The sequence below is a fragment of the Ceratotherium simum genome, chromosome 19 (genome assembly GCF_057802395.1).
Source record: "Ceratotherium simum simum isolate JZ-2026a chromosome 19, ASM5780239v1, whole genome shotgun sequence".
NCBI classification, from domain to species: domain Eukaryota; kingdom Metazoa; phylum Chordata; class Mammalia; order Perissodactyla; family Rhinocerotidae; genus Ceratotherium; species Ceratotherium simum.
In genome coordinates, this window is record NC_141918.1 from 50,229,178 (window position 1) to 50,301,266 (window position 72,089).

Below are 72,089 nucleotides of genomic sequence, written 5' to 3' on the forward strand. Positions count from 1 at the left end.
GTCCAAACAAGAACAGACTATTCAATTACTTGCACAATGCTTGTTATTATCCACGTTTTCCTTCTATACCCTTTTCTGCAGTTGTCTGTTGGGGAGGCCTGTCTGGCTCAAATACCACACACAAGAAATACTAGAAGTAGTGTTTTTAATTGAGGACTTTAAAAAGCAACACAAAATGACTATCTGTAAAAAACAGAGTTCACATCATAAAATGACCAGTAACAACAAACAAAAATACGTACACAAACTACAGATAATAAACAGTGAGCATGATGGTGTGGTTTTTTTATGAACTGGCAATCCGTCCTCTCCAGAACCATTCTAGAGAGGATCCTCTTCTGTTTCCTTTTTTGCTGTTCTTGTCCTCCTGCATCCCTGATCTGCATCTGCAGTCCACACACAGGAGCCAGTATTCATACTGGACCAGTTATTTCTTGAGTTGTCTGTTATTGTAATCTTAAATGCGAAGTGCTCTCAATCTGCTGCAAAATGCTCGAGTTGTGTTCTTCATCAGACATGCTCACCAGTCGACCACACAGGTGCTCGAAATGAGGCACTCCTTCCAATTCTGCAAATATGTCTCCCCACAAACAGCAGAAACCCTTTCATGGCCTCTCTGTGTTCCTTTATGAATATTGTGAGCATTCCTGCCTTTAAGGAGAAGAGACGGAAAGAATCTCCTCATGACAGAATCCTTAATTTCATCCATTCTATGCTCCCAGTGCCTCACCATAAAATATGCCGATGCTATCCTCACCCCCCAGCCTGTTGTGTGGTTAAGACTGTCCCCTTGGGGTGACATTTTGTTTCTTGAGCTGGAGACCAGTTATAAAGGTGTATTCAGTTTGTGAAATTCATTAAGCTGTATACTTGTGATTGGTGCACTTTTAAGCTTATTCTTCAACAAAAAGTTAAAAAAAAGCCACCAGTATTCTGCCAGGATTTTCCTGGTTATCAGCCTCATTCATATCACAGCAGAAAAAGATGGTTTCCAGGACATTAATATGTTATTTTCCCCAGACATTTGCAGACATAAGTGAGGTACAGTTAAAAAAGCAAAGGTATGTATATGATTTCCTTTTAATCTGCCACAAATTATCTTAATCAAAGTAATTGAGTAACGTTACTAATAAACTTGTACAAGGCATTGGAGAATGCAAGGTGCTCTCACCCACATGCTCTGCGTCACTGGATTACATGCTTCTCTGTATGACTGCGTTCATTTTAGTCAGTCTCGGTAAGGGAGAGCAGGCCCTGACAGGTTATATAACAACTTAACTAACGGCCACCATGCACAACAAGCAAACCGTCCTGTTGCCTAGTGACTGTTATCCACGGCAATCAGAGTAAATAGCAAATAGCACAGATATTTTTGAACAGCTGTTTGTTGACCCAGATACAAATTTATATGATTTACTAATTTCTCAGAGAGAACTGGACCCAATTATATTCTACAGAACAGAAATTTATTGTTCCTTCATTATTCATCGCTTATTCTAGAAATTTTTTTTTTTAATGAGGAAAGCTTTGAAAAAGAGCGATAATAAGTTCCCAATAGGAAATTCAAATGTCCCTCCAGTTTTATTTTTTTAATTTACGTTTGATGGAAATCTTTCCTGCAGAAGAGTTTGTGAACTCTGGATGACTGCTGGATTTCAAGACACTCCTTCCCAGCTCCTGCAGTACTTACATGTGACACTTATTTGATGGTTAGAATTATAGTTAAGTCAGGGCAAAAGCAAATTCACGTTAGTCTCATTTTGCTGGGACCAGGACTCTGGAAAGGTCACCCTCAGCCTTCCCTAAGGTTCAATTGAGGCTCATTGCTGAGAGAACCTTCACTGGAGACAGTTCCACCCACTCCTCTCCACAGACACCTTGTCGAGTTGACTTGTGAATGAATGTACAGCTCTGTTAGACTTGTTAATGCACTGTGCTATAATTGTTGGTTTATATCGCCGTTGCCACAAAGACTATGATCTCCTTGTCAGACGGATGTGGCCCATTCATCTTTGGAACATCTTGACTAGAATATATAAATTGTGCTAAATAGACTTTGAAGGAATAAAATAAGGCCTTTTACTGTGCTTGAACATAGTCTGATATCTTTTATTTAATGCTTTTTGAAAACTATTATGGACTGAATGTTTGTGTGCCTCCAAAATTCATATATTGAAGCCCTACCCCTCAATGTGATGGTTTCTGGAGACAGGGCCTTAAGAAGGTAATTAGGTTTAGATGAGGTCATGAGGATGGAGCCCCCATGATGGGATTGTCTTCATAAGAAGAGGAAGAGACCAAAGCTTTCCCTCTCTCTGCTCTGTGAGGACAGAGCAAGATGGCGGCTGTCTGCAAGCCAGGAAGACAGTTCTCACCAGCACCCCACTATGCTGGCACTCTGGTCTCAGAACTATGAGAAATAAATTTCTGTTGTTCAAGCCACCCAGTCTGTGGTATTTTGTTATAGCAGCCAGAGTAGACTAAGACAAAAACCCATTTCTAAAAGTTAAGGCCAAATTATTTATTAGAAAATGTTGATATTGTGTCATTTTAATGGAATGGAGAAAAGATGGATAATTTAATAAATTGTGTAGAACAACTGCTTAGCCATTTAAGTAAAAACATGAGTCCCTGCCTTACTTCTTACATTAAAATAAATTCTAGATGAGGCAAATGTATAAATGTTAGAAGGAAATAAAAGAAGTGAGTGAAGGAGAGAGGGAGGGGAAGAGGAAGGGAGAAGGGAAGCCACTGGAGACTCAGAGACCAACAATGGTTAAGTGTGTTTTACTTTCGGAGTGGGAGAAGGCCTTTTAGGTATGATATAAAACCTAGAAATTACAAAGGAAAATTTACTCATGTAAAAATTGTTTTTAAATTGAGCCTTAGAATAGCACCATACAACTAAGTTTTTAAAAATTACAATTTCACAAAAAATGGCAACAATTATGACCAAAGCCTAATTTCTCTAGTATAAAAGGAGATCACAAATCAATTAGAAAATGATCAAAAAGAAAATAGAAAAATAAACAAAGGATATAAAAATGTATTTTATAGGAAAAAAATACATATGGTCAATAAATATCTGCCAAGAAGTTTAATGTCACCACAAATAAAGCAAATACAAACTAAAACCACAATATTCTATTTTCATCTACCAGGTTGATAAAGATTAGTTATTAGTACCTCCTTATTTGTTGGGAAATGGAAAAGCAGCCCTTTCATAAGCTTTTGATAGAGTACAGATAAGCGTCAGCTTTAGGAAGCCTCTGGCAATATATTCCAAACTTTTAAATGCCAATACATTTTGACACTGCAATTCCACTCCTAGGAAGTTATATTTCACTTATTCACATACATAATTGTATGTCCATAAATAGAAGATAGGTTTCTGAATCATGACAAAAATAATAATAATGGTGTGTTTATTCTCATACAAATAGAAAAGCTTGTATATATTTATATATATATATTTCATACATATATAAAATTTACCACAGCTACCCCTGATCAACAGGATTTGGGAGTTGAGGTGTGAAATTTTACATTTTACTTTATATACTTTGGTACCATTTAGCCTTTTTTTAATCCACAAATTTATATTATCTTTATAATAAAAAATTTAATTAAAAGTATAAGAGAATATTGCTAACCTACAACTCTGTAGAAATAATATAATTATGCAATCACTAAGTTATACAAAAAGTAAAATATCAAAAGAGAACAAGAGAGTAATTCAAAATAAAATAATTTCAAAAATAAAGAGCTTAAAATAAAAGTGTTTAGGAAACAAATAGCACATGTCAGGAAGTTGACAAGCCCCATCTATAACGCAGGATCAGAAGGCTGGAAGCCCAGGTCGTAACTGTCACTCAATCTCCCTTTCAATCAAGAAAAGGCTAGTGTGGGATGTGAAGCAGATGAATGAGTGTGCAAATCAACAGAAAAGGAAAGAGAAGCATTTCCTAAAGGCGGGCGGGGGACCTGCGGGGAGAGTGGTTTCAGAGGGAAAAATCATTTCCAACTTTAAATGAGCTCAAGAACAGGCTACGACCTTCAGTAAAGACTTTTAAAAATAGATTCTTCACCTCAGAAAATAATCAAACCAAACCTTCTGTGTTTTCTTATTTTAAATTTAGGCTCTGTAAGTAAGCAACAGATGTATTTACACTTGTATTGTCTGCAAGTGGATGATGATCAAATTTTGATGCTGAATTGGACCAAATATCCCAAATAGAATTTTTCAGGCCAGCTGTAAGGCCGTAAATTTCATAAAGCCACATATATTCTGTTTTCACCTTGGACAGTTTTCCCACAAGTAAAGGTTGTTTATTTCAAGGGGGAAAAAATGTATTTCATTTGAACCCATAATGTGTCCCATGAGAAAGAGTTGCACGTCAGACACATTTGGCTCAGGATTGCCTCTACCTTTCTAAAATGAAGGTGCCCTCTAAGTATCGATTCTTTTTCGTCAAAAGCTCCCTCCACACAGCACCCTTCCTGAAGGAGGAGAAATATGAAATAGTACAGCTGTCTTGTCTGTGTAGACCAGATACAACAAACAATTGCTGGTGCTGGTTGAGACGAACCAAACTCAGGATCAGAATGAAGTCCTTTATTAGCGGGGAGCACCAACAAATCCCTTCTGATTCCTAAAGCGACATGTTCTGATTCTTTCTCGTTTTTTCTCCCTTCCTCCTCTCATGCCTCCTCATAGTCGCTGGCTACCTTTGCTCTGTATGTCACACCAAACACACATATACACATGTGCACACCTACAGTATTTACTAAAAATGTCTAATTGATGCCTTTTTATGGTTTCTCACAATCAGCGGTAAGTCATCTAGCAAATATTGTGTTCCTAATAATAGTTAATGTAGTAAAATTTCTGGATGAATTGATGATATAAATCAACCAGTGGTTTGGGGCATCTGCAGAGGGACTCACGGGCGTGCAGCAGCAATAATTTCGCTGCCCATGAGATTGAGTACTGGTCAACTTCCTAACTGCCACTTGCTGGGTAACAAGACACAACTTTCTAAACATAAAAGGAAGAACCAGCACATCTCGGATACATGTAAAGTGGGGATAGTCATTCCCGACTTAAGTATCTTCGTTGCTGCATATGGCACCCAGCTGTGCAAAGATCAAATTTTTAAAATGCTCGCTATCGAACATGATGCAAATGTGACGGACGGTAACATTGTCAACGCCGGGTAGTGAGTCTCTACATTACCACAGCAGCTTTACAATGATCTGCTGACCCAAGACAGCTGCTGATCCGCAAACTCGGCATTTGTATTCACTACAAGCTTCCTTTGCTTGTGTTTAAATCGTGTTCTTCTTCCTGCGCATATCAGTAGGGCTTCAATAGTGGTTTTCCTACTGAGCCAAGTGTTCTAAAATCCCAAAATTAAAATAATTCCTTTCAAGGAGATGATTTAACTCTGGAGATTTACCTATAAAACCTTGGTTGGCTGCTCACCAGTGCAGCTTGATGGATGATTGGAGAATTTCAAAGTAACCATAGAGTGTGCCCTTGAGCTTGCTACTCACCCTTCAGTGCTTGAAGTATTCTGCCCTGTGGCTGATCACCTGAAATGGCTTTTAGGAGCAGGCAGTATTTAGATCATTAATAAATAATTGTATTTATTATTAAATAACAAACTATTATTCCTTCAACCAAAATAACTGTGTGTGTCAGTGTACACCCACAATTAAAGGTACTTGTATACATAGTAAAGAATGTGGAATAAATCACACCAAAAAAGTGGTATCTCTGGGTGATATCTTTGTTTGTTTGTGTTTTTCTTCGAGCTTTCTAATTTTTCTGAAGACATGTTTTTCTAGGGCAAGAATAACAAACAACCCAATTTAGCTACTGAAGACTCTTTCAAATATTCTCGTGTTAATTGTAGATGTTTCCTAATTTATTTTGGTAGTTTCAATCATTGAGTGCTGACATGTATTACATTTTCCAAAATGTAATATTGAGCTCCACGAAAAGAAAATTTTTAGCTTTAATAATTTTCTCTTTAAAAAGAATCTGATAATGTGCTCTGGACATAGGAAGATATGTGAAATTGGAAAGCTATGGACTGCTTGAAGGAGAAAGTGATGAGTGGAGAAGCCTGTGTCATCAGGAAAAAAAAAAGAGGCTTTACATTTTTGTAATTATTTATGTCATATTACCCAAATAAGCTAAGCAAGTTCTCACGTGCAAATGGGCTAAATAAAACCAGAATTTCTTCCTTTAAAGTGAAAAAAGAAACAGCTTAGGAAATACAGTGAAATCAAAGAATAAGTTACAAGTATGCTACTTTTTTTCTCTTGAGTGCATTAGTTTGAACATTTGATCTTTAGTTGAGATATACAGGAAAAGAGAGTCCAATTAATTTATAAATGTTAGAACTCTCTGGAATAATTGTCAATTTTGCTAGTCAGATAAGTACCTCTCAGTGATATAGGCTCCTTAAATGGGACTAGTAATCTCATAAACTGTGGCCTGCGTGGGCACAGCAAAGGGGCAAGTTAAGACTTTCCCCCGCTGCACAGTGAGTCTCTGAGCATGGAATGGACGAGATGAGAAAACATAAGCCAAAACTTTGCAAAGTCACTTCTACTAGATTAGTGGTGACTTTTTCACAGCCATGATATTATTTTGAAGGTTCCACGGAAAACTGTGATTTATTTAGAGTACAGCACCACATGCATTTTGCTTTATACGGAGTTGTGTTTTCAAATTGTCATCTGATTCTGTCAGAAAACACATTGGTGAAATGGATTCGAAAGCCCCCAACATTGCTTCTCTTCATAACCACACTTGGCATGGTGACAATTAAGAGACATCAATGGCACTGAAGCAAAAGCAGTAAGTTCTACTCCCTGACCTAGTGCCAGTAGTTGAAGCATATTAAAAACTAAATCAGAATTTCTGTCTCATATGCCTGGCTTTTTTGGTTAATATTTTTATTGTGAAATAAAATACTTATACCAAAAATTGCACAACAAAGACACATGAAATACTTTCATTTATCACAAAGGAAACACCCTAACTAATAATCTGGTAAAGAAATAGAATATTGCCTTCCATTCAAAAGCCCACGCTCCTATTTGCTCTTTCCCTCTTTTCCATCCCCTCAAAGGTAACCACTATCTTGACATTTAAGTAAATTATTTGCCTCCTTTTTAAAATATGATTTTACCACCCCTAACCACTTTGTTTGAGCCTTATGCAAGTGAAATCATATAGTATATCTCCTTCTGTGTCTGGATTCTTTTGCTCTACATTCCCATGCAACTACTTGTAGCTGTAGTCCTTTCAGTTTCATTGCTTTCCAATATTTTGTCACAGGATTATACCACAATCTATTTTTTCATTCAACTGTTGATGAACTTTACAAACAACATTGCTAGGAATATTCTGGTAGGTGTGTCTTGCTATACACCAGCACACATTTCTAGAAGTGGAATTGCTGGTCCTAGGGTATGCATACCTTCAATCATAACTTATCATGCCAAACTGTCTTCCAAAGTGGTTGTTCAATTTACACCCCCAGGAGCAGTGCATGGTGGTCCCTACGGCCCCACGTCCTCACCCATTATTTGTTATTTTAGTAACTGTAGGAGTTCTTAAAACGTTCTGGATAACAGCACACTGTTAGTTATAGTCACTGCTAATATCATTTTTTTTTTTTTTTGGTGAGGAAGATTGGCCCTGTGCTAACATCTATTGCCAATCCTCCTCTTTTTGCTTCAGGAAGATTGTCACTAATCTAACATCTGTGCCAATCTTCCTCTACTTTACATACGGAACGCTGCCGTAGCATGGCTTGAAGAGCAGTTTGCATGTCCACACCCAGGATCCAAACCTGTGAACCCCGGCCGCCAAAGCAGAGTGCGCAAACTTAACTACTACGCCACCGGGCCAGCCCCTCTTTTTTTCCTTTTTTTAAATTATTGTATTATAGTCATATTGGCTTACAACTGCTAGTATCTTTACTCACTCCATGACTTGCTTTTTCACTCACTAAATAGTATCTTTTGAGAAACCAAAGATTTTAATTTTATTGTAGTAAAGTTTATCAATCATTTCCTTTATGGTTAGTATTTTTTTGTGCCCTGCTAAAAAATCTATTCCTACTCTTATATAATGAAGATTCGGTCATATATCAACTTCTAGATGATTTATTACTTGCTTTTCACATCTACTTGTACAATATACATGAAATTGATTTTTTGTGTTTGTTTTGACATAGGGTCAAATTTCTCTTTTTCGCATGTGGATATAAATTTATCCCAGCACCATCTATTGAAGAGACTGTTTATTCTCGACTCGTCTACAATGCCACCTGTACACTTTCCTCTCTCAGTGAAGAAGACTGACAGCACAGACTGTATCTTAGGCTATTGGCATTCTTACTCATGCTGCAAATTCATAGTTTTGAAAATGGAAGGGGAAAGTTCAGGTTTAAAAGAGCAAGTGAATGTTAGTGTGTGTTCATCTGCAAATTTCTACGTATACACTTCTAGAGCATTTGTAAAGAGATCTACCATCCTGTACTTTTCGTTATAGGCTCCACTCCTACTAAGTGTCGTGTTTGTTCACTGTAGAGCAGTGAATGAAATTTCCTGTTGTCAGAGCCTCTGAGCACAGCTGGGTCCAACTTGCCTAGCAACAGGGTTCTAATGTGACTTTTTTATTTTGTAAAACTCATGCCTCTAAAATACTTCATGACATTTGAAAACCTTGCATGTGTCTCACTGTTCACCATACGATCAACACCATATGCTGACAGATGAGAAGAGAAGCTATTATGAACTGAAGTATATTGAATCTAGGGTGAAACTGGTATAGAATATAAAATGTTCATTTTACACTCTCTCAGGTAGATAATAATTTGAGTAATATTTGCCCTAGAAAAGTAGAAGACTATAAATGTGCTGTTGTGTTCACCGTAAAAGAAGCAGAAATGAGAATAAGCAGAGAGAGTTCATTATAAAAGGTTTGAAATAATCTTTCTTTCTTTGAATTTTGCCTGCTTGACCTTCTAAAACTTCTCAGATTCAGTTCATTTACCCCATCTTGTATTATTTATCTTTCATTCAGTTTTAATCTTGAAAACACGTCCAGGGAAGGATTTTTTGTGTGTAGTTATTTCTTCTCATGCCTCTAGCTCTGAGTTCTGATGTGATTAATTTGGAAACTTAATAGCCTTTAGGTATTTGCTCTTTCAAATCTCAAAATTTTCTTACTTTTTTTCCTTCAGCGTTTCCAGGCTCTTATGGAATGCTTTTATTTCTAGAAATTGAAGCACAGTACTCTTTAATCAGTCAGCTTAAATTAATGCTTCCAAAATTATTTTATATTGTATTGAAAACTATGATGCATTTATAGGAACTCACTCAATTTTCAGAGAGGGCAAACGCAGTGGAAGGAGAAGATGAGATGGAAACGCTAAAATGATGAACCGGGAAGAGAAAGCATTTTGCAATTGACTTGGGTCTGGGCAATGAAAGTGCACTACTACATCATGTTAGAATTTCATGCTCTATTACTAAATATTCTGAAGAGCCTGCTGATATTAATTTTGTGTTGGTATATATGTGTGTGTACATATGCATGAGATATTACTGACTATGTAACAATTTGGTAATAATAAAATCTATTGCAGTAGACAAAATTTTTCTGGTAGACAACATATTACCACTTACATTAGGTACCTATTTTATATTTTATATTATTAACAAGACTTGAAGACCTCTGGTCTTTGAAATAAAAGCCCTTAATTGTTTAATCCTATTTTATGAGTATGACAATACACATTTAGATCTATGGAGCATTCTATTTCTTTGATCACTATCTTTCAATGAAAATCTTTCTATTAATCTGCTGCTCAGCCTCAGAGTCCACAGATAAATGCAAATTTAATAAAGTACTCAATGCAACAGCATTTTTATTTTAGAACTTTAAAAATGTACGATGTCTTTGAGCCTTGTGGTGACATCAGGTGCAGTATAATACGTATAGGTCTGGGGCAGGGGCCAATCTGGACTTGGTGTTTCTACGTCCTCACTTGGGAATCAGTATACTTAGAACCTCACACATCAACTCAGGGCTCCAAAGCAAATAAGCAGACAGCACACTCAGGTCTGTTTACCAGAATGACTTCATCAGCCACAATAACAGCTACCATTTTTGAGCTATCCAAATACTTTGCATTTAGCATTTGAGTATCCAGATACTTTGCATCTACCATTTCTAATCCTTACATGAAATGTGAGAAGTTATCTCTCTTTTAAATATGAGGAAAGTCTCAGAGATTTCACCATTGGCTGATAAATTCCAGAAGCAGTTCATCTGGCCCCAAACTCTACCCCACGCACTTCAGTATAATATACTCAAATTCACTGAAAAACACAAGGAAAAAGAAAGATGTGAGCAAGAACGATCTTAGCAGAATGTAGAAGGAACACTTTTCCTAATACCTGACTCAGGCTTTAAAGAAGTTTAATCTGTTCCTACCCACCAATGTTGACACTAATCTAATTGATCAACACAGATTATGCTTCTAGCAGCAAAACACAGCCATGGTAGAAAGAATGTAGGTTTTAAACTGACCACATAGTTTTAAATCTTAATTCTGCCATTTACTAAATGTGCAGACTTGGGCAAGTTGCACGTCTCTAAGTCTGACTTTCCTCTTCTGTAAAATGGTGATGTTTGTATACACACCATGTAAGCTGGCTGTGCTCCACTACAAAATGCATTGCAGTGACTGCCCTATGGTAGGCGCTCGATAAGGGGCAGATATTTTTTTGAGGTCACATTCTATAAAGTGTTAATTGTTTTTGGTAAACATTAGTTGAACTGGAGGAGTAAATAGAGAACCAGCATATGTATCCATAATTGTTGTAGTCATTTTCGAAAAGACATCTGTTATGGCAGTTACTAGAGATCGCCCACACGACTATCATTGATTTTGCCTTGTCCTGGAATTCCGTCCTCATGAAGTCTATGTTATGATAAGGATTCTCAAGGCTGCTTGCTCTCCTAGCCTTGTTAATCCACTTCTGGATCCAGAAGGAGAGAGGAAGGCCAGGACAGCTGCAGCCAGCTGAGTGGGGTGAGTTTCATTTGTGAATAAATCCTAAGGTTAATCATTTAAATGACCACATGCTTTGCCCTAAATGACATGGATTTCAGTGAATCTTTTGAAAACAGTCTTATTTATCGTCTTATGTCAGAGGTACAGGTGAGGTCATCAATATTAAGACTGGATTTAGGCTCTTAAGCCCAGAAAATTCTCTGGCGCAGTTCACTGGAGCTTGACCACTCAGCCTCTCTAGGTGCCTCCTGTGCTTGTAGAATGGGATAAAAATATTTGATTATGCTGAAGCCTACCCACCACTGCCCACTACAACCTATCCCCAACACCACTCCCTCAGTCTCTGCCCTCTCTCACTCCCTAACAAGGGGCCTCCCTACCTGAGAAGATCGAAGGATTTGGGGCTTTTGTATTGGAAGAACGGGAGGTGAATGTGGGGGAAGAGGTGTGAACAACAGGTAAAATGTGGAATTGATTGCTGGAGGAGATTTTAGGAGGAGACAGGGCAGGTGTTGAAGAGAGAAGCATAGGAAACAGAGAAGAAACTATGATTGAAATACAGATTTTTAGGAAATATTCCTAAGTCTGCTTATTCCTTTAGGGTGTTCAAGGAAAGCAAGCAAAAGACTAGTCATTTTGAAATCACTGCTGATTGCACAGACTGTGCTTTTTTTCCCTATGACATCATTCTGGCATTGACCATGTGGATCATGGATTTACAGGTTTTGAACTTGCTAGTCCTGCTGCTGCTGTCCGTAGGAAGCACTGCGTAGCTCAACTTTACAGCAACCAGCTGTTGTAGCTTTCATTTGCCTCTTCAGGTCTGCCCTTCCCTCTCCTCTCCTCTCCTCCGCACTCTCCCCCATGGAGACTGAGCTGTAGGAACCACATCAACAGACTCTCATGCTTTCTGGCTTCTGTTTGGGTTCAGCAATGGGAAGCACTAGCAGAAATTGCAGGAAGGGAGGAGGATGAGGCCAAGGTATTTATGACTCTGACTCTCTCTCTGCAAAATTACCTCGAGTTGGTTGTATCCTTTGGTGGAAGGTCACTGTTCCCCTCAAGACTACTGTATATGACTCTCTCTCCTTCTGGTTTCTGGTAACCACACTGCCCCCTCATCTCTTCAAGCCTAGAAGTCATAACAGCCCCACAGTCCCAGCCCCTGGTACCTTCACTATCCCTGTGCTCCTCTATACCCCAGCCACACCTTTGTAATTAGTCTCTTTATTAAATTATCCTCAAGTTATCTTAATTTGGGTGTGCCATCTGCTCCCTTGTGGAAGTCTGATCAACCACCAGCCACTCAAATTTGTTCTATAATCTTTCATCAAAATCCCTAGAAAACTAACATGATGAGGTAGATGGAAGTAGCAGTATGAAGGGTCTTGTTATTCATATCCTTAAATCCTTAGAAGCTAGAATTAGCTAATTAAGGAACATAGGATCTGTTTGTTTGGAAAAGTCCAAGGTGCTTGGATCAGTCCATTTCTAGATTCGTCATCTCCCTTGCCCCACTTTCTCTGCTACAGAGACTGTATTGCTGCCTGTTTGGCTTTCTCATTACCACCTTGAGTCCCCACTTCTTCTGCTTCAGTAACTGTGGAGGAGATAAGACCTGCTGGTCCATCCTGTTATGCCAGTCTAACCTGGGATTTCTGCTGAGGACAAGGACTCTATATTTAAAAACCACAAAGGTGTGAGAAGTCACTGGTTAGGAGGTGGTCAATCCTAAGCAGAAGGAGATCTCCCCTTTTTGATTGGCTCTATGCCCTTTTAGAAGCTCCAGGCTTCAAGAACAGCACAAAGCACGACATGGCCATTCTTCTGGGTTTATTTTATGTGAAAATAGTTCTCTACAGAAAGTCACAATAGGGCTGGCTCCGTGGCTTAGCGGTTAAGTGCGCGCGCTCTGATGCTGGCGGCCCGGGTTCGGATCCCGGGCGCACCCCGAGGCACCACTTCTCCGTCCAACGCGAGGCCGAGTCCCACGTACAGCAACTAGAAGGATGTGAACCTGTGACATGCAACTATCTACTGGGGCTTTGGGGGGAAAAAAATGAATAAATAAAATCTTAAAAAAAAAAAAAAAAAAGAAAGTCACAATGCACAACATCGCATTGGGAAACCAGTCTTGGATACTATGGCAGAAGATGTCTTGGCTAGGGCAATTTATGGGCATGGGCCACTGGGATCACCTCTTTCCACTGCCTGTTTGTTTTGCTTCTGAATGAGTTCCTTGCGACCAGGGACAGTGTCTCTGTCATCTTGGAAGTCTGAAGACCTAAAACTGTACCTGATATACAGTTGGGGCTAACTATTTCATTGGATGAATGAGTGGGTGAATAAATGAATGAATGAATGAATGAATACTCGTGAAGTAAATGAATACTATAGCCCTCCTCATGACTTTCTCCCTCTTTAGAGGCCAGGAGCAATGTTTGTTTTGCTCTATACTTCAGATCCTTTCACTGTGTCTTACCAGAACAAATTATTTTCCATGTGAGCCTCTTCATACTCATATTTAGTCAGATACATAAGCAAGAGACCTCTTTATTTTATTTATTGTATGTCTTTAACAATGCATATGTGCTTTCAATGACATTTCTCTACTAACTGAAAGAACTATATGTTTGTTACTTGATCAGACTGGATAAATAATATTTCCTGAAAAGTTTTGAGATGACAGTTCTCACTTCTATCCCAGAGTAGCATCGCCATCACTACCTCCAGCGCAGCTCTCTGAAAATAGGTAGACAGCGGTGAAATCACAGGAAACTTGAATACCACCCACTGCTTTACAATGTGCCTACTCATTAGTGGCTGAGTATAACGAGCATCTCAATCTAAGATGTAATGCACATGATTAATAATGAGACCACATGTATCTGGTATTTATAAAGTGCCAGGCACTGTTCTAAGCCCCTTATATGTTTAAAGTCACTTAAACTTTACAATAACCCTATACGGTGGACAGAAACTGAGGTAGAAGGTGTTAAGTACCATGTTGAAGGCAGACAACAAACAAGCAAGCTTTGAACACATGCCCTCTTGGCCCTGTGAGCTGTCCCTGGAACCATCATGCTATACTGTGTGGCATAGAACAAAAAGAGCAGCAATTCTTTGCCCTATCAAACCAACGATCTCCAAACCCCAAGACTCACGTCCAGACACAAAGATCTTAAATGGAGACCAGACAACTAAGACTCTTGAAGGAATACTAAAGAGTGAGCTTAGAGGTCAGGCTTTAACAAATACAACAACTTCCAAAAGCAATAAAAAGTAAAGGCCTTTTGTCTAAGAAAAATCCCCAACGGCCCTTGGGCCCCGTTGTACAGTAACTCAGGCCTCCTGTAGGCTTATTGCTTCAGCACAAGACTGTTGCATGACCTTTAAGAGTGAGGAAAGTCAGAGAAAAGAAATCACATTCCCTGGGCAGTTGAGCACACATGGCGATGCTCAAAGGAGATGTCTGCTGAGCTCACGCAGGGGGCGGTCTGGAGGGCTGAGGCCATGCTGCGATGGCATTTCAGTGAATGTACTCCCCAGAAACTCTAAAAACATAAAAGGTAAATAAAGAGTCAGAACACAGCCTCCCTTTTACCTTGTGTGTATCTCTTGTGTCCTCGCCTCCTCTTATAAGGATACCAGTTATTGGATTTAGGACCCACCGTAATCCAGTATGACCTCATTTTAACTTAGATCTGCAAAAACTCTAATTCTAAGTAAGGTCGAATTCTGAGGTTTCAGGTGAACGTGAATTTTGGGGGGACACTATTCACCCATTACAAGCATTAATAGTAGCTATCGCCATAGACAACAAAAGGAGGGGCTCTGAACTGAATTTTATACTGAAAACAGAATATGAACGTATGCTTCATCTTCCCATAGGAGAGTGTAACACGGAGCACATCATGGCGCCTTTTGAACCACCAATTGTCCTTGAGGTAAAAAGTAGAAAATAGTTCTGTAGGCAAATACAGAAGTTGTAATGTTTTTCTTTTGGTTTCTAGCAAAATCATGTGTTAAATGGGCAGCTCACATGGTCACCTAATGTTCTTCAATTGAAGCAGTTGACCACATGGAGAATAAATGCTGTGCCAGCTAAGCATACAGTGGAATCCACCTGGGGCATCTCAACTCGGCTCTGTAGTGATTCACGGCTCTAATTATTCTCTCCTGATCGTGAGGACATAATCGTGTACTGCCTGGTTTGGTTTTCCAAAGAGCGCGTTTAGACTCTTCGTATACTTATAATGGCAGTTGACTTGGATGGTTTCTGTAGGTAGTCTATTTACTCAATTAAAAGAGACTATTATTGAGTCAAAGGCTCATCTAATTAGCTGGCATAATTTATCAAACACACGTAATTTGGTCATTCTCAATGCCGCAGCACTCTTTTAAGGTCACTGCCAAGGTGTACGCAATTAGCAGCTTGTCTCCCTGAAGGAAGAGTCTGGTCAGACTAAATTGGTCCATAGTGGGAGAAGTAATTTGGCAACAATGCGCTGTGTAGTTATAATCAACAGCCAGGCTGTTATCCTCCATTTTTGCTGCCTAAATTATTTTCTCTTTCTCTCTTTTCTTCTTCTTTTTTTTGTTCTGAAAGTTCTTTAGACTCAAAGAAATTTGTCTTTCTATCCCACTTACTTTGGTTACATATTTGAAACATTAGTCAACACTCTATCTTCAAGCGTTTTTAAAATAAGAATTATTTAGGTTGTAGCTTCATGTTTATTTTATTTTTCTACCAGCAGAGTTCATATATATACAAGCTGGTTTCTGGAGAAATCTAACTTACCCACAAAATTTATCTAGTGGTCCATGAAACCCTTGTCTTAAATAAAGGCAATAATATTGAACACTTCTATTGCAGAGAGAATCCTTCTTGGAAATTGGTTTCTTCTGCCATATTCCATGACATCCTTTCCCCAGTCTTCCTTCCACTGACTGCCCCCGGACTTCTCTTTCATAATCATTCTCCACTCCTGGTCTTCTCTCCCTTTACTGGATTCCATCCTCAGTCTTCTCACAGTCTCTCTATGCACACTTTCTCCAAAGGACATCATCCAATTCCAGGGCATCCACCACCACTGATTCACTGATGACTCACAAACCAACTCTAAAACCTGAAGTCTCTCCTGTGAAATGGATCCATCTTTCCATTATTATATACAAGAAACAGCAAAAAAGAGGCCATGTACAGAGAAGAGCCAAACTAGATGTAGCTGAGTGCTAAAACGTAATTCATGGATCACATTTGCTAAAAATACTTAGGAGAGGGAGTTACTGGAAAGAGTCAAAGTAAGAAAGGTGTTAAGACAGGCTTAATGAGCTGATGTGATTTTTGCAGGTAGAATAGAAAAAAGGACATTTCAGACCATGAAAATGGTACAATCAATGCAGAAGGAAACAGAGGCAGCCTGTGGAGGTTTGTACGGAAACCGTCCTGGCTGGCACAGAGAGCTCATGTTAGGAGTCGGGAGGTAAAGCCGGAGAGACAAAGACCAGAGATGATACAGCAGATTGAAGGCCGGGGGAAGTTTGAATGTCATCTGTGAAAGGTTCTGGAGGTCCTGGCGTGGAATGATGAACATGGCATGTTAGGCAGATCAGCCCGGGAGCACGGTGTAAGATGAATTGGGCTGAGAGAAGCTAATTAGAGGGCAGTTGTGGCAATGAAGGCGTAAGATGAGGAAGACATGGGGGGGTGAAGCAAGAATAAACCTAAGAGAATTCCCAAGAAGAACCAATAGGTCCCCATGGCAGATTTAATGTAGGAGATATACAAGCAGGAGAGAAGATAGAGGGGCAGCGTGATGAAGAGGAAAGTGCGGAAACCAGGAGGGAATTCATTACCAGCCCTGTCACTGACTAGCTATTTGAACTTGAATAAATGTCTTAGCCTTCCTGAGCGTCCATAAAATGAGAGAATTAGACCAGACAACTTCTAAGATTTCTTTCCACCCAACTTTAAAGTTCAGTGGTGCCCAAGAGCAGACTTAGATTTATCCTGGTCTTTTCTGCCCCTCTGCTCACTTTCTGTAAACTGACTGTAATATTTTCCTTATTGGGCTATGAAGAAGGCTTGTTAACTTTGAAATGAAGTAGTGGGTAAGTGATTTATTTCAAAAACATATCCATAAACATCTTTCTGTGCCCCGTTCTCATCTTTTATTCAACAGCTCTGGCATTTTAATGGTGAGTTAGAGGAGGACAAGAGAGGAGCACATTCTCCAAATGTATCTTTGATGACTGATCTGCTCTGCAAGCAAATTCTTAAATGCAAATCTTCAGGATTCCTGTGCATATAAAAAGTGGTTAAGGAATAATGATTAAAATTTTTAACTGCCATAATTTAAATACCCAAATGTGTGGTATCTTTAAGAGGCTATACCTGTGTTCCAAAGTCTATATTATGACACTTGAAGGCTCTTGCAAACTGACCCTTGAAAATCGTCTCCACTTGGGCGCAACTTAAAGAGAAGAGAAGGCAGGAGTTACCTCACTTTCATGCCTCCATATGTCACTGTGAGAAGGGAAAGAAGTTAATCTTCAACTTCTGCTCATTTTCTTTGCAAAGAAGTTTGGGTCACCTTAGAAAAGGGCTGTATTAGTTTTCTATTGCTGCTGTAACACATTACCACAAATTTAGCAGCTTAAAACAACATAAATGTATTAACTTACTGTTCTGTAGGTCAGAAGTCTGAGACACATCTCCCAGGGCTAAGTCAGGATGTTGGCAGGGCTGCTTCCCTTCTGGAGGCTCTGGGGAAGAATGCATTTCCTTGCCTTTCCAGCCTCCAGAGATGGCCCCCTTTCTCATCCTCAGAGCCAGCATCACTGCATCTCTCTAACCAATCTTCCATAGTAACATCTCCCTCTGAGCAGCCAGGGAAGGTTTTCCACTTTTAAGAACCTATGGGATTAGATTGGGCTCACCTGGGAAATCCAGAATGATCTTCCCAACTCAGTGTAATTTAATCTTCCCACTTAATTACACCTACAAAGTCCCATTTGCCAGGTAAGGTAATATATTCACAAGGTCCAAGGATTGGGAAGTGGACATCTTTAAGGGGCTATTATTCTGCCTACCACAAAGGCATAAAATAAGCAATTATTAGCCGTTGGCCACAGTCATGCTTTCATCTGGAAGTTATTTGGCAAAACTATGCAGCAGTCAAAAGAAAACAAAAAAGAAGAGCCTGATGAAATGCTTTAGTAACAAGTCCCTAAGAACGTCAGGCACAGACTGACATTTGCTGTGATCAGCTCTGTCATCAACAACGTGAGTTACCGTGGTCAATGGGAATTACTAAAAAGTATAAGCCATTGATGTTAATACTCTTTTTTTCTTTTTTATGAAGAGCCAAGGCTTCCTCAAAAACCCTCTTATTTGTTTCAGGGTTTTTTTTTCTTTCAGTATTATTGAGATACAATTGACATACAGTCCTGTATAAGTTTCAAGTGTGCAGCATAATGACTTGACTTACATATACCAGAAAATGATTACCACAATAAGTTTAGTTAATTTAAGTGTTTAACATCTAGAAACTAGCGCTCATTTAGAGGAGCTAACTATGCTTAAGGAGACAGCCTCAGTAAAGAAAAATGTATTTTTTTGCTCTTTAGAATTCCCAACACATTTCTATTTTGCTTAGTTTGGACTATATTTTGAAACTCTTGAGAATTTAAAAATTACATTTCAATCTCGTGATTCAAACAAAATCTCAAAATGATGTTACTGATGTTTTCAAAAAATGCATAAACAAAAAACCATTTTTTAAGAAATTAGTGTACACCACATCAAATAATCTCTGAAACGTTATCCTGAAACGGACGGAGGCTTAATTTCTGCCAGATCTGGCAATTTGGGAGATTGAGGATGAATCAGAGAGGGAGCATTGGCAAGTGTATTTTTATGAGGCCTGTGAGGAAAGAGATGAAAAATCCAATCCTTTCTTTTGACTCCAAAAGTTCGGCAATTTAACAAAGTTCTCTCATTACCCACTCTTTTCTTTTTTGCTTTTCAGTTTTTCTCAACTTGTGAAATGGCATGGAATTCTCAGTAGTTATATTTCTTTCCACTTATAATTTGATTGCATATATTTCTCTGTAGCTATAAATAAAACTGTTTGATAATGCATTTGCATTGCATAACATACTGACTTCTGCTAAATGCCTAAAAATGGTGGGTACCGAGCTTTTAAAAACATGTTCTGTTCAAACCAATCACCTACATTTATCTCATATTACAGTTGTTAGTGGAGCACGTGAAGCAATAGCCCTTCCCCTTCTGCCATGAACTTGGCATATGCCTTTTCTTTCTTTTCAGTAACTATTTTGGAAAGTTGGATAAATGTTCACAAGCTGGTAGAGATAAGAGACTGCAAGAAAAAGGATATCTCAAGTTCAACCCGAAGTCATTGACCCCGCTGAGGTGTAACCACTCTCTTCACGTACTTGAAATCATCAGCAAAATCTGTTACCCACTAAAAGCCTTTTGGGGAGCAAAGGATTTATTTTGTTTGTTTTTTGTGGAAATTGTGAAAAGTCTAAGCACTTCACTTGTTCCATGAGGCATGTTACAGGACAGCAAATACACCGAGCTCTGTCTGCAGAATCTTGAGCTCAGAACAGGATGTGACTACAGGAAGGTGATCAAGACTAACACAGGGGACAGAACGGATGAGGGTTTGAACTGACCTTATGTAAGTCTTGAGAGAAATGGGACCCACACTGACGTCGGCATTCGAGAACAAATCAAAACATTTCTCTTGTTAGTCTCTCACTGACTTGCAAATTTGTCTTCAATTCCGTGTACTTTTTAAGTCAAAATACACTCATTATATAAAAGCTAAGTATATAATTACATGTTTGCTGATCTTTCCTAAGAGGAGAATACCATAGAAATATTCTGTATATAGGAAATGCCCATGCCAAGTTGATACTTGCCTACAGATTTATTTTTAATCTCAACCATTAAAGTTGGGGAATCATAAATAGAACTTTAAAAATCTCTCATATGGTTGTATACACCACATATAACTGATTTTGATCATATTTCTATCCCATCTCTCCTTTCTGTTTCATACTCCTAAACCCACAGCATGCTCCTTCCCCTGTGTGGTAATTTGTTTTCCTCTGACTCATTTCTATGACCCGTGCAGCCTGACATCCGTGCTTATCATTCCCCTGACATTGCTCCCCCTACTGTAGCCAGTGACAACCTCCGAAGCAAATCCAGGGTCTTCTCTCTTTTTCTTTTAAACTTTCCTCACCTACTCAGACTGTCCACTGTAACATTTTTCCTCTGGCTAGCATCAGCCTCATGGACACCCTACACTCCCAGTGCTTACAACAGCTTATTACAGCTTTTAGGAAAAGGTCTTTTGTGTTTTCTTTGCCTACTCTGGTTTTTCTCTCTATTACTGTTTCAAAAACCATAGCTGGCCAAACCCAGCTTTTGATTACTTTGTTCACTAAATCTTTTTATGTTACTACCTGTCTGTAGCTATCCCAACTCTCTTTTACTCAACGATTTTCATAAAATGCACCCTGGATTTTTATGTCTTATTTTTGTCTCCCCCAAAAAGAATTATTTCTTGAACAATTTATTATGCTTTCAGATCCTCTGTATATGGGTCATTTCAAGGCTTATTTTAGTATCTCATCTTCCAAATTTAAAATATGTTTTAAAGAGTCTGAGCACTCCACCTGTTCCATGCGATATGTTATAGGCAGCACATATGCCCTGTAAGCCACATAAGCTATTTTAGCAGAAGTTTGAGTTCAAAAAGCAATGTGACCACAAGAAGATGATCAGCAGTAAGCAAGGTGCAGAACAGATGAGGGTGTGAACTGATCTTTTGATGCATATGTATAGATATATGTATATATACATACAAATACATATAGAAATGAATGTTTTTAAGACGTTATCTGAGAGACAACTTTCTAAAAAGAATGAGTGGTAAATTATAAGAGCATTTTAAGAGGAGAGGTTTTGAAGGAAATAATGTTTACACAGCTTTTATTCTTTTTAATTCTATCTAGAATAGATCTTCCTTGACTGACCGTTTTGTGCAGGATAATATACCAGGTAGTACAAGGGATTAAAAATAAGTGCAAAACATCTCTGCCTGCAATAGTTTACAGACCAGATCACTAACTTCAGAATGAGTCATAACATAAAATGATACATGGAAAGTTCCACAAGTTCTTCTGAGGAGGGAGAAACTTCATTGGATTGGGTTGAGGTGGGTTTTCAGAAAGAGTTTCAGAAAGCAAGTGGCGTCACTGTATTTCTTTTCTCTTTGACAGTATGTAGGACACGGTAAATACCATAAAATACTGGATAGATGGGTGGATGGACGGGTTGGTGGGTATGAAACAGACAAATAGCATTTGAGACAGATTATAATGGAAGGGAAGGATTCAATAGGCAAAGGCTCTAGGAGAAAGATATTTTTAAGTGAAGAGAAAACCATGAGCAGAGACTCTAAGGTGGGAAATAGAGGGAGGTGGTTAGGGCAGAACAAATAGCTCAGTCTGGCTGAGTATCAAGTATGTGAGGAAAAATAGGAAAGTAAATCTAATAAGGTAATTCAGGGCCTTGAAAATCGAGATCCCAGGGCTGACATCAGCCAGTGCAAACTCATATGGTGGTACCAGCTGTTAAAATACTGAAATCTTCCATATCACTTGGTAAATATACAATAGTAACTGCAGTAAGCAATAATAAAAATTCTAATATGAATTCATTAGTTCAATCTACTTGTTGAAGTCTGTCACAACAACCATTTGTAAACATGCCTCCTATCATAGCAATATCTGAGAATATCCCCGACACTGTCTACTTGTCCAGCGCAGGTCATGCAGCCTCTGTGGCTTCCCGCACATTTTTACAAGATTATGCTCCACGAGAACAGCCAGTTTATCATCATCCTCAATTGCGTTGCCGCTGCTGCTTCCAGATGGTTTAATTTCCCTTGAGTTTTTGTCCATTGTGTGGGTCAGACACAAGAAACTTGTAATTCTTGTAGAGATCACAAGTGTGCAATGTTTTAAAAGTTACAAATTTACACAAATAAATATTATAAAACAAACTTTTAGAATGAAGAAGCAGCAATGTTGGGATAAGTTTATAACTTTTTTTATAAATATCATAAGCATGCTCTTCTGAATGTCCAGCAGAACAAAGAAAAAATGAGATTTAAACGAATCTCAACCTAGGCTATCTAGGGATTTGGTGCGAAAATTAGAACAGCCCAGAAGGTCCTCTAACACAATGCAAGAATCAGTAGACAATGCACAGATAATTTGTATCTCTCTAGTGAGAAAAAAATGATCATTTCAACAAAAGTATGAATGGATTATTATTACTATTGACAAATACTGGATACAAATGATTCTTCAAATGCTATCACTCAAAATTTAATTTGCTACACATTTATCCAGTACATCAAGATGGTAGTCATATTCTGTTAAAGGTCATGGATCAAATAAAGAAAGATTTTTAATTATAATACTAACAAATATAGTGAACACAATCTGGTATTTTCAGCTTTACTAAAACTTTAAAAAAATTAATGGATGGATTAATGGATGGATATATCATTACAAACAACTTATGGCACACACATAAGTGTGTGTATGGCATACACACACACACACGCACACACACGTACATTCCGAAGTGAGAAAACAACTTTCTGGAAAACATTAATTTATCTTTATCAACTATGTTTCAAATTCTATATAAAAATGTTTTAATATTTTAATTAAAAGATGAAATTCAGTATTGGGGGATAGTTTAATGGTTTTCGTGGATCACATGAAGGTGGATATCTGAAATGATTTAACAAAGTTTTTGGTCAGAGGTCAGGAAAAATGGCTTCACTGAGAAATGTTTTCACGTAAATTTTATTGAATTTCGAGGAAAGGGCCAGTAGACAAAGTCTGGAGTTTTATCCTAAATTTTAGAAAAATTCCTAGATGTTTTCTAATTTTGCATTTCATTCTCTGGATGAAGTAATAAAAAATGTAATTCAAGTAATTTCTTGTTAAGTCCCTTGCTTAAAAAGTGAATTAAACATCACAGAGACTTAGAAAATATGAGAGCTGAGGTTTGAAATAACAATATGACATTGTTTGAATCTGATGGTCAACCTCTAGTGCCAGGACTGCAAAAGCAATCTGGAAATTGTACTGAGGACAGCATATTTAAACAGAAATTGTGAAAAGGCCTACTGAAAAAAAAAAAAAGACTTTTATCCTAAAGCCATCATGGTTGGTGCAAGTATTGATTTAATAGAATATAAGCTCCACGGAGTTGTTCCTTTTCTGTCTTATTCACCACTTATCCTCAAGGTCTGGAACACTGCCTGGTACAGAAGAGTTTCAACACTTCCTATGATAAATGAATGAATCCCAGGAAAAGAAGTGGATCATGAATAGACATTTGGAAAAAACTTTTCAGAGATATGGTTATAATAAATGACATTCTGTTAGAGATGCCAATGCTTTTTTCTAGCTATAAAAGAAATGTTTCAATTAATAAAGGTGATGTGAATTCAATAATCTATAAAATAGATTGAATACATATAAAACTAAATAAAGTAACCTATTAAGGAAAATTAGAGATCTACTTTTAGAATGGAATATAATAAAATCATTTACAATAAAATAAAATGTCAATTCCAAGAGTAAAACCACTATACGGCAGACAGTAAATTACATGAAATATTCTATTGTTTAATAACAAAAGTAAAAAGATAAAGAGTTTTTAAATTCTTTCAAATTATTGAATTCTGAATATAACATTCCTTTAAAGAGTTTTTCACATAGTTGACAAAAGAGATAGAGTATATGAAGCTCTCACATACCATTTTAAAGGCTGGAACTTTTTAAATGGGATTGATGTTAGTTCAGCAGAAGCTGAAAGAAGATTCAATGCTGTGAAGAGTATCACTGACAACAGGAGAAATTTTCTGCTTACTAGACTACAAGTCATGCTGTGAGGAACTTTTTAAAAGAATTGACATCAGATCATGGTTCAGATAAAGATATCGTCTATTTAGTGATGGCCATTGTCAAATTATGATGGCCATAATTCCAAAAATCAACAATTTGGTAATTACTAGAATGTTTTGATGAATAACCTGTATTACAAATTGTATTACTTGGGCCAGATGGATGGACTGAAAGATACATAAATATCTGTATTTATATCTATACATAGATAGATAGATGATAGATGATGGTGATGATAGATAGATAGGTAGATAGATGCCCACCCTACCCATACTGGGTTTTAAATATTTTGAGTATCACCAGCCTTATCCAATAGTTGAATCTTCTATGCAGCATGACAGTGGAAATTGTATGCATAAGTGTGAATTGGAAATGGACCTATGTTCAAGCCTAACACTGCCATTCATCAGCCATGTGACCTTAGCAAGTTATATAACCCCATACACTGATTTCCTCAGTTTAGGGAAGATGAATAATAATGCCTACTTCATAGGGCCATTGCAAAAGCTCATGAAATAGTGCACATAGACTGTGTTCCATAAAAATGGACTGTGCTCCTCCTTCTCCCAGGAAAGGAGGAATTCACACTAGATTCCCTGGCTAGGCTGATATTGGCTCCTGACTCCATGACAGTGCTTTTCTCTACCCATACTGTTTCCTTTAAAATTATGAAGGAAAAGTTAAAATCATAACCTTGCATAAGTGTGTTTGAAAAGCGAATAACATCTATTAGAAGCTTTATTTTTCCTAGAACCATCATGGTTGGTGCACATATTGATTTAATAGAATATAAGCTCCAAGGAGTTGCTCCTTGTCTGTGTTATTCACCACTTATCCTCAAGACCTGGAACAGTCCCTGGTACGTAAGAGTAGTTCAATACATTCAAGATGAACGAATTGAATGAATTAATCCTAGGAGGCAAAAAGAGGAGCATTGAGTTATCGGAAGGAGGAAGCTTGAGAGACGGGTCATGACATTTCACTCACACTATGAATTGGATGTGTTATAAACGTCAATTTTCTTTTCTTGTTCTTTTTTTCCCCTCTACTTATTTGGATATTGCCTCTCAGCCTCCACATGACAGTTAGCAGGAAAAAAAAAATGAGCTAAATGTCAAATGTGAATTATAGCTTGCAGCAAGTCAAAATTTAAATTACTATTTTCAAACTGAGGGGCATAACCCATTAGCTGGTCATGATTTTTAGTTTAGTGGATTATCAGCATCATTAGTTAAAAAAAAAAAGGAATAGAATAAAATAGGAAATATCAGAATAGAAAAATAACAGAAAATATCACATAGAGTCAGCATTATTTGATGAAATGTACTTTAGTTGTGTGTATACATGGGTGTGAGAGTGTGCCTGTGTGTGTGTGTTGGTTCTTAGTACAAAAATCTATTGCTTACTGTGGAATCACTGAAAGAATTAAAAAGACAGTGATTTAAACAGTTCATTTGGTTGTTTTTATTCTCTTTTGGATGAAAATGCCCCATCTCTGTCCCCCCTACCTTCTACTCTTCTCCCTAAGGTGAGTGGGCTGTAAGCATGGGACGCCAGGCTTGGTTGTGGATGTACTAAGTGGGGATCTAAAGGAACTTGGATGGTCCCTTCTCCCTCAAAAATATCCGCCTCTCAAGCCTATTGCTTTGCTGCAAAATTCAAAGAATTTGAATGTTATCCCACTTTTATTCTTTGTATTCCTACTGTAAAAATGTGAATCTCCTTCATCTTCCCCTCCCTCTATCCTAGGAAGAACGACATGGAAGCACTTTAATAATTTCCTAAATGTTATGCTGTCAACATTCAGGAAAATAAGAGGGGCAGATTTCTCCCGAAGGACTCGAGAACAATGGTACCCATCACCAAACAGAGAGAACTCCTACCCTGCCCGTGGTCAGGGTCAGCATGGATGTGGGGGTGGAAGGGACCAATAGCCCAGAGAAAATATTCATGAATCATCTGAGAAGCCTTTTAAAACCATACAAACCACCCTGTAGCTGAGATATTCTGCAAGCGGAGGAGGAGAGAGAACAAACTGAAATGATCCTGACACCCAGCCCTCCTCCATCATTTCCACCATCATTTGAGAGCAGAACAGTTTCTAGCTTTCATTTGGGTTCCTTAAACTGGTTTTTCTACTGGGAAGAGGCAATTTCCATGGTAATTAAAAAATAAAAATCAATTTTGTCTTAATTTCATTGTGTGAGCTGTTTTTTTCTAGGATCTAATCATCTCTGTGGAGATAGAAGGCATATCCCAAAATTCAGAGAGCCAGTGGTAAACTTGAGGACTTTTCTGGCTTCTGAGAGATTGAATATACAAATGAACAATGGCCGGACCATACCAAAAGTAGAATTCTGACCCACAACCAACAGTAACCTGCCCAGGAAACCAGCCCTCTTATGTATAGACAGGAACTGGGCCAGGAAACCAGCCTCCTTATATATAGACAGGAACTGCCCCAGGAAACCAGCCTGCTAGAAGTCAGACTGCTATCTCTAGTAACAATCCAGGAAGCTAAACAATCACTTCTGTAACAACCAGCCCAAAATGGCCAGGTTGAATAATAACTGACAGCTTCCCTAATTTCTATCGCTGTTTCCAACTCAGGACCAGCCAGGGAAAGCCAAATATGCACCCTAACCAATCACACAGGACACCCCACTTCTAGTTAGCCCAACTACAGCTTCCCCCAGCCCATGGCCTCCAGTCAGGGCATGCCTGAAGCCTTCTCTTTCTCCCACTATAAAGCTTCCGCTCCTCTACCTGCCTTAAGTCTCTGCCAAAATGCAAGTGACGGTGGCTGACCACCATGCTCTAGCAGGGTCTGAATAAATAGCCTTTGCTTTTCTCATTGGTTGGTCTTTGTTTATTTCCACACCTCAATCCACAATCTTCTTAATTATTTTTATATGACACCGTTAATAACTTTCATCTTTGTCTTTTACTGTTTATTTTTGGAAAAGCATTTGGTTTTGTTTTTGAATTTTATAATAGTTCATCAAGTAGGTTGGAATAGGTCTTAAACTAAGAATCATTCACCTATTTCTTCCGGAAGATCCTTGGGTGGAATGCTGAGGCCATCACAGGAGAGAAGCACGTGCCTGCAGCTGAACTCCCACAGAGAAATAGGTTTGTTGTGTATCATTTTGCAAACATTTTATAAACAGCGCACCTTTTAGCCCTTTGTACAGCTGAGATTATAGCTTAGAACTGCTCCCCAGGGAAACCTTGTGACAGAACTTCCTATTGTTTTATTTAGTTTTGATGCATTACTTCTCTAAAATACTCTGTTTGCTCTCTCATGAATAGTCCTACATATAGATCGACTTGGAGTTGACATATTTAGATATACGCATTGTTTAGGTTAGCATACAATTTAAAAAAAAAAAAAAGCATTCTAGACATTAAAAAGGGTAGATTTATACAGGTAGAAAAAAATTACAATATAAATCTAATATGGGATGTTAATGTTACATTAAATACTGAAATTAATAGGTCCTTTTATCTTATAGTTAAAGCCTTTTAGATTTATACCTGAATAAGTTTGTCGCATTTTAAAACGACCAAGGTTATTATTATTCTCTCCTTTTAGGAATCTGGAATATTTCTTATCTTTATTTTTAGACACCTCTTATATGTGTTAAATGTGAGGGATATTAAAATAAAAGTTGCCAGAGGTTCTGAGGCAAAGAATTAATGTACTAGGCAATGTTTTCAAGGACAATAAGTTCAGGAAAGATTAAAGGAATCAGAAATTACTTTGTAAAAGGAAGAAAAAGGAAACAACGAAGTGCCAGATAATAGCATTCAAAAGCAGTCAGGCAGCCACACCAGTCGGAGACCACTGCAGGCTGAGCCTTAGGATAGCGCGCTGCTGTGGCTTCCCCGGCCTCCACTGCAAGGATTTCATTATCTAATGGAGGAAATGGGGCAAATAATTGTAAAACAACTGATAAGTAAATTGATGTGATCATTATAAGCAAAAATTAAAGAACCCAGTGAAAGGATTACAAAACCAACTAGCACCCAGATCAATGGGCGATCAAACATGCACCATATAGCATCTCTGCGAGAATTTTAGCCTGGAAAAAATTTTAAAGTGCATGTAACTCAGCCCCTACCTTGGCTTAAAAAGAGAGAGAGATGGACAGAGAGGAGACAGAAACAGTAAAAAGGCTTGAAAATGTTTAACCTTGAGCAATATAAAAATACTTTTACTCACTGGTACCTTGGAAATATGTCATTAGCCCTCATTGAAGGCATTATAAGAAATAGTTTTATGAGCCTCAGCCCTGTTGAGGGCATCAGTCCCAGAATTACTGAATGTCCTCTTTGTGCAGACCCATGGGAGAAAGTCCTCTTTGTTCTCAACACCAGGAATAGTTGTGCTGCTCCTGAACCACTGGCTCGTCTGATCCTGCGGACACTAAGTGTTGTAACTGATTGCATCTCTCTCTTTCTGGGTTGGCACGAAAAGGCTTAGATCCAAATTAATGGCCTTCCTCTGGCAAGTGGACAGAATCGTACACCATGTGTTTTGTATACTAACTTCACCTTATTTTTCCTACCTCTAATTTTTCTCTGTCCTGATTTTCTCACCCACTGATTTTTTCATTTTGGTTTACCTTATTGTAGTGCATGCATCTTATAAATGACCTTAAATTCTTTCTAGAATGTAATGGTGTATAAATGACTATCTAGGTAACAGGATACAAACAACTAAAATTGAATAGGTGATTACCTGTTGCTGTTTCAAAGTTTTGGGCTCTGCACATACTGTTCCCTTTCCTAGAAATCCTTTCCACGAGTCCACCTGGAAAATATTCATTCTCTCAGGCCCAGCTGAAAAGCTGACTCATCTGTGGAGACTTTGCTGACCACCACACCCTTGAGGAAGAAGTCACCACTCACTCCTTTGCGTCACACTGAATTGTGACATTTCTTTACATGTCTTCCCCCCGAGAAATCACCCTTCTAGATGGGAGAGGCTCTGTTATATTCATCTCTATAGTCCTAGGGCCAAGCACCATAGTACATGTTAGAAGGAAAAGGGGAAGGAGGGAAGGAAGAAAAGAGAGGAGGGAAGGAGGGAAGGAAGGGAAAAATGGAGGAAGGGAGGAAGGAAAAAAGGAAGGAAGGGAGGGAGAGAGGGAGGGAGGGAGAAAGAAAGGAAGGAAGGAAGATATTGAAGAGCTGGAGAGAAAATAACTCGCCTCAAAAGGGAGGAATATTTTGATGTGGCTCCACTTTTATTTATGATCAAAGATTGAAGGACGTTCTAAAAAAAGATTTTTTATTGCCCTGCTTTGCTTTTATTCACTCACTCAGTCAGTTATTCCTTGCTTGCTCACTGCATTCCTTTCTAATGTCTACAAATCACTTGTGCTAAATTTTTGTGCTAAATTTTCCATTCTCGAAAAGTCGTCTAAAACATGACATGAGAAGAGTTTTGAAGGAGGAGAGCACATGATTTCACAGAGAAGATGAGATAGCTTTTTCTCTCATTTCTGTCTAGCTCAGAGGGCCCGGCTGGTGAGGTGCTTCTGAAGACAGCTGGGTTGACCCGTCTCCCCTTCCACCTTCTCTACCCCAAGCGATGTGACTGGCTGCAGCGCAACGGTCCCCCTCGTGCTCCACAATCAACAGAACAGCGCCTGAGAAGCGGCGAAGAAGGCTGGGAATAAAGGCACCTCCGGTCAGGGGCCTTGAAATCCATGATCAGAAACTCTACTTTTACCCGAGAGACTTTCCAGAGTCTTCCCACACTTCTGAAAAGACAAGTGACAATGAAAAGCAAAGTCCTGACCAGGATGTTCTTGGTGAGTGTGTGGGAGGACCAACTGGAGCTGGGGAGGCTGGGGAGTCGGTGGGCGAATAATCACAACTCTCCAGGCACAGACCTGGCCTCTGAGTTATTAAGTCTGGAAGAATCCCTTCAGTGGATTGATTTTGTGTTGAATCACAGTTTGTTGCCTGAGGTCGAGAAGAACTTTCTCTTTCCCAAATTAAGTAAATGGTGACAGCTGAGACTCTTTTGAAACAGTTCTGGAAAGCTTCTCTGTGAAATTTGAAATCAAGCACATCTCTCCTTCAGAGCCATCCTTATGAGGCCACAAAGCGGCACTGACGCGGAAGGTGGAGGGCTTGAGGAGGGCGCTCTGTTGTGACAGACCGGGGAAGAGCCAGCAGGACCATTTTAAAGTGGATAATTTTCCTCTCCCCTTTCTGATCCATTTCCTCCCCACCCCACCCTTAGCTCCTACTGAAAACGTGCCCTAACAAGACTGATTTCCCCCATTTTTACAGCTCTGCCTGAACAGATGTATCCCTTGTGTCCTTCTGTGGTAGACAGAATTCTGAGATGCTCTGTAGGATTCTCACTCCCTGCTGTACGCGCCCTGTGTACTCCCCTTAAATGTGGGTGGGATAGTAAATATAACGAATTCAACTCCTGTGATTAGGGTTCATTAAAAAGATGAAGGTCCCAAAAAGGTAGACTTTGAGTTAATCAAAAGGGAGATTATCCCTTTCCTACATGTGAGCCCTAAAAAGGGACTGGGCCCTTTCTGAAGGGGGAGATTGGAAGGGCAAAATTCGCCTACTGGTGTGGAAGAAACAGCCGCCGTGTTCTGGAGAGGGAGACACAGCAGAAGTCGCAGGCAGCCTCTAGCAGCTGAGAACAGCCCCTGGCTGACAGCCAGCAGGAAAAGAGAGACCTCAGTCCTGCGACCACAACTTATATTCTGCCAACAACCACACGAGCTTGGAAGAAGACCCGAAGCCTCAGATGAGAACACAGCCAGCTGACACCTCCATTTCAGCCTAGTGAGACCCTACCCAGAGCACCTAGTCATGCCACACCTGAACTCCTGATCTGCAGAACTGCGAGATAATAGGTGTGGTTTCAGACCATTCAGTCGGTGATACTTTCTTGTATAATGATATAAAACTAAAACACTTTCTACACACCATCCCCTACCTTCTTTCACTGAATAACTCCTATTCATCCTCTGAGATTCTGCTGGAAAGTGATCTCATCTGTGAGCCATGAACCCCTCTCCTCGCATCTCCCCCAAGCCTTCCCCAACCAGGCCAGGCTACATGCCTCTCCTTTGTTGTCCTAAAGCAGCGGTTCTCAAAGTACCCAAGAAAATTTTATGGGGTCCGCAAGGAGAAAAAATGTTTTCATACTAATGCTACGACCTTGTTTGCCTTTTTCACTGTGTTGAGATTTGCACTCTCCATCCAAAGCCACGGTGGGTGACATCGCTGGAGGCCAGCGTCCGTCGAGGAAGCGGCACCAAAATACACTAATAGTCGCTGTCGTCTTCACTGCCATGTATTCACAGGGAAAAATATTAATTCTGTTACACCCCAGCCCTCAAGTACAACCTTTTTAATTCTGAGTGACAAAATGGGATGTACCTATAAAGCCCTCCTGCCACATATTGAAGCTTGCTGGTTACCTTACAGAGTTGCCTGATGTCTGAGTTGCAAGCTGAACTAGCTGGATTTTTTCATGGAATACCATTTTTCCTTGAAAGAATAACTGACAAACCATGGTTATTCAGACAGATACTTGGCAGACATTTTCTCAAAGATGAACCAAGTAAGCCTGTCACTCCAAGGAAAACAATTGACAGTATTTGTTCCCAATGATAAATTCAACCTTTCAAGTGAAAATTAGAATTTTGGTAAACATGTGTCTGCCACCGTGAATTTGACAGCTTCTCATTTCTAATCAGTGATTAGATTAGATGAGTGATAATATTAAGGATTTTAAAAATATTGTACAAGAAAATGTGTCAACAGTTAAAAATCTTGCATAACTCAGTGAAACAGTGTTTTCCAAACAACCAATGCACTGTGCCACAAAATCATACATGGGAAAAAGATTAGTTCAAAATGCAAAATAGACCAATGGAGTTCAATGCAAAATAGTACAAAGAGTTCACAGATACAGTTTCAGCTTCCACATTGCAACTAAGCTTTAAGAAACTACTACTTGCTGAATTTTCATGTATTATCAAAGAATATACACAATTATCTGAAAAGGTTGTTAAAATACTCCTTCCTTTTCCCATCTCATTTCTGCACGGAGCCAGGTCTTCTCCGTATACTTCAAACAAAACAACTTACTTCAATATATTGAATGCAGACACAGATATGGGAATCCAGCTACCTTCTAGTAATCCAAATATTAAAGAGATTTCCAAAAATGTAAAATAATGCCACTCTCACCATTAATTTTTTTGTTTTGGAAAATATAGCTATTTTTCATAAAATATGTTTCTAATGTTAACATACAATGGGTTTATTATTTTTAGTCAATAAATATTTTTTAATTTCTTAGTTTTAATTTCTAATTGATAGAGTCATAGATAAAACTCATATAAACCAAAGCTCTCTGGGGTCCTCATTAAATTTTTAACAGCGTAAAGTAGACTTGAGACTGCAAGTTTTGAGAACTGCTGTCCTATACCCTCAATTTGGGATCGATGTTATATTGAGATTATCTTTCTGTGTGTTGTATTTCCATTTGGACTATGAAAGCCCAATGGATACTATGACAATTGTTGTGTCATTGTACCCCAAGTACCAAGCACAGAATTTAGTATACAGTAGGTGCTTCAGAAACATTTGCCGGAAAGTTTTATAATTTGCTTTTTATTAAAGTGCCAGATGAGTTATAAAGACAGAAGTAAGAACATTCAGAAACTTGTGAAGATAAAATACCCAAGATGCCTTTGTATTTAACAATCTCCATAAAACGAACATATTTGAAAATTCTAGGAGGTCAAACAAATATTTCAAGAAGTATTTACAACAAAGTTCCAACTAACTAAAAGAATTTGGATAGTCTTCTTTGTTTCTTTCTATACTTATAAGACAAAACCATATGTGATTTTACATTGTGAGGACCAAAACTCTACCAGCTGAAAAAGAATTATGGGATACTAGAAATACCCAACCACGATAAAATTAAAGATAAAATTCTGTTCTGAATAAACGTACCAATACGAGAAAACAGATCATAATTTGAAGTTACCTGTAAATGCTGAGCTTGAAATGGAAAAGCAGGAGTGTTGCTAGGAGATAAGTGAAAATAATCATCTGTTTTTACTCTCAAAAGCATTTTTATCCACTAAATGTGTTTTCTTTCATTTTTATGATTACTTTAAAAGACATTATTTCATATTAGAGGCATGATGTGGGATCTGTACCTGAGCAGAAGAAACTTTTGTAGAGGGAAGTAAATTTTGCTAAAAGATGCCAGCTAAAGGAGTCTTTTGCTGGCCAGGATAAGTTGCTTTTATTGATGATAACTATCTGGTCCCTAAACTTGCAGCAGCCCGAACCACTTCATGGGCCCCAGTAATTGTAACAGGTGTTTCCCAGGCCACCAGCCAAGAGCCGTAGCGTGGTCACACTCAGAAACAAGAGAACGGCAATCCGTGACTTGGCTCCACCAGCTGAGACCCTGGAACGCAGCACCTCCAGATCCCTTCCTGCACCTGCCGCCTTTGCCAGCTGCTGGCTCCTGCCTCCCAGTTCCCCAGCCTACACCCAGAGAATCCTAGAGCTGCGGGTGGCTGCCCTGCTGCCCTCGCTGTCTCCCAAGGATGCCACATGGTTCCACTTAAAATGCCTCTCTCTTGTTCCCTCTGTTTGATCTGGTCATTTCTGTTTTTATCGTCCCAAGGATAAAGTAAGACAGCAGCTCTGCCTGGTGTGCTCACTATCACAAAAAAACTCCAGACATGCTTTTTTTTTGTGCTGCTCATGTGGTTTTTGCCATTGTTTTGTTCTTTTTAAAAATATATATAGCCCTACTCTCTTAGGGATTCCGGCACTTGTCCAAAGAGTGCCAGGCCTTAAAACAATCCAGCAACACAGTACAGTACAACACAGTGCTCTTAAACCAGGGGCCTGGTTCCCAGTTTAAGTCGTGGACTCCTGAGATGCCTCACTGTTATGGACTGAACTGTGTCACCCCAAAATCCTTAGGTTGAAGCCCTAATCCCCAGTGTGATTGTATTTGGATTTAGGGCCTTTAAGGAGGTAATTAAGGTTAAGTGAGGTCATAAGGGTGGAGCCCTAATCCAATAGGACTGGTGTCCTTATAAGAAGAGGAAGAGACACCAGGGGTGCACAGGCACAGAGAGAAGGCCATGTGAGGACACAGCAAGAAGGCAGCCATCTACAGGCCAAGGAGAGAGTCCTCACCAGAAACCAACCACGTCAGCACCTTGATCTTGGACTCCCAGCCTCTAGAAGTGGGAGAAAATAAATCTCTGTTGTTTAAGCTGCCCCTTCTGTGATTTTGTTGTGGCAGCCCTAGCAAACTAATACACTCACTGAAATAACTACAAAAAGGAGAGCCACGAGAACAGGAGGGACTATTACTGCACAAAACAGATCTTAACACATTTCTGAAAGACTGAAGATGGGTAAAAGCTTAATGACAGATGGAACAGCCAGAGAGAGCCATAGTCCAAACACAGTTGTGAGGAGGGAACAGTCAAGATGAGAAGGAATCTGCTGGTCTGACCCTGGAGGATGAAAGTGAGAAGTGACATTTCCATCATCCTCCCTCACCCTTGCACCCAAAGCAAAATCAGTCAGCATTTGTCCCAAAATATGGAGGAAAACATTGGAGGAGAACTTAGCCTTCTAGTTAGTGGACATTGGTGACTCAGAATTAAAGCCTCTCACTCTGACATGTGAGAGTTGGTAGTCTGACTGATTCCTTACACGTGTACCCATACAAGTGCTGTTACTCAATAGTTTCAGTCTCCCGCTGCAGACTTTTTAGGCAGAAATTTCTCAGAAGAGAGAATTTGAGGTAGAAAATCTTAAACAAGAGCAAAGAAAACTCAAACATATTCAGTCATGACTTAAAACCAGTGGACAACCAAAGGTCACCAGACATTAAACCAGCAGCATGAAATACAATGAACAAATTAAACAAAAAACTGACACTGGAGGAAATAGAGATAATTCGGGAAAAAGAAGAAAACTTCTAAAAAAATACTCAAATGTATATACATAAGGAAAGATGAGTAATAAAACAAGAACAAAATGCTATGAAAAAAGAGCAAAATCCTCCTGTATTGGTTATCTATTGCTGCATAACAAATTAGCACAAACTTAGCAGCTTACAACAGCACCCATGTATTATCTAACACTTTCTGTGGGTCAGGAGTCTGGCCACAGCCCACTGGGTCCTCTGTTTAGGGTCTCACAAGGCTGCAGTCAAGGTGTTGATTAGGCTATGTGCTCATCTGGAGGCTATACTGGGGAAGAATCCACTTCCAGGTTCACTCAGATTGTTGGCAGAATTCATTTCATTTTGGTTGGAGGACTGAGGTCCCTGGCTTTTGCTAGTTGTCAACGAGGGTCACCTTCAGCTCCTTGAGCCTGCTCATAGTTGCTAGAAGCTGTCTGCAGTTTTTTGCAAAGATGCCTCTCCAACACGGCCACTTACTTCATCAAGCTGGTAAGGGGTCTATGGAGTCGTCCACCAGCAAGATGGAATATTACCTAACACAATGTAACTGGAAGTGGCTTCCCTTCTACTGTTTAGAGGAAAATCACAGGTCCTGCCCACAGGCAGCAGGAGGAGATTACAGAAGGGTGTGAACACCAGGAGGCAGGATCATGGGACCACCACCCTAGAATCTGCCTGCCACACTTCTGAAAGACTGAAAGTTTGGTAGTTACATTTTAAGAACTCACTAGAAATGTTATTGAATATAACTATTGAATACAATTTTTTTAACTCCCAGAGTGTAGAGCAAAAAAACAGAAAATATGAGAGAGAAAACGAGAGAAATTGAGGAGAATTGACATCTGAAGAACAAGATGTAGACACCATTAACAGTTTGCTTTGAGGGAAGATGAGAGTGGGAGAGAAGGGATGTAGGAAGAGGAAGGGCGTGAATAACTTCGGTAAAAATGAAAATGTTTTCTGTTTTTGTCTTTATGTGTTCTAAGAGCCTGGAGATTGGCCACGTGGCCTTAAACAACTTGCTTTTCCTCTGGGAGCCTCAATTAGTTCATCTATAGATGAAGATAATAATAACGTTGTAAGGATGATGGGAAATAATGCAGGTAAAACACTTAGAACAGGGTCTGTACAGAGTGAACTCAACTAACCTCAGTACTAGATGACATGTTTCCACACATCCTGCTCTAGATAGAGCCTGCAGTAAGTGCCCAAAGATGGTTTCCACGTCTCACTTTTGCCTTTTTTCATATCAGGGTGGTGTCTGCCTCTCCTCTCAAATTTGGGGGAGTAAAGGGCCACTCCAGTTCCCGGGAGTTACGGTGCTTAGCCTGACCACCACTGTGAAAATAAGACCACAAATTTGGAATATTTGGAAACATGACTTTTGCGGTTACTAAAAGACACACATACATGAAGAAATGAGGGGAACATCCACTAGCCAGACCTCTGCACCTCAGTTCTTAACACATCAGTTTCAAAACCAGCTCAAGATCCTCACCTCTCTACACCCTCCACACAGATAAGTCTATTTGGAAATTGTTCGTGGACCTAAAACGGAGGGAGGCACTTGTAGCCACTTGTAAAAAAATATACATCTCATGTACTTTTGAACAGTGATTCAAATATACATTTTGAAAACTAAGGCAATAAGAGTAAACAGAGGTAAAATAAATATCTAAAAGGAGATGGAGACATACATTTGAAAAGAAATTAGGGTATTTTTGTTAGTTGCATTTTTAACTTTTAGAATACCCAACTCACATTTTGTTTGTTTGTTTGTTTGCTGAGGAAGATTCGCCCTGAGCTAACACCTGTGCCAATCTTCCTCTATTTTGTATGTGGGATGCCATCACAGCATGGCTGACGAGTGGTGTAGGTCCGCCCCCAGGAGCTGAAGCTGGACTGCTAAAGCAGAGCGTGCTGAACTTAACCACTAGGCCGTGGGGCTGGCCCTGACTTCCATTGTTTTGTATATGGAAATGCTGATTTCCCTCATCACTTTCAGCATGCACACCCCTTCATTTTTACCTTACCAAGTTCTTCATTTACTCAGAAAGTTGGTTCCCTGAAGGTGGCACCAAGCACAGCTCTACCGTAATTCTCAGACTAGTCTGAAACAGGCTGGAGCCCTGCCCTGGAGACCCCTTATCACAGCATGCTCTGAAGTCTTCCAAAGAGGAGTTCACAGTTCTCGTGTTTCACAACTTTACATGAGAATTGCACATTTCTTAACTTTTTTTAAAAGTAATACGTGTATATTTTTAAAATCGTACAGAAAAGGACAAAATGATCTCCCTCCCCTCTCCTTAAAGGTTGAAATCACTGCTAACAATTTCTGGAGTATCTTGAAAGAAAAATTGCACCTGCATTGCATCTCTTGTTAGCACAAGACAAACAGTGATGAGACGCCAAATGATTAGAACAATCTGACATTTATTAAGATAAAAACTGCCACTTAATTATAGAAAGGTTATCTGAAATTTCTAGTGCTTAATGCACAAAGTATGACAGATTTTCATGTGTGGCTCTTAAATCCTTTTGTACCACATGGATAAGGGGAAACACTAGCCATTTTCCTTTCTGGTTAGAAAAATCCAAATAGAACTTCCTGGTAGTTTGGGGAACTCTGGTAATGAAACTTCACTTAAGCACTTTAATATTATTCATGATATCAAAAACCTTGGGGAAATATTTCCCTAGATTGTCTCACACCAGGATATATAAATAGCCCCACAGTAAAATAATAACGATAACAGCAACAGGACATAAGGCATGGAGTCGGAAGTGCTGAAATGCATCCCTATTTTTCTGAGAGGTTGAGAAAATACTTTGATATTCACTTAATCTGATATAGGCTCAATTATTTTTATTGTAAATAAAGATAATAATATCTCTCCTATTTACATCATACAGTTATTATAGGATTAAATAAAATATTAAGTTTAAAAGTTCTTTCAAAGTCAAAAATCATTATTGTTGTTGTTTTATTATCATTATTATTATATTTGAAACTTTTATGGCTTATTTTTATTTCCACAATTGAATTTTTCTTCAGGAAAAAGAAAAATGCTGGTAAACCATGAAAAGCCATTTGGTATTTGTAGATAATCCTATTCCAAGAAAGACCAAAAACCAAAACAACAACAAATAATACTACAAACATAATTTATTTTTACCCGACTTCGAGTTGATAAATGTATGTACACAATCAGGTCGACTGCTTATAAACACCCGGCTTTAGTGAATGGATATAATGCTCAATTGTATTTATAAAGCCTTATGTCGTGCTCATCTATTAGCAGCTGATAATTATGAAAAGAATACACTGATTCTTACCCAAGAACATGTTTTAACTGATATTTTTTTAAACAGGAAATTCAAAATTTATCCCATCAATTTACACTCAATGTTTTTGACAGAATGGCAGGAACAGGTGGCACCATTGTAAATAGAAATAGAGTAATCGAATAAAGCAGTTTTTGAATCCTCAGCCTTGTCAAAATCATAAAATAATGTCTAAGACAAAGGTTTCTAACACTAAAGTCTGGCAATTTGTCATTTTCATCATGATTAATAAACCACCACATGCTGTTGTTCAAATTCTGAATCATAAGTTGAACAGAACACATAACATCATAGAATTCTTATCATTTTGCCAGATTCTGTCCCCCGCCCTTTCTTCATTTTATGGTGATTTACCATAAGAACATCTATCAAATGATGAACAGCACAACACCAGAAGAACACTTCCGGAATGGAAATGTAACAGCATCATGTGAATAGATGTACAGTCAACTCTCAGTTTCTTTGCCTTTGGGGAGACAATATAGATACATGAAGTCTGTAAAAAGCATTATAATTTCAAAGCCTCACGTTAACAAATCGATTCATCATCACCACCATCTTGTTTAAAAAAAAGAACTTCGACAAGCAGGTTAACTTCTACATTTTACACAAAGCAATAACCAGAAATTGTCTTAGCCTCTACGACTTCCCCAGTCTCCAAGAGAATCAGTCCTGGTTCCTGTTCTTCCATTCCATTCTTTTGAAAAAGTGTTAGAGCAGTTGACACGTTAGACGATGGAGGAATCTGAACCAACCAAGCAGGTAACCATCACCACCATCAAGGAAGCCAAGAGAGGAAGAAGGCAAAATCCAAGTGTCCTCGTCCCTCAAAACTTGTCAAAACAAAACTCTGAGAAAGTGATGTGGCCTTGACTCTGAGCCTAGATAGATGCTAAGGGGAGACCTCAGATATCTGGAAAGAGTATGGGGGAAGGGAGTGCTGAAGCCATGGGCTGAGTGTGGGAATTAGGAGACTGGGATGAGATTTTCTGTGCCCTTTACTCTACACACACACAAATGCACACACATGTGTGCACGCACATGCACACACATGCACGCACACTCCCCAATCCCACATCCAAGGTTGGACGTGTGGAATGAACAGAGCCCCAGCATGAGAGCCGTTCTCATAGCACCACAAGCCGCAGTCTTGTGCCCTCCTTTCCACCCTAAAAGCAGAAGATCACAGGCTGGACTTTGCATCTGGCTGCCCATCAACAGGCTCTACTAGCCATCCGCCATCACATGCCTGGCAGGGAGAAAACTATTGTGGGGGAGGGGTGCAAGTAGACCCAGGAGAGGGAGGAGAGGGGAGCCTGGCACCCTCCCATCCCCATCAAATGAGCGGGGACTTCAGAGTCTCTTCTAACATACCCGAGACGTTATGAAATTATAAAAAGGCATGCTCTTGGCAGAACAAAATAAAATTCCCCTGTCCGTTTTCTGGGTGTGAGCGAAGAGCTGACCCCACAATCGCCAAGAAGGAGGGTTTGGGGAGGGAGCCTGAGGGCACTTCCCTTCTGGGTGGAGCATCTTTTCCTTTTCTCTCCTTCTCTGCAGCTGATGAGGAGGGTGGAATGACAGCAAGCTTCTCTCTCAGATGCATCATCCACAGAGGATCTTCATAGGAAGAGATGGAGGCAAATTCATTATCCTCCTCTTCCTGCTGGGGCCTTGTAAGCACCAGAAAACCCTAGGAAAGGGATCAGAAGGGAGAAATTCGGTGCGTGGGCTCCTCATCCTACAGTGCTGTCTTTTCACAAGCACAACCTCAGAGAAGAGGTTTGCGTGGGAGCCAAATGCAGAGCCGGCCCAGGGGAGGGGAGAATATCTTACACGGTAAAGGTTTAACTTTGTGAGGGCTCAGGAGAAAGAAGATGGAGCAAAACAGATCCGGAACTAACCAGGGAAGGGCATACCTGACGCTCTGCTCTTTTTCATAACCTAGCATGAAATTATACCTCTTCCTCTAGGATGTGAAGGCTGTGTGTGCGTGCGTGTGTGTGTGTGTGTGTGAACCACACAACAGCCATGGCCAAATAAGAATGTTCAAGCTGAAATAAATCAATGTTTTGGCCTCCCCCGGCGACCATATGAACAAATGTATTCTGAAAAATATTGCAACTCATAGCCCCAGGAAGTTGTCGGTTTGGGTGGCAAAAGTAATTACAGAACTAATTCCGTCGTGTCATTGAAAATGCCTTCAGCTTGGTAACCCATGGACGTGGCGAGAATTGCTACCAGTGAAAACAAAAGCAAATTTCCTGCTTTCTTTAATTTACTTTGGTCAGAATTCTCCCTTCCTTTGTTAAATCACAAGATTTTGCTCATGATGGTCAATGTAATAAAGGAGACAAATAGTCTGGGCCATATCTGTACTCAGGATCTATGTGAAACAGGCACACAGACTAATGGGGACAAATAGACAGATACTGACAGTCAGAGAATACCTCAGATCAGGGGGTTCTAAAATGCCTGTGCATCAGATCACCTAAGAGATTTTTAAAACTACATATGTCCACTCTCCACTCCCCGATGTCCTGATTCAATTCATCTGCCTAAAACCAAGGCATTCATATTTATTCAATCTGATGAGTTCATTCATTCAACATTCATTCACAACTCAAAGTTGTCAGCATATAGCTATGAATAAAACAAAAATGATAACCTTAACCATTATGGGATTTACGTCTATTGAGGGAGACATACAATAAATATGATAAGTAAAATATATAGCATGTTAGGAAGAAATAAGTGATAAGGAGAAAAATTAAACAGAAGGGAACAGGAAGTTGGGGAGAGTGTACAGTTTTAAATAGGGTAGCCAGGAAGGTGACATTTTAGTACAGAGGTTTACTTACTAAAAAACTGAGAAAGTAAGCTGAGCAGAAACCTGAGGAGAAAGCATTATAGGCAGATGAAACAGCTTGTGCAAAGGTCCTGGGGTAAGAATGTGGCCAGCTGTGTTTGAGGAACAAGAAGGAGGCAATGTGAGCCAAACTGGATGAAGGTGAGGGAGAATAGTAGATGAGGCAGAAAAATAAAAAGGGATCTTGTAGGTCGACATACAGACTTTAGCTTTTACCTTTGGAGGGTGTAAGCAGAGGAATGATCTGATCTGTATCCGGTATCTAGCTAGTATCACTCTGGCTGCTCTGGTGAAAATAGACTGAAAGAGAGTTAAAGAGGAAGGAAGGAGACCCCACAGAAATCTACTGACATAATTCAGGCATAGTGGCTCCGACTAGGGACGGTAGCCATGGAGGCGATGGAATATGTCAGAATTTGGATACATCTTTAAGGCAGAGCCAGTAGGATTTGAAGACTGATTGCATGTAGGGGTGTGAGAAAAGAAAGGGGTGTGAGGAAAAGAATCGTGTCTTCAAGGTCTTTTCTCTCAGCCACTTGCACAAATGAAATTGCCTTTACAGGAATGGAGAAGACCAGGGAAGGGACAAGTTACAGCAGGGACAATTATTAAGAGCCCAGTTTCAGACCTGCTCTCTTTGAGCTGCTTATTAAAATCCAAGATGAAATGTTGGAACAGGTAGCTGGAATAGAGTTGAGGGACACATCTGTGCTGGAGACGTGAATTCTGGCTTCATCAACATATGGAAGGCATTTAAAGCCCTGAGTCTGGATGGCATCTCCCAGGGACTGGGTTAGCTGGAGAGCGGAGGTCCCAGGCCTGCGCCCCGGGTTACTCCACAGAGAGATCCTGCCTCTGCCGTAAATGAGGTAGATTCAGGTTTCAGCAAACATTTGTCAGTCTCACACTAAAAGAAGGCTGGTGTCAAGCCGACTTCACCAGTGATGCATCCAGATTCAAAATTACAAAAAAATTATTCTCATGCCATTCTGTGGAAGGCGATATTCATAGAAAACCTTAAGGCATGCCCCACATCCTGTCCCATGGCATTGTACATCACCATCTTGCATGAAACTGTGAAAGCATACATCCCATCCCCCTCTTCCTAACGGAATACCAATGCAACTCAGGTCCCCACCCCTTCCTCCCATAGCCGCACGCCTCAGGCGAGTCCCACAGCTGATCCTGGCTGGCCTAAGGATAGTACCATGCCCCCTCGCCTCCAGAATGGAAATGCGACTTTCAGCCAACGAGAAATGAGAGGTTTACCAGGCTGCTCCTAAGAGAATCCTCCCGGCTCCTCAGAGGGACCTACAGGAGGAGACGGCCTTGCTTCCTCCTGCCCCAGGTTTCCGAGGGGAACACTAGGGATGGTGTCCTGCAGCCCATATTGCACAAATTGTCTACAAGGAATTCATAATAATCCCCATGAAATGCAAATCTGAGAAATCGACACAGAATCATGGAGCCTAGTGATACCGGCTCAAGACAAGGTGGACATAATGGAAGCCAGGTCGTAGAAAAGAAAAACTCTATTGTGACTTTGAATGACCGCTGACAAACTAACCCAGCTGGATATGCTCCCTCCAGGAGACCTAACTACCCTGTAGATTTTACGACCCCTGCTTGTGCCTGTACCTCCCGGCTGCGATAAGATGATAACTTTGTTCTTTTGAGTTCCTTAGGAATGTGATGACCCCCGAACAGAGAATCTATGCTGATAGCCATCACCAGCGAAAACTGAACGATCTGGTGTGGCACTCCCAGTCTGTAACCCCAGTCTGTAACCCCCTCCCTTATAACCCAATGGCCTGTATAACTGCTGTAAGATTCCATGCCCCCTTAAGGTGGTTCTTTTGGACATGAGTTGGCCATCTTCCCTCTTGCTAGCAAGCCGTAATAAAAAGTCCTTTTTTTCCTGCCACCTTGCCTCTTGACTATTGGCACGTCTCGCGGTGAGCAGAAGGCCCCAAGTTGGGCGGTAACACTAGAGCCAGAAAACGACCCAGAAAAGTTAAGTGGGGGATTCAGAGATCAGAGCAAGTTCAGGTCAAGATCTGGAGCCTGGTGGCCCGAGCCCCAGGCCAATCCCTGCTGCCCGCCTCAGCCTCCTCAGCTTGGCTTCCTTACAGCACTTACTCTGCACCTTCTGCACCAATGGTCAGGCCCGATGCTCTCCTGAGAACTCCTAATTGGTGTTTCCACCATCTGCCATGAAACACGGCCTTCAACAAAGAGCCAGAAAGCCTTCGAGGGAGTGATGCACAGTCTTCCTTCATCTGTCGGCAGAAGAGATCAAAGGCTTCAGCGGATGCAGAGGGAACACAAATGGCTTGTCTGATTGTCATGCGTTCAAACACTTCATGAATTTTCAAGGAAATTAAGACCTAGACTGCGCCCGCAGTCTGTGTATGCTATTGTTGTTTGTATCACCAGAAGCTCATTACCCACGCCAATCAGGGGATTCAAACCAACAAAGGCAACCACGGGAAAAGATCAACAGCACGGAGGCGGCGAGAAGTCACAAAACATGCCCTGTGATGCTCGATAGAGCGGAAGGTGGCTCGGAGTTAGGAAGGATATAAGACAGGGTCTCGGAGGGGACCGTGCCCACAGAGGGGGAGACGGGGGCAGGCTGGCGGCAGTCAGGACACAGTGCACATTTTTAATTGTATGCAAACTGGGTGTGTGAGTAGGGAGGGAGCACTGGGGTTACCATCTGGAAAATTTTCATCTCCCATGATAAGAATAATGAAAATTTATATGGTGCTTATATTATGTGCCAGACTCTAGGCTTTATAATAATTTACTACATTCAGATGATCTTATCTATTTAATTTAAGGCACATTTGTGGGTATACACACACACACATACACATATCCATAAACATATATGGTAAAGTCTATTGTTATTTCCATTTTAAAGAGATGCAGAGAGGTTAAGTAACTTGCCCAACGTCACTCAGCTGGTGAGTTGCAGAGCTGGCTCTAAAGTCCGAGGTCCTGATGGTTACGCTGTAAGTTTCCGAGACTCCTCCTCTTGGCACATGATAAAGGCCCATCCTAAACTGGTTGGACGCTGTATTTCTCCCCACCTCTTGGGCTTCTCTCATAGCACACCACGCTGAACTTCACCTGGCCTTGTCCCATCGGGTCCTTCAAGACTGTCTGCACGTGCTCTTGCTTGTTTCCACAGGATAAATGTCTTCTCCCACTCAGCCTGGCCAACTCCTACTCATGTCTTGGGACCCATCTCAAAAGTCTCCTCTGGGAAGCCTCTCCCGGCTCCGCTAGACTTTCAGAACTCCGAGCTCTCACATCCGCTCCTACGACCCATCCCTTCCTCCGAGACAGCCCTCATCTTGTGCATTGATTTGTCTGTTGCTAAGGCTGTCCCTCCCACTTGACTCAGAGTTCTTTGATGAGAAGAGAATATCCCACACTGCACTACCTAGCAAGGCACTCAAAATGCAGTAGGTGCCTGATGACTGACGAAGGAATGACTAATAAATAATGCAAAATATATTTAACAGTTGTATAGAATGTTTTCACCAAATGACTAGAATACTCAGTGCGATGCTGTGTTCTATTCTGTAAGGGGAGCAATTTCGAATATATTTTGGAAGTAGAGAGGATGTACATTATAACTCTTAAAATAGTACATACAGAGATGAACACATTGGACAGGCCACAGGTTAAAAAAAAAAAAAAAAGCCACCATGCAACTAACCTATGCATGGGCAGAGAGTCCAGAACCTCAACGTATCAAACGGGGTGCTAGGGGCATGGGCGCAATCTCCGAATGTCCTTCCACGTCTGTGGCCGTATTTCAGGCCTGGAGCAGAGCTCAGCAGCCTCCCTTGACTTCAGCTCCTTTCCACACTGTGTGGCGGGCACCTGCCTGTGAGCCTCCACAACTGTGTGACGCTGTCGGTCAGAGCAGAGAAAGCCCACAGGCTCTGCTCGCTGGGCCGCAATCAAGAGGATCTTGTGCTTCAGCTATTTTAGTAGCTAATATTGTCCCATGCCTGATCGACAACAAAAATCAACTCAGCTTCCTAAGGAAGAAAAAACACCTATTACAATTTTTTCCTGCTGTAAGTTACTCTGGTCTAGATGACTTCTGAAACTCCATATGAATTTGAAAAAATTCGACTCTTACATTTAAATAATTTTATGGTGTTTTGTCCGAATCTTCAAATTTAACTGTAGAGGACACATCAAGGTTATAAATCGCTTTGGCATATCTAACAGAGCAAGAATACCCTGGGTTCTGCATCCTAACAAGGTATTATATGCCCCATGTGAACATTAGTGAAAAAGCGACTTCATTTGCTAAGTAGCAAAGGATGAGCCACATAGCCCATTACCTCTTGCTTTCCTGAGAATTCATCAACACGTAAAATGCCTTAAAATTTGCTGAGAAAGTTTTATCTATACAACTGGTATGTTCTCCTTAAACATATAGCAGTTTCAAGTAAAGATTCTCGATGGGCATGCTGTTTAAGCAGGTTGCTGCTTCAGGCTGGCGTTAACGGCACAGAATAATTGACGGCAAGTCAACTATTGAACTCCCTAATATTTGTCCTCGTCATTTAATGTCTGCTTTCCTTTTAAGGTCATTCATTCTAAAGTGATCAGTTTTTTATTTAGACTAATATTCACATTTTTCCTTTACTCTAAGCATTTTTACACAGAATGATCTTTTTTAGGTTTAATAGATATGAGGCACTCAATCAGAAATAGACATCAATAAAATACTCAAGGACTTCCAAAATAAGCAAAATGTAATACACCATACAGGAGTTACAAATCTCTCAGAAAAACCCAAATTTTTAGAACTGCTGTTGGGTGAAATTTTACATTTTATGCAAGAAAGTTTTCGGATGGAAACATTTTTCTTCTGCAGGTGCCATGAAGCAGCTGTTCATGTGACAAGAAGGCCATTTAGAAGAGTGATGTGGAGCTTTAATTAAAGCCCGTCTGCTGCTCCCCTGTTTCTTACTATTAAACACAGTTTGTGTTATTAACGTAATACTTGGAGATGGAATTGCCTTCAGGTTTTGTTTATTGGGGTGGAAGCCTGCTGCGTCTCAACACAGTCTTCTTTTTATCCTTTTCCAATCAGTCTCAACTTAGTTTAAAAAGAAAAAAAGTTCAGGGGCCAGGCCAGTGGCATAGTGGTCACGTTCACACACTCCGCCCGGGGGTTCACAGGTTCGGATCCCGGGCGTGGACTTACGCACCACTCCTCAAGCCATGCTGTGGCAGCGTCCCATATAAAGTAGAGGAAGATGGGCACAGATGTTAGCTCAGGGCTAATCTTCCTCACCAAAAAAAAAAAAAAAGAAAAGAAAGAAAAAGAAACAAAGTTCAAATTCACAAACCAATAAGGAAATCAATGATTATTGAATAAATGATGCTCTGATGCCCAAACAACTGATTAATGAGTTTGGGGAAAAATTAAATTGGAGGCTCACCGTGGCCCATAGTTATGACTACATTTCAGGTGGATCAGAACCATGTTTCCCAAAGTGAGCTCTGAGGAATTCTCCTCTTAATGAGTGCTCTGGAAAACAAAAAGGAATTGTTGATTAGACAAGTCTGGCTATATTCTTCCTCTGCTTGCCCTCTATAAAGGAAATAATGTACATTCACATGTTACATGCTCTGAGAAGTCCGGAAGTTATTTTTAAAAAATCAGCTGAATGTATAACTTTGTGTTTCCCAACTTTTTGATCATGGAAAACTTCTGCATCTCACTTATTACCTCTCCACATAACTGGTGTCCCTGAAGATGCAATTGGGGAAAGGCTAAATCAAAGTGTTAAATGAAAAAAAATCACAAGAACTAGAAAAATATAGGTAAATAGTTATTGGATACTTTTATGTAGGATTTCTGACAGATAAAACAAAAAAACTCACAAAGAAAAAGATCACTTATATTTGACTACATAACCATTAACATTTCCATACATCATTAGGTTTTATAAACAAAAGCAAATAATTAACTAGACATGATTATTGGTAAAATCTGACAAAGAGTCAATATCCTTAATATAGAAAGAGCATTTAAAAATCAATAAGATACATATACTAGAAAAATGAAAAAAGAGCATCAACCAAAACTCACAGAACAAGAAATACCAATGCCCAATAAACATGAGAGAAGGTTCAATCTTACTAATACTCAACAAGTGCAAACTAAATAATAAGATGTCATCGTTCTTTTATCAAATTGGCAACAACTATTTAAAATATTATGCTCTGCATTGAAGTGCAGAGACTGGGGAATATTCTTGCCCTCTTCTCATAGAGTGTAAATTGAACAACTTCTCTGAAAGGTCATGTCATATCTTTTGCACATCAGTTCTATTTCTAGGATTATATTAAACAGATTTATGTATACACTGTTTGTCTTGTAATTCATTGTAATGGAAAAGCATAAAAATCTAAATATCTGACATTAGAAAAATTATTAAATAAAACGATATAACTAATATAATGGAAAATATTCCATGAAGCCCTGAAAAAGGTTCCCATATAATAATATGAAAATACTCACAATATAACATTCAATGGAAAAAGTAGAATTATATTGATTATATCTCAACTGTATTTCAATAATTATATACACATGTGAATAGAAAAAAGACCAAAAGCAATGTATCAACACACAAATAACCATTCTCTCCTGATGGCACGTCAGATGATTGTTCTAAACTCTCTGCAATAAAAGGGAAGAATGGTTAGTTATTAGCTGCCAAGTAGAGAGCTGACTTGACTTTTATTAATTATCTAAGAATTACGTCTAATGAGCACTTTGTTTAGTTATAAACAGGTGCTAGTAAAGTAGCTTTAGAGATGCTTTTAAATAGTTTTTTAACTTGTTAACTCTATTCCTACCCTTCACTAAAGTCTTTTTTCATATTTTGGACAAAGATAAACTACCCCTAGCCCATAAACACACACGACCAAAAAGATAGATTAATACCAGTTAGCTATTAGATGGTACTGTGGTTCTTTGCTGAGGAAAAGATCTGAAACAGAAAAATTGACAATTCAACTCCTAATTAATGCACATTCTTTCAAATGACTTAGAAGAGAGTAGGTTGAAACTTTTCTTGGCTTTGCTTTTCTCAGACATACAAAGGGAAGATAACTCTTACCTCGTAGAATAATTTCAAAGAAGAGCCGGGGAAAAATGGCAGTTGCTGGGGAGCTCGCGTTCTAAGAAACGTCGCTGTCTGCTTCTGACACACTCCGGGCCCTACATACCATAGCATTTCACCATCGGTCCCCGTGCTCCGATTTAGCAGCTCATTCCTGAGTGTCAATAATTACATTCACAACTAGCAAAACTGGAGACCATAACAGTCGTATTAGAAAAACAGATATTGATCCACTACAGTTAACACTCATCCTCATTTTCAAGCACAAAATTCATGTTCTTATTTCATCACTGCTTTCCTGGAATAACTTTTCTGAAAGATAGAAACAATTACTGTTTCGGGGCCTTTAAAGTAACACATAATGTAATTCCAATATTTACCACCTACTTTCCACACTTATCATTACCCTTCAAATCAGACGACAGTTGTGTTTTATATATGATTCTTATTACAACCAAGTCATTTTTGGAGTGATGAGTTTTTCAATCTCATTCTAATATTATAATACAGGTTCATCCCACTGTAAATTTAGATCTTGTCAACGGACAAAATACAGGATCATTACCTACGTTACAAAAGGATCCTATTTGTCAAAGGATTCATTGCAAGAAGGTTCCTTTCAAAGGTGAGCTCTTCTGTTATATTTAAGATACTCCAGAACAATTTACCCTGCTGTAGCTTTTCAATACTGAAGGGGGAGCATCAATATACTGTGCATGTCTCATCATAATGACAGAACTTTCCAGAGCAAAAAGCAACTCAGCTGTGACTCAATAAATTAGAGAAAGAGAAAGGCGGCCCAGCCAAGGAAAAACATGAAAAATGAGCAGGAAAGAGAATAAATTAAGCATTAGGATGAAGCTCTGAAATATGTCAATTCTCAAACCTCTGGTTGAACTGTGAAACATTCAAGCAACTCCATGGATTGTTTACATTACAAGTACACCTAACTAACCTCCCCCGAAAGTTTTCTGAGGTCAGAGGCTCTGTCCAGTTGTCAGTCCCTATCTAGCAAGGAGCCCCAAACACAATAGACTTTACATTGGTTGAATGAAAGAATTAATAAATGACGCCAAACAACGCATTTGACTCACTTCCACTGAATTCATCCCTTGTTTTGGTCCCCCGGGAATATGGTGATGGGTAAGTGATGTCACAGGGATTAAAACCTGTCTTTGTTCAACCTCTAATACAAACAAAACAAACAAAACACCAAATCACAACTATTGGCAAGGTGATTATGAATTATCCTCCTGAGAATGCATCAAAATAGTAACCTCTGTTCATAGTAGTAAGGACTACTCTAGTTAGCATCTCTGAGTACCAATACATCGTAAGTAACAGATGCCATCCAAATCCCTCGATCAGAAGCCAGGTTCGCAGTCACATCCCCGCAACTCCACTACCATCCCACGGCCAGTCCAGGACCAGCGGGTCCCGCCTGCTGACCCGTCCTCTCTCCCTGCAGACAGACAGCGCCCCCAGCACTGTGGTCTACTCCCCTCCGCCACTTGCCCACACGCCCCTGGGAGATGCAAAAACACCTCGAACAGCAATAGGCCGCTGCTTCCAGTTGAGTGACCTTCTGTTTAAACTGTGCGGAAGCTGCAGTTAATGCAGAGAACCTGGAAGGAGATAAGGAGATTTATGTCCTCAAATTCAAAGGTCATTGTCCTCCTCTGTGAGCCTGGAAGCTGATTACAATAGGTATTGTGGCATCCACATCTTCTGGTTCCTTAGCCAAATGGCCATTATTTTTGGTAATAGAGGACAAGGAGTAAGTGAATAACAAAACTTCACAGATAAGCTCAAACCAATTTAAAGCCACTCGTCACTACCTCATTGCCTCCAAACCCTTGATCAGAGCAGCCCAACAAGAAGCCAAATTGCAGAGCTGCATAACTTCAATGTCAGCTGTTTTTACTCTTCCAACAAACCTGCCAAGCTTCTCTTTTCTCCTGCCATTCACCCACCACCGCATCAGTTTTCCAGCGTAGGCCCTTATTAGGCAGAACAGTGGGATTCACGTGTCCGGAGGAAAGAGAAGGAGAAAAGAACTTTTAAAACTGTCCTCCTACAAATGGAACGTTATCTTCATCCTTTAGGCAGCTACAGCACGGGCTTCCGGAGGTGACTGAGGTCTCTGCACGGGGCTTCCCTCCTGTGCTTCACGGACAGCAGCACAAATGGGCTAACCAGCTGAAAAGGTAGGAACCCACTTGCAGTGGACAGCCTCCAAGATGGCCCCCAACCATTCCCACTGATACACCCCTATCACCAGCAAACAACAACGGCAGAAGTTGAAAGGAACATTGAGCAATCTGTGCTTCTACTGGCTGGCAATGGGCCATTTCTCTAAGAGAAAGTACGCTATGGCCAGGTTTGGTTTGGTTTGGTTTTGCCTCTGGAGGATATTTACCACTAACGATATGTTCTACTTATTATCTCTAAAGTTATTATTTGTCCCAACCATTTGGTCTGGTAATGCAGAGACTCACTCACAAAACCATTCACCAGTCATCTCTACTATGGAGATGGTGAATTTCTCCCCGGTCTCCATGTCAGTCATCAGAGCTCTTCACTCTTCGTGTCACGTCTCATCCTTCATCTCGATGTTCACCACTGCCACGTCAGTCTGAGCCCTTATAACCTATCTCTGCTGATTTCCACAGCTTTCTGACGCATTCTCATCTTTCCTTCTCCCTCTTCATCTCCATATCAAGTTCCCTAAAATCATATCACCCCATTGTTTAAATACTGCAATGCTGAAACTATAGAAATGGTTTTGTAAATTTTGAGAAAATGCTTCTGACGTAATGTGAATTGAAAAAGGCCTGAGTAGGTTCTGAAGTTTCTGTCTTCAAAATCAACCTGGAATCTGAGCTCCTCTTGTCAACCCTACTTTGCCCCACCCTAGGCCAAGTCAGCATGACAATATCAAAATCATCATTATTCTCCCTACACATTCCACAAAGATCGTATATGAATTTTATAATCAGAATAAATAATTGACATTATTTTTAAACCAGTGCATACTGAATGAAGACCAACAACCTTAGTCTGACATTTAAACTCCTCTGAAATTCAGACTTCACTCTCATTTTCACCCTCATTGTAAGTTTCAGGCCTCTTTAGAATCACTTCAGAGCTGGCTGCCCCTGGAAATGAAGTGCCCAGCATCACAGGAACTGTCTATGCTCAGACGTCACCCCAGGAAGAAAATATCCCAAGGAACCCTCCCTGACAACTCTGACCCTGAATATCCTCGAGTCAGGCTATAGACAGGGGAAGCCTGGAAGGCCACAACACTGGCAACTGTCAGCAGAGGATGTGGACGAGAGAAAGGCCAGCCACAGATTGGTCCTTGTAAGAGCTTACAGGAGAAACCCAGCACAGTGGGCACTCACGGCAGAACCAGCAACATTCTGCAACCCAGTGGGCAACCCACCAGCTGACCCCAGTGCACATGTCCGAGGGGATAAGGGCATATCAGATTTCACGAAGCAAAACTACCCCCACCCCCCACTACTCCCATCCCAGGCCCAGCCTGAAAACATGCAGATACCCCACACCTGGACCAGACCATCACTCTCGGAGTTACACAATGCCAACACAATTACTGAAGTCGAGAAGACAAAATGAACAACTACCAACCACTGGAGGCCTCCACAGGCTACTCTCACCCCGTTTGACTTCTTTGCTGAGCCTCGGAGGCCCCAGTGACTCCAAGAGTCCAGCTAACACGTCCTTAGACCAGCCGTAGGACTATGCGACAGGAAACACCAGAGAGACAGATGGGATGGGAGAAAGCTGAGCTGATAAAACAAAGAAATTAATTAAAAGTTTAAGAAATTGGAGAGAGAGTGGATTCTGGGCACAGGCAGAGATTAGGATAGAAGCAAGAAAAACAATAAAAACAAAGGGAATAAGAGGAGGAAAATATGTCACCTGCAAAATGTTGACCTGAAATAAGATGTGAAGAAAGGGACGTTACATAAGAACGCTTTCTGCTGTCAGGGGCCAGCGTGCTGACGGAGAGGTTAATCCCTCGTGCTTTCACAGAGGAGAGGGAAGGTCAAACCAAGGGTCGATCTCTTTGTCTCGGAGTAAAAGAGAGAATACAACAGCACATGAAACAACGCATATTGCCTGAGTTTGCTGTCCAGGGACCACGGGCTAAAAAAACGGAATTACACTGGCACTGTTGACTCCAGTGGGAGTCCCTGGCCAAAACTCTTGTCCTTCTGAATCTTTAAAGACACAGTTTCAACTTAAAATTTAGAAATAAGGATAGTAAGTGAGCTTCATCGTTTTTTCCCCAATGATAACAATGTAGTAATGAGTATTATTTCTTAAATGGATTGTATATTTCATGTGTTGGAGTCTTTTCCTTAACAAAGAACCAAACTCACAGCAGTAAACTTCCTTCCCTAGGTAGGAAGAGGGGTTCAGAAGTGGAGCAGGATGTTGCGATGAAGCCACAGATCTGGAGACTGACCACAGGGTTCGAATCCCAGCTGCACTACTTACTAGCTATGTGGCTTTGTGCAAGTCATTCAGCTTCTACAAGACCAATTTCCTTATGCATAAAACTGTAATAACAATTGTTATAATTATAGTGTTGTGAAGATTTATAAAATTCTCACATAAAATAAGAAAGTAAAATAAACTCATAAGCTAAACCATCTGATGCACACAGTTCAGTGCCCCGGCACGTAATAAGCACATAATAAATCCTAGCTGTTAGCATCATTTTCAGTCCCATTAACAAAGAGCGTACTGGAAGCTCGTGGCAGATGAGGATCATAGAATCCCAAGGTTAAAGGGTTTAAGGGATCTTCTCTCTAGTCCAATACTCACTTCCTCCACCACTGACTTCCCTAATTTTACAAAGGAAGAAAATGAGTAGCTTAATTCAAAGCCCAGTTTTCTCAAGAAATGACTATTCATCTTTTGCTTTCTCTTTGTAACGCTTTGGGAACTGGTTAGTCCCGGACGGATTCCTGCAGTGCTGGCTCTTACTCTTTGGTGCCACCAAGTGGCCAAGTTTAGTGGTGCAGTGATGTTTCCCTCAGACGGCACCCCAATTGAGTATAGCGTGAGCTCTGTTTTAGACAACCTGCGGCAGCTCCTCAACCATCATCAAATTATGGGCACCACTCCGGGTTGAGCAAAGAAGCGGAAGTTACCAATGGCTTTACAGAGCACGGGAAAAAAAGAACACGGCTGGTGAGAAAGAAGAGGGGGCAAGTGTTGGTGTTGGCCAACCTCAGCCTTTCCCTTCGTGGCTGGGAAGCGCTTTATTTCTATGTTTTGATGTCTGGCCTTCTGGGCAGACAGGAACCGTTTTTATGATAGAAGAGCTCATAAACACACTTTGAGTGAATGTTGAATGTTGAGTGAATGTTGAATGGTTAAGTGCTAATAACAGTATTTGGCTGGAAATTAAGACCAAAGCCAAATATAGCACTCAAAGAAGGAACCTCTAAAATACAAGGATAAATATAAAATTTTAGCCAAAAATGAAATTTCATTACTAACTTTTTTAGTAGTCAAATTTTAAAAGGGCGGGAACACAATTCACAATATTGTCACTTGTCAGCTATCTGCGCTACACAATTGCAATGCATAGTGAATAGTTACTTTCAGCCAGCCCATCTAATAATATTTGTAACCCTTTTATGCACAGTAGAAGATAATTCAGGAAATTATTTTCGGAAACATATTTTCTATAAGGAACTTAGTACCTTTAGATTCATAGATTTGGAAAACCTAAAAAAAACTTGTTCTAAAAATGATTGGCAATCTGGACTGTAGAGCAATCAATTCACCAATCTTTTGTTAAATTTCTAACCTCTGTAAAATGAAAATTATAAGAAATTATCTTCTTAAAGTATTTTTTGTAAAGTCTATTGTTTTAAGGTTTGATTCGTGAGATTATTCTGTGTCTGAGGTACTTCATTTTTCCCTAATACTTTCTTCTTTTCAACACACTCTTTAAATTCTCTATTCTGTATGGATCGAGGATGATTCATTCTAGATGTTGTTGTAAATGATTTTGGAGTTTTTGTTTCTCCTTGCAAAATTTTGAGGTGACATATTGACATTCTCCTTTTAAAATTTTTCCTCTCAAAATGAAAAAATCCAATAAAGTTTTTTTCTTAAAGATTCAAGGCCTAAATAGAATTAAATGACTAAAAATTAAATGTCAAAAAATTAAATATATTAAAATATAATCCTAAAGATTATATTTTTAAACATAAATGGCCGCACACCAAACAAATCATTGAAGAGTAGAACTATGATATAATCTAATTTCTTTATGCCATCTTGTATTATTATTTTTATGTTTTTCCCCCCCAAAGCCCCAGTAGATAGTTGTATGTCATAGCTGCACATCCTTCTAGTTGCTGTATGTGGGACGCGGCCTCAGCATGGCTGGAGAAGCGGTGCGTCCGTGCGCGCCCAGGGTTCTGAACCGGGGCCGCCAGCAGCAGAGCGCGTGCACTTAACCGCTAAGCCACGGGGCCGGCCCTATTTTAAATTTTATATACAGTTTTTGACTCAAAAAGTAAATCATGATGTTTTTAAAGCTATCTAGCTAATGAATCTAGTTAAGTCATATTAACTATCAATGTAGTTCCCTATTTATTTGGCCATTTTCAAGTTCATAATAACTCTTTTGGTACATAAAACTAACAACTCTAACAATCAGCATTAACATGAAGCAGTTTAGTCTTGCAATAATAAGTATTTCAGTCAACCGGTAGAGTTTAAATATATGGCTGATGAGGAAATTTTCACTTCAAGTTACCTTTGGAATGCTTCCTATATTAAATGTGATATTCAGATATTGACAATAAATCCAGATGACAAACCTTGTTCACACTATTGATGTTAATATATTGATTAGATACAATGAAAACTATGTGACGACAATTTGTTGTTAGAGGATGCCACCAATGACACTGAAAGGAGCATTTAGTTACTTGGCCTTCCAAAAGTCAAGGCCAAAGCAAACTTGAATTACAAATTTGGGCCAAATCCAATGCTACTACTCAACCGTGGTGCAGCCTTATTATTTGTAGTCTTGGAGTATGACCCTAGGGAAAGAGCCTGGCAATGGAGTCACTTAGACTGATTCTGGTCTTTGTCTCTAACTCTTTCTCCCTGGTTGACCTTGGGCAAGTAACACAAGCCCTTGGGCCTCACTTTCCTCATCAGTAAAGCAGGAACAATAAAATGGAAGATAGAATGAGGCCATGCAAACGGACCACTCAGCATAGGGCCTGACCCATAGTACGCGTAAATCCTAGTTACCGTAATTATTGTAGTTGTCGTGATCCCATCGTTAACGTTGGGATCATAAAGTCTGCTTTGAGAGTTGTGAGAATTAGAGATTAGTTATAAACAGAACTTGAAATATTTTGTGCTCATTTTATATATGTATTTTATAAATGGTAGCTGACATTACTTAGGCACCTGTAGAACTTTGGAAAATGTTATAAATAAAACTTTAATTTTTGAATTCAGAGAAAATGCAATGAACAGGTGTATACTCAGCTGAAATGAACATGTCATTTCTTTTTGATGACCCAATGGCCTCACCTCCTTACCATGTATAGTACGGAGGCGCACATCTGCACCGTATAAGTCCTGGGGAAGGCAGCTCCTGTCTCTCACTATGGAGGCTGAAAACGCTAGACAGCTGCTTACACAGCTCCCCTGGGACTAAGCCTACTAAGCTCAGCCCATCAGATGCACCCGCCTAAGATTTTTGCATCTCAAGACAGCGATGTAGTGAAACAGGAACAGGAGACGGAGCTGAGGGACGTGCAAGAAGCACCAGCGTCCAGTTTGCAGGGCAGCAGCAGTGCTGCTGCAGCTGCGGCGTCTGGTTCCTGGCAGTGGTTAGTAGTCCTCACCAGCACCAGGCTGCCACAGGAGCTGGCTGGGGCTCTGACGTGCGGCCTCCTTCATCCCGACTGTTTTCCAAACCTAGAACTCCAGCCATCCCAACAACACCATACCCTCTCAATAAACTGCTATTCTGCTTAAATTAACCAAAGTCAATTTCTGTCGATTGCGACTAAGACTGATACAGAAATTGGTGATAGGCAGTGGGGTGTAGAGGCAGTGGACCCCCAAATGTGGCATTGGCCGAGTGGAGAGGTGAGGTAAGGTAGTGAGGACTCCACTATTCCTTGCAGGCCAGGCCACAGTGCATAGCCATGCAGATTACGATTGATTATAACGTGAATGGCGCCCCCTGGAGTTGTGTTTGCAGACTGATGTTCAGACTGGGAAATGGTCATGCTTGTTAGGCAGTTATAAAACAATTGGTTAGCTGTTGCGTATTCTATCTTGCAACATGGACTACATGTCTATAAAAACTGTAACAGAAAAAATTCAGATTGTTGGACTGTGTGAACTACTTCTTACGGTGAACTACATTTTAAGTTTAGTTTGAAAGTGGCTGTTTTAAAAGCAGAGAAAAAGAGGAAGTACGGCTTTGCTACTAAAAGTTCTCTCTGCCTGTGGCCTGCAAGTAAAAATGACTAGGAATCTGATAATTTGCTGCCTTGCAAGATTGCAAAATTAAAGTTCTCTACTCCAAACTAAAGTTTTCCAACACAGGCAGAGACTAAGGAGACGAGGCAGGAGGAAAGATTGGAGCAAAGGACCTCGGTCTTTTTTTTTTTTTTTTGGTGAGGAAACTGGCCCTGAGCTAACATCTGTTGTCAATCTTCCTCTTTTTGCTTGAGGAAGGTTGTGCCTGAGATAACATCTGTGCCCATCTTCCTCTATTTTGTGTATGGGACACTGCCACAGGATGGCTTGATGAGCGGTGTGTAGGTCCATGCCCAGCATCCTAATCTGTGAACCCCAGGCCACCGAAGCATAGTGTGCAAACTTAACCACTATGCCCCTGGGCTAGCCCTGACCTCGGCCTTTTGATCAGCTCAGCCCTGCCTGACAGCCTCCAGTAAGCCTTATCTGTGGGACTGAGAGTTAAACATGCTCAATACGAAGAAACAGCCGAAGGAAAGCAGCCTGGGCCTACAGATTAGATTATTGCTTTGAAATATCCTAACACACCAACCTTTACACTGAGGGCTAGGGCAATGGGGCAGAGTGCAGAGGCAGATAGCAAGCAGACAGAAAGCCAAGACACAAAGGCCATGTGTAAGTTCTCTGGCTGTGTTTTCCAAGCCATGGCATTAACCAGAGGCAAGTAAACAAAATGCTTTTTAAGTTTCTAAGGCCGCTGTGTTGCCAAAATGCCCCGATTCCAGCCCACAGCATCCTGTGCTAGCTCCGCCCTTACAGCGATCAGGGAGCTGTCTGAAGTTGTCCCTAAAGAAACAAACTGCTAAGGCTTCGCAGCTCCCAGAAAGGGCTTTCCTCTTCTCAGTGCCCGCCTCGGCTGTGCCCACAGAGAACAGTGGACAGGACACTTTTTCTAGTGCTGAACCAGGGCGTCAGACGGATGCCAGGGCGCAGAGCAGGCACGCTTATGGCCCAACAGGGTAGGACATGTGCTTTGAACCCAGGACCACTGAGTGCTATTTCCATTCTCCCCTCTTCCCAATGAGCATTTACCATTGTTTTCATTTCCACCACTGTACCTGAGATGATGGTGGGGAAAGTGGCGAGTGACTTAACTGTTAACTGGAGATTTCTGGACCAAGAGGAAGACATTACTGAGAGATATTAAACTTGGAGCAGGTGCAGGATCCGAACGAGGCTCTGAGTTTGCTCCCTTTGGGAAGGGTGAAGGCTGTACACATTCACTTTTGAAGGTGCACTCCTGTGAAGAAGGGTGTTGTTAGGTATCAGGTAGCCAAAGGAGTGTGGGGGACACTTATTTGTCTGCTCAGCATCTCATCCCCCCATGACATTTCCTAATACAGGCTCAATTTAGTTCAAGTTTTTAGTCCTCCTTCAAACAGCCCAAGCATATTTGAGTTGATCTTAGCCAACCCATATCAAGCTTGCCAATGGTGGGCTCAGGAACCCAGAGCATAGCATTACCCTGGCAAGTGTTGTTATTGGTTCAGGGATGGACACGTGTCCTAAGTAGATCCTATCAATGGAAGGGAAGATCTTTATAACCCATGGTGTCGGAGAGGTTCTTTCTCCCTCCCATCTACACGCACACCCCTCCTTCACTTCACTGTGTTCCTTCAGTTAGGAACTATCTTGTTACCCCTAGAGAAGCCCACTCATAGACACACGGAGAAAGGTAGAAGGAAGAAAAGAGTGGAGAAATCAAGCCAGAGCCATGATCAAACTGTACCTGAAGCCTACGTTATCTCTGGACTTCCCGTTACTTGAGATAATAAATTTACTTATTGTTTAAGAGAGTTCAAATTGGAGTTTTTGTTAGTTTCAGCCAAAAGTCTCCTAATACACCAACAAGCAGAAAGTTAAAGCTTTCAATTGGTACTTCTCTGCCTCAAAGCCTGGGATGAGGGAAGCTTAAACCAGCACAAAGGGCATCTGGCTGCTAAACCAGAGGAGTTATCCAGAGGATGGCGGAAGTGAGCCGTTAGGTAGTTCATTGACAAACTGGGTTTAGGGCAATCGTTTTATATTTCTTCTATAGTTAATTCACATGTGGAAAATAGTACTGCCTCTCCATGCACAGTACTGCTATAAAGGTTATTTTTTAAATGAACGTGTTTATGTAAAAATGAATCAACTTCAAGTAAAGTGCTAAGTAATAATACAAGCTGTATTAGTTTTCTAGGACTGCCATAACAAAGTACCATAAGCTGGGTCACTAAAAGCAACAGAAATTTATTCTTTCACAGTTCTTGAGGCCAAAAGTCCAAAATCAAGGTGTCTGCAGGGCCATGCGCCCTCTGAAGGCTCTAGAAGAGGATCCTTCCTTCACTCTTCCAGCTTCTGGTGGTTGCCAGAATCCTCGGTGTTCGTTGGCTTGTAGATGCATCATTCCAATCTCTGCTGTGGTCTTCACGTGCCCTTCTCCTCTCTGTGTGCCCGTGTTCATATTTCCATATTATAAGGACATCAGTCATTAGATCAGGGCTCACTCTAATCCAGTATGACCTCATCTTCACTTGATTATGTCTGCAAAGACCCTATTTCCAAACAAGGTCACATTCACAGTTACCCAGGGTTAGGACTTCAACATATATTTTGGGGGAACATAATTCAACCCACAAAACAAGTAATATTCAGATATGGCAGAAGTCATGAAAGTGGTACATGAAGAACATTTTGAAACTCTGGGGATAATACTGTGACAGACAGAGGGATACACAAAGAGACAAAGACCTGAGTTCAGTTATCATGGGCCAGTGAGCTTCAAGTCCACCAATGAATTGTGATTTCTTACAATGCACCCAACATTTGATAAGATCCCTCTAGAACCCTGGCCTTAGAAAACCGTATCTGAAAATTATGTAGTCAGTCTATAAAGAAACTGGGAAAAATATTGATACTATTGGAAAAACAACCAACGCTCACTTAGAGTCAATGGTGGTGTCATATAGAGGCCACACCTTTCTGGCAGCATTTCTCTGAGCATTCAGCCTACTCTAATCATTGATGTCTTCAACTGGAACTTAATTCCATTATCTATCTCTAGCTAAAAATGACCATCCTCGTGCTCTGACTTCCATTAATCTGGGCACTATTCTCCAGTACCTGGCATTAGCCTCTGATTTCTTTAGTCCTCAGGTATGCCTCCTCACAGGGAAACAAAGGACTTATAATTTGAGACTTAAATAAATTATAGAAAGTAATTATCACATTATTGGATGCTATACCTCAAAGAGCTTGGTCTGCAATTGATTGCATGTTAAAAAGGGGAGGTGGATTTTAGGAAGAGTAATTTTCCATTTGGAAGACCACAATTGGAATGGTCACTATTTAAAATTGAGGAAGAAACTCTGGGGAGAAAAAAATAATAACCCTTTTGAATGGTTTCATGAAATCTTGGGGAGCTTTGAATATTAGGAAGGTTTTCCTGTCCCATTTGTTGAAGTAATAAAGTGTGAAGAAATTATAAATCTGATTAGCCACGCTTGTCTAGCATTCATCTACAGTCTGACAGGAAAGAAAGAATATCTAAAACTTCAAACACTGTTGTTTCCTCTGTTTAATCAGTTAAATATATATATATATATATTCTTCAGGGCTGTTCAGAAAACAGTGATGTTCAGGTCTTCCGAAAAATCATTCAGGAACCTAGAGGCCAGTGACCAAGGCAAATGCATGTTTCTGAGTATTGTTGAAAGCCATTTCCTCTTCACAATGTTAGTTCAGATGCTTCTTGGCTGTTTGTGAACCACCTGGTGTTCACAGACCAATGAGGATTGCAGAAAGCTGTTTCCATGGTGATAAGACTTTCCTCCCAGCAACCACCCCTCCCCCACCTCCCGTCTCTCTCCACTATCAGGACTTTATATAGGATTTCTGCGAAGAGCAGGGATGGGTATACAGCAAGCGTTTTGTGGTTTTTCCAAGTACAGCTACTGTACATCTATGATAGTGGGTAAATCTCCCCTGCCCACATGTAGAGACGGTCACAGACGCATTAGAATCCAACCAAAGTCTTCTCACATGTGAAATCATTCCATCAATAGCATTTTATTTAACATCTCATTATATGAACAGATGCTTCGCTAGATCAGGGGTCGGCAACCACAGCCCAAAGGCGAAGTCCAGCCCGCCACGTGTGTTTGTTTGTAAGTAAAGTCTTACTGGAAGACAGCCACACTCACTCGTTAGTGTATTGTCATGGCTGTCCCAATGGCAGGGCTGAGTAGCTGACAGGAGTGACAGACAGTCTGGTCCACAAGCCTAAAAAACCATTTACTATCCGGCCTTTTACAGAAAAATTTTGTCAATTCCTGCCCCTGATGTGGAGCCAAAATCTGGTAAGGAAGACCGCAAAGTATAGAAGTAGGTACAACGTGCTCTAGTAAATAAAGAGAATGAAATGAACGCTATTAAGAATCCCCACAGGGGCCGGCTCCGTGGCTTAGCGGTTAAGTGCGTGCGCTCTGATGCCGGCGGCCCGGGTTCGGATCCCGGGAGCGCCCCGAGGCACCACTTCTCCGTCCAACGTGAGGCCGAGTCCCACGTACAGCAACTAGAAGGATGTGAACCTATGACATACAACTATCTACTGGGGCTTTGGGGGGAAAAAACCGAATAAATAAAATCTTTAAAAAAAAAAAAAAAAAAAAAAGAATCCCCACATACCACCGAGGACCAGAGCGGCCTGAGAAGAATCTCTGGAAAAGGTGAGACTGAAAACATAGGAAGCCCCGGGATATACAGTGTGGGTGAGGAGGAAGAGTCAGTCTAGTCAAGAAGTGGAGAGCAAGCAGGGGATGGTGAGGGAAGTGCTATCCAGTGTCCTGACACATGGGAAACCCAGTAACACTGGAAAGGACCGTGCAAACATGAGGTGCTGCTCTCACGGAGAGCAGAGTTCACAATGGTGGGAGGAGAGAGCTTGTGAACAGCAGGAGGTGAGGCGAGGGCCAAAGATGCACAGGCCCTTGAAAGTCAAGCAAAGGAAATGATCTTATTCCGTAGGGAATGAGGGCTCCCTAAACTGGAAACTGATCTGATGAAAGCTTTGTTAAAAGCAAATTCAGAAAACCAGATGAAGGATGAACTACAAAGAGAGGAAGGAGAGAGAGCAGGAACCCAGTTAACATCTGTCATTATGTCATGCTTATTACATGCCAGGCACTGCTCTAAGCACTTCACACGTATTAACTTGCTTATTCCTCCTAACAACACTTTGAGGTAGTACTGTCATAATTACCACTGTATAGATGAGAAATCTGTGTTTAAGAGAGGTTAAGTAACTTGCTCAAAGTCCTACAGATAGAAATTCGCAGAGCCGGGATTTGAACCCAGTTCATCTGGCTCTAGAGTCCAACTTCTTCTATAATCAGTTACAAGATTGTTACAAGGGTATGAAAGTGAGGTGGTAAGAATTCAATTAGACTTGTTGCAACGGCACACACAAGGTGCTCCAAGAATATATGTGATGAGTAAATGAAGAATGAAAGAAAAGAAGAAAAAGGAAATAACAGGTACAAAGAGCATTTTGTGGGGAAAAAACCAGTAGCATTCAGATCCTAATATAAAAGATTCAAAGGAGACGGAAATGTCAAAGATAATTCTAATAGTTCTCTTTAGGATGGCTGGGAAAAGGATGGCATTGACACAAAAAAATAGAAGAGAAGATCAGCTCTGGGGAGAGGGTGGTAAATTCAATGGGAGATTAAACAGATGATGAATTTGATGAGATGGCAGAGCATCCAAGTGGAAACACCAGCCAGCCCATGGAGGTGCAGGACCAGAACCCAGGAGGGAGCCGGAGTCAGAACAGAGTTGGTGGCTGGGCTGCACTGCAGTAATGGAGGGGACAGGATGTCTCTCTCACACTGATGGGCAAAATGAAGTGCTCCTCACTCGAGCCATGCACAAAAAAGAAAACCATTCGACAATGGCAAGGTGCAAAATTGGCCTAGTGGAAAGAATGTGGGGCTGGCTCTAACAGAAACTGGGAAACAGAGGAAAATATCCATTTATTTAGTGCCAGCTACATGCCAGGGCTCTGACACTGCATTTGGTGACCACAGAGAGGTTGAAACAAGGTAGTGTATCTCCCCTTGAGAGCAGAGGAAACAGAGTCACAGAGGATAAATGACCCACAGAAGGACAAGCCAGAAAGTCACGGAGCCAGGATTTAAGGCCAGGTCTGCCACTCCAAAGCTCACACTCTAAATACCACCCCAACTGCAAAAGCTCCTTCCATGTGTTTCCTGATGTTTCCTCAGTGCCATCAAACACTCCGTGATTCTGCAAGCTGTTCCAGGTTCCTCGCATCACACGAGGGATAAATCACTAGTAACCACTTAAGAAGCGGCCCCTCCACACAGTGTAATCACTACAGTGCTCACTTCAGACCAGTTGTTGGGGGCAGTTTGGAGGGATGTGCTAAATGCTCCCACTTCCTTGAAAACCCACATGTGGTCTCTCCCTAGTTGTTCTCATTTCTGGCTTCTGCAAGGGGGGCCCCTCTCGAGGTCCGGTGCAGGCATGGAGGATGATCCAGAGCTTTGCCCTGGGAAACTGAGATCCCCAGGAATCTTTCCCTCCAAACTTCACTGTTTAATATAAAGACATACAGGGGACGACCCTGTGGCTTAGCGGTTAAGTGTGCACGCTCCGCTGCTGGTGGCCTGGGTTCGAATCCTGGGCGCTCACTGATGCACCGCTTCTCCAGCCATGCTGAGGCGGCATCCCACATACAGCAACTAGAAGGATGTGCAACTATGACATATAACTATCTACTGGGGCTTTGGGGAGAAAAAGGGAAAAAAAAAAAGGAGGAGGATTGGCAATAGATGTTAACTCAGGGCTGGTCTTCCTCAGCAAAAAGAAGAGGATTAGCATGGATGTTAGCTCAGGGCTGATCTTCCTCACCAAAAAAAAAAAAAAAGACATACAATGATTTATTTGGAATAACAAAAATAGAATGTATTAGTTTGCTTTTAAGTGTGAATAAAACAACACTAAATACAATAAAGATTTTTTTTAAAGAAGAAATGAGCTGTCTCTTGACACTATTTCTACATTGGCCTTGTTTACATCAAGCATATAAACAAGTTTGCGTTTAAATTCCATATTAAACGTACTTTGTAATTACATGAATTCTCTTAAATATACCTATTCTAATTCTTTCTTTTTTTCTCACAGATGTTCTTGGAACAAATTTCTTCTTGGATACCCTCATTTTGTAGTGGAGTCACATTGACTCATTGTATATTTCAAATAAAGAGATTTCTTCACACAAGCATCATTGTTGACAAAGCTAAGGCAAGAATTAACGAAAACGTATCCTGAGACTGGGACTAAAAGTTGGAATGCCTAGAAATGAATAAACAGAAGTACTGTGTCTACAGACACTCATATTAGCAATAATATCACGTAGATTGTTCCTTCTAACGGCAAATGGAACCGGGGAACAGGAAATATTTAAACAAGCAGCTAGGTGCTTCAGATGCAGAGCAGGTCTCCAATTTCTCCCGAAACCTCACACCTTTGCACGCTGTGGGCAAGGGGACGGAGCTATGCCAAACTGCACAACCATCCGGCTTGGCATTTCCTGAAGCTAATCACCCTCCATGAGAAACAGATCTAGCGGAAAGCACAAGGCTTTAAATCCCTGTGTTGGGAGGTACGATTCTGGCAGATCTAAGACACGACTACCAGCCACAGTGTTAAAGGCCCCTCAGCATCACTCAAGAATATTAAGACATTTCTGGTCACTCAGTAAAGCCCTTGCTGTTTAACAGCAGCTGCACTAAATGAAGTGGGCTAACGGGGGCCGAGGAAGGGACAATAGGCTGGGCAGGAACATCGTGAAAACAGCTGTGAGTCTATGGGGCGAGGCACGTGCCTCTGCCAAACACTCACCCAACAATATTCAGGGCTTCAAATCTATGCTGTTTTCAGAATACCTACTCAAGTTTCAAGACCTTTCTCGCCCTTTGAAAAGGGGGGTAGTAATTTTGTGAAATACAGGGGCCCCCTTACTTTCCCTAATGGGACCTTTCAGGTCCCAATCTCAGCATCCATCAGATGCTTTTCCACTCCTCACTTAAGACAATTCAATATCCTCTCCCTGGGTGACCTTCTCTGACTCTCCCAGGCAGAGCTGCACCCTATTTTCACCTGGTTCCTGTAGCATTATATCATCTTCCATTAGTTCTCTCGCTGTTCTTCTATTTATTAACTTGTCTTCACTTCTAGACTGTGAGCTCCTTAGGGCAGGTGGCTATATCCTCACTACCCAAAACAGTGCACAAGTGGTGGACATCTTCTCAAGCATTCTCCAAGCCCTGGGGTCAACAACCACTCTTCCCTCCTGTAGTGGGACCATAAGACTCTGCTCCCTCGCCTCATCCCAGGCTCCTCACAGTGCTGGGCCCACATCTAAGGTGGGCCAACAACCTTCTTCCCTGGGAGTTAAGGGGATAACAAGAGAAAAATGTTTTTTTTCCCACTCTTCAATCTCAGTCAAGTTTCTCTCCAAAAGTCATTTCCTCATAGACACATTTCCCAACCTCCTGTCTAGAATTCTTCTCAGGACAGTAGACCCCTTCCTCATGTTGTTTTTCTTTGTAGCCTTTATTTCTACCTGATGTTACATTATTTACGTACCTGTTTCTTCTTGTTCCTCTGACCTCCCTCATAAGGGTGCAGCCTCCATGAGAGCAGGCACTGGGTCTGCTTGGGTCACTACTGTGTCTCCAGCCTTAGGACTCAGCCTCACGCACAGCAGCTCTGCAGTGAGACGAATGAGGCTGACCCAAGAGAGAAACCGAAGGGAGAGATGAACACAGCTCTCTTTACCGCAGGTCCAGCCTCGCCGCTGGGAATCGCACCTTCACCGGCCCCCATCGCTCACACTGACACTGACGCATGGACCTGAGACAGAGGAGTCCGCTGGGGCCGAGGGTTCTAGAAAAAGGTATAAGGAAGCAACTGCACATGGAGCAGAAGGCAGGGAGCAATTGACACAGGGGACTGGAATTAGCCAAAATTGGGCCTGGGGATGGGGCACGATGAGGGATCTCCATAGAAACTGAAAGAGAAAGGGGTAGAAATTGGGCTACTGACGACTGATGATGGCAATGAGATAGCACTTGTCCCTCTTTGCTCTTGTTTCTTTTACTACTGTGTCTAAAAAGAAGAAAAGGGTAGACACTGGGACAAACAACACATCTTCCCTCCCCCTTTCCCTCTTTCCTGTGCCAACTGTGCTGGGAAGGACGAGAAGTTGGGAAGGAGGCCCAAGGTCCGGGTGGGGTGAGCTGCCTCCTCCCCCAGTCTCCTCCCTTTGTCCTGTCCTGTCTCCTCTTTAGTAGCACTATCACTGCCTATGGTAAGAGGTGAACATGGGGATTGTCTGGGCGTGGCATAGGTGGGATTCTTCTAGACAGTTTGGTGACCAGCCTGTCACTCATGGATGAGAGCTGTGGGGAGTCAGGCCTCTGTGGCTGGACAGAGAGATCCTCACCTTCCTAACCAGTGAGGACCAATGTCTCCTGGAGACCCAGTGTGTATGTCAGCTGGAGAAAGTGGAGCAGTGCTCCATGTGATGAATGGAAGAGTCTTTCTTCTTGTTTTTTTTTTTAAGGTAAGAAAAAGATGTACAATCCTTATCAGTATCTTATTCTAATAAATATCCTGGTGGGATAATTTTTTATGATAATGTTGTGTGATTTTCTCCCTGTATTTCACTTTGGACCCCTCTGAAGAGTAGAGGCAGGTTTATATTATGATAAAGACCCCAAAACAGATGTTTCTTGTAAAGACAACTATTGTTTTCCTAAAGCTTCAGCCGTTAAAAATATGATGCTTCCCAGGGTCCTGGAAGGAAAGGGGAAATGAAACATGAGAGCAAAAGGAAAAAAGAAAGCAGGAAGAGAGAAGAGGAGAAAGGGAGCGAGAAAGAGAAAAAATGGGCCAAAGTCAGCAGAGCCAGTGATCAGCAGAGACCCATGCCCACCCCATCTCCCACCACCCCCAGAGGGGGCAAGGACTTACAGAGTGCACCCAGAAACAGTGAGCCCTAGGCAGAAGTGGTCCCAGGCCCAGCAAAGACTCTCACACTGCCTGTGTAGAAACCCAGAGTCAGAATTTGGGGACCACTAAGGACCTAGGCAATGAGGATGTCAGCAGAAATCATGCTGCACTGGAGGGTAGAATTCCTCCAGTTCATCAAGCTCCACGAATTCCAGTGTGACCGTGGAAGAGGAAGCAGCCCCAGTACTAACGAAGGGGATGGGATAGGGCCTCTGACACGGATGCATTAAATGAAGATCAAGAAATGGCTATGTCTGCCAAGATATGGAAACAACCTAAAAACTCATCAATGGATGAATGGATAAAAAAGATGTGGTACATGTACACAATGGAATATTACTCAGCCATGAGAAAGGGGACATCCTGCCATTTGTGACAACATGGATGGCCTTTGAGCACATTATGCCTAGTGAAATAAATTAGACGGAGAAAGACAAGTACTGTATGATATCACTTATATGTGGAATCTGAAAAAGTTAAACCTATGAAAAAAACAGAGTAAAATAGTGGTTACCAGGGGATGGGCGGGGTGTTAAGACTGATGGTGTTTAAGGGAACAAACGTGAAATGAGTAGTAAAAAAGCCATAGAGATCTAATGCAAAATGTAATGAATATAAATGATACCATTGTACTATAGTTATGTAATGTGATAATTATTGCTACAACAGCTATCACATTACAATATATAAATGTATCAAAGTAAAAAAAGAAAGAAAGAAATGGCTCTGCCCTGCACACCTTGGTAGGACAGTGGCTCATACCACCTCACCTGGAGTGTCACCATGCCTGACACCAACTGGATGAGTGAGTGAGCTCCCAATCCTGTTTTCTTAGTTCCTTTTGAATCAGGACAAACTTGTCAGGCCTCTGTTCTATAAACCCTTCAGACAAAGACCTGCCTCTGTAGTTCTGTTACATCTCAGAGGTTTGCTACAGGGGCTGATTCAGAGCAGGCCCCTTTCCAGCATCAGTGGAAAATGAGGTAAATCTCAGGAAAATAAATACAGTACATGAGTTCTTGAATTTATAGGATTGATGGAGATTGGCTTCATTGCAGCTCAGGACTTTGTCCCAACCAAAATCACCAATTGCTTTTACCAAAAGAAAACTTTTGCCCAAAAATATTAGATGCCCTTTTGAAGGATGTATGTTTCTTCTCCCTTTGCACCTCCTAATAAGATTAATGAAACAAGGTAATGCATTCGTAGAACCTAGCACAACACCTGACACAGGATAGGAGCTTAGTAAATTATGTTGTTGTTGTTTTTATAAGACAGAAATACTCGTGCATCAAGCTTCTGGTCTCTTAAGATAAAATCAGTGCAGAAAAACCCCAGCCCGTCCCACACTAACCTTTGCCCTCAGCCCATTATAGGAGCAGGTTTGCAGCCGGCTTCATAGGCAGTAGGTTGTCAGGAAGCACAAAGGTCTGGACACAAAAAAGGAGCAAAAAGAAAAGAGGCTTTTTCGCAAATCCATGGAAACTAGAGACATATAAATTTCATTATACAATTTGCCATTGCTGCAGACTCATACACTATTTTCAGCTTAATTTGCTTTGGTTTAAAAAAAAAAAAAAAAGCCGTCTTGCAGCTGCCAAAATATAAATTGGGACAGTCATCCACTTGTCACCTTCACCTGAGCTCATGCACCCTAGCAGGTCTGTCACCACTCTCCAGACTCGCAATCCATCTCAAGCTCATGGCTCTCATTGTGTGTGGGAGGTCAGTGTGATGGTGGCGCTTCCCCGTGGACCTGATTTCAATGAGGGCATTAAAAATGGAAAACCGTCTGCCACGTATCATTGAATCTCTTCAGGGCAGGGTGAGCATGTGGGAGATCTAACGACACAGAGTGAAATTGTTTTTAATTCCCAGATCTTCATGAATAGAAACTACAGCTGTATCCATATCTTGAAAAACACATCAAAGGTGAGAGGGGAAGTGATAAATTTGTACCCTTACTTCGGTTACTGGAAATCTTAGCCTACAAACCAGCCTGTACACCAGCCCCCACATACCACATAACACAAGGCTGGCAATCTTGTTTTTCGGTCTCTACATCTAACTCTGTGTAAGCCAGTACTTTCTTGACGTTTAAGGGGGCAGGTCTTAGGCAGTGGTGTGTTGTAGTTGGCACAGAGTCAATGGTGTGAATCTCTCCCCAACTCTGCATTCTGTGTTGGCCCATGGGAGCTTCAAATCAGCCATGGTGGGACTATTTACACCATAGAAAATGGCAACTGCCACAAACCCAGGGCTTTTTTTTTTTTTAAGATTGCTGGTTGTTCAACACTTATCAGCATAGCACTGGTGTTAAGGAAGGTGAGTGGGAGCAACCATGAGGGGACCAGGTGCTTAAGCAGAAGAAGGAATTGATGGGGAAATGGCAGAAAAGAGGTTCACAAAAAAGAGGGTCCAGGGAAACAACGCCACCACCTACTTCAACATTTCTCTTGAGCTGTCTGGTAAGGCCTCACCCCAGACAGTAGGGCCCTCCCTGTTCCACACTCATCCGGCACATCCGTTCATATACGCTCACCTTAAATTGAAATTTCTTATCAACTATCTCCAAAGACATTTCTAAAAGCCATAGATTTTACTCTCTCTGAAGCTGTACCCAGATAAAACTTGTATATCACACATTAAATAATCTTTCCAGAGTGTAATACCACATACTTGCCAACTGATTTGAAATTTTGATTTAAAAAGGAATCTTTACAAAGACATATCAGTAGTTCATTTTTATCTTTTTCCTGTAAAATGCAAGAAAACTATTTATCTTTGTGTCAAGCTGCTAGTTTTCAAGTGGAAACCCAGTACCTGCCTATTTTTATTTTCGCTGCTGAATTAATTGAATTCTTGCGATGGTGAAAAGCAATAAACTGCTTATAAAAAATCAGTATTTCGTGCTATTTATGACTTTGACTGTGAAGAGCAAGCTAATCTATCCTTGAGATGATAGGTATGACTTATAAATTATTTATTTTTCTTCCTTTGTTAACTAGAAAGTTTTTGTGACACTGGAACAAGTAGGAAGTGAACAATGCAGGAAGGTGTTAATATTGGTGCAAAGTTGGGCTCTCAATCAAATCTTCTCTACAGAACTAAAATAGTCAAACAAAATACAGGGTATGCATTTATTCTGAAAATCTTTGGGTCAGATTTGAATTAGGCTATGGGGGGCAGAGCAAAGATTAAATGAACTATTGGACCAAAGAGATATTTATTTGGCAACTAAGAGCAAACACAGTTAATTTTTAATGAAATTACCTTCTTTAAAGGACACTTCTTAATAGAATAATGATGAAAGTGGAAAGTCTCTTAAACAGAAGATGTTTAATAATAACTAAATTTAGCTATATTTCACCTTTACAACCTCCAAAATATAATGTGGTAGATTGCATTAAGTGTCCCAATTCTTCATTCCTCCATACAGCTATGCCCTTTGCCGTGAGACAGCAATTCTGCAAAAATGTATATTACCCAACCCCTGGACCCCAAGTTCAGCCTTGTGATTTGCCAATAAGTAAAGTATGCAAAAGGTCTTGCATGTTTCCACTTGTTCTCTTGAGCTTCTATTATCATCAAGAAAAAGAAAGTTTGGGTTATCCTACATGGATAACGGATACATGAGGTAGGGCTTCTCCAAATAAGATGCTCTATCCAAGTCCAGCTTAGAACAGAGCCATCAGCCAACCCACAGATACATGAGCAGGCCCCACCAAGATCAGCCAAGCCCAGTCAACTCACAAGCTTGTAAGCCACAACAATATACGAGTATCATGAGCTGCTGAGTTTTAAGGTGGCTCGTTGCACAAGACAGCTAAAGCGTTCATATATGTTACTCCCTCTCACAGTTTCTTCTTGAAAAGTGAAGAGTTTTACATATACAAAGGATTTCCTGATCAATACACAAGTACTTCTCAAAATTAGCCAGCATTTCCACTTTAAAACTACAAACATAGAACATTTTCTTTAAGAATCAACATTATCATATTACCTCTATCAAGTCTCTGGATTAGTTCAATACAAGAAACGTTGACCAAGCCACCAACGCAATTCTGTGCTGGGCCTTGGGAATATAGAATTGGTGAAGAGCTCTGGACTAGAGCTCATAGTTTATCAACGGTATGGTGATGCCAGTACAAAGAGCTAGGGTGTACACCAAGTGCCTCCCTGAATCCAGATGTGTTTAGCTCTGATTTCTCATATTGGAAGCACCACTTTGTAAAGACCCTCTACATCTAAAGAGATTGAAGTTTACAAAGGGCTTCAAAGATTCTAATACTATGCAATGTTTGAAGATTTTAGACAGATAAGAAGATGAAATTGAAAACCAGAGATCCCTTAAATCCTAAAAAAAATTCAGGAAATAATCAGTATATTTCTACATTGAAGGTGCTAAGATTGGATTTTTTTCAGCTAACAATAAATTTTGACCAAGCTGTCTACTTTCGCCAGAGCTGTGGGAGTTTTTTCCTCCCAATTCCCCCTGAGCGCCATGAGTTCAATATGTAATAAGAGAGGAATTGACACTATTCTGGTAGCTGTGGAGGGATTTGGGTGAACAAATACGAAAGGAGATCTACTTTTAAAATCCTTCTCTGCTAATTTTTGGAGCACAATGTATATATATTTTTTTATCATAGTAATTGCATTAATGATGAAATCACAATCTCAATCCTTTCTTAATGGTAATCTTCCCATGTAGATAAGCCTTGCAAACATTTTTTTTCTGTTAAGATATTCTTTATTCAGCTAAATAAATCTGGATTAGTCTCTGGATTAGTTCAATACAAGAAACGTTGACCAAGCCACCAACACAATTCTGTGCTGGGCCTTGGGAATCCAGCTAAATAAATTTCCATAGCTAAATCTATGTAAATCCT